The following is a 71,844-nucleotide window of genomic DNA, read 5'->3' on the forward strand; positions in this document are numbered from 1 at the left end:
CACATTCATTGCCGTCTTACATCTTACACCAAGGTTAAAGTAGATACTGTCGCCTTTAATATTTGACTCGATTGAATGAAGTAATTTATTTTATGGTACTAGTGTGACTATTTCTAATTCCTTTCTGCCTTTATGGAAGGATTTTAGATATGTACTCAGTTTCAAAGTCCCTAGCCCACAAGACACATTAGGATCAATTAAATGTTTTTCTGAATGGACCATTAACATTTAATACATTGCAGCATAGAACTCATGTAGCTGATATAACAACGAGAGAATGGGTATGGTGCTCAGAACACTCAAGATGATACAGTATAACTTGCTTGGGAGTGAGTTTGGAAGGCAGCCTGAATAATAATGTCTCCTATAATATTTTGAAAAATAGTGAAAGATGCAGGAAGTATGTGCTGACAGGATTTTGATGTATGACTGAAGGTTGTATTCTTCTGTCCTAAAGTTCATTTCATTCCTTAATTCTAAATGGATATTATGGTGAATGACTTACGCACTGAGGAAGGGATGTGTGGTTCCGAATAGTCTGATCAATTGTTAAGTGTCTTTAGCACCTTGGAATAAAGTTGGGATTGCCCCATTTGCTGCAATAAAACAGGTATTATCTTTATAATTTGTTCTTGGCTTACTCAAGTAGAAAGTTTGCAGGAAAGCATGCATAGATCGATACCAGTCCTTCTGTTATAAGCTGGACAGTCCATCTGATATTCAAGTACCGAAGTATTACATTTGCAGGAAGCGTAAAGGATTATTTTGAGGCAATTCAGTGCTGAAAAGCACCTTCAACAATATAGGTGTTGTGTTTTTTTCTTAAAAAGGATAAAAAAAACTGTCAGGTATTGCTACTCTAGTTTCTATGAGTCATTTAGGATAATGACAGGCTGCCCATTTATGATATAAAGAAGCCCCAAAGAGCAAGCAGGGCAGCTGTGGAGCTGAAGGGGCCATGACAGAATTAGTAATCAGCTACCCCCTTGTGTGGATTTTCCTGGTTTAAATTAACTGGCAGTAAGTTCATGCTACAGTAGTGGTGGGCAAACTGCGGCTCTTTAGCCCCTTGAATGTGGCTCTTCCAGGTGCGGGCTCACACGTACAGTGCAATTGCATTTTCGTTGCCCGTAGCAAAAATCATCAGGAGGGGGTGGCACAGGCGGGGGCCAGATAAGCAGTGCAGGGGAGGCTCGCTCGTTTCATGCAAGAGTGAGCCAGTGACACTCTGCAAAAAATTTGGCTCTCAAAAGAAATTTCAGTCGCTGTTTTGTTGATATTTGGCTCAGTTGACTAATAAGTTTGCCCACCACTGTGCTACAGGAAGGAGGAAAAGCTCCTCCACTCCTTAGGATAAGGGGAATTTACAAGGGTGCAAGTTAAATTGCCAAAGCAGGAAGGGCTAAAAAAGCCTGTATTTGTGAATGCTACAATAAACATATTTTCAGGAATTAAGTTCCCTACTTTCCAAAATAGTTACACCCAAGGCAGGTGCCTCTGCTAGGGTTCTGGGTGGTGTAAGGCTGTGGGACTGTAGGTCTTTGAGTTAGAGGGTGGGGCATGGGTATTATTATATGCTATTTTACTCCTTTTTTAACTTACTTTTTTTTTAACATTCAGACGATATAACGTCCAGCTTGTGGTTATGGTACTCCTGATTTTGTTGATGTAAAATCTGGTCTGTGGGATGTCAAGATGTCACTTTTGGTGTCATTGTGGCCAATGGGTTGGGATTTGGATAAAGCAGCTGTGGGTCAGATCAAGCAGTGGGTCCAAACTTCTAACATCTATACAGACTGGGTGGGGACATAAGGGGCAGATCATCATGAAATGTGGTGGGGTTGTGATGCCACAGGGGCAAAGCCATGACATCAAGTGGTCGAGCCACATCATCAAGTATGGAATCTGAAGAGGATTTGGTGAGTACGAAAGCTAGAGGAAGAAAAGGACAGGCTGGTGATTAATTCATTAGTTCATTAGTTCACTAAATTACCTGCAAGTGCATTGCCAGTATACTTGTAATACCAGCCTTGGTGGCAACCATAGTTGAAGCAGGCAAAAATGCGGTTGATTGTGGGGCTACCTGATTAGACTTGCAAAGGCCTCTACCAAAGTTCCCTCTAATTTCTTTTTGGCTGCGGGTGCGTGAGATATTTTTTATGAGCACTTTTAAAAACTGTATGTGCAGAGAAGTGGTGAGTACACTGGGTTTCACACAGAATTTTTTGTGCTTGCATGCAAAGCATAAGGCTTAGAAAGAGCATTTATCTCTAGCTTCAGGCGCCTACCCTTTATTCCATCCTGAGGGAAATATACCCTTTTTCTTATTTCTGTTGCTGAACTACAGTTAGACAAATTATGTACTGAACTTCTCAACTCGCCTCTTGGCAGCAGCGCCCCCAAAGTTACCAGGGGTAAAAAAAGTTGCTCCTGGTAACTTTAATAGCCGAATTTATGGTTCTTAAATTTTAATAGCCGAATTTCTGGTTCTTTACAGCGCCCTCTGGCGCTCTAAAGGTAAGTGTGGGGGGCCAAGGGGGGGCCAGCATTGGTGGATCTGCCTCTGGCGGCTCAGGGTCCAAAATCATGCCTGCTTGTAAACGCTGAGCTGTTCATGAGCAACAATTCCTTAAAATTTTCATCATCCAAGTCTAATTCCTTACAATTTTCATCATCCAAGTTTAATTCCTTACAATTTTCATCATCCAAGTTTAATTATCTGTAAAGTTAGTGACAATTTACTATTCCAAACCATATAAAAATAAGATTAAGTTGTTAAAATTGTGCTTCTATAATATGTATATTATGGCTAATGTAAAGGGACTTTTTGCTTTGTGGTGCCATCAAGTGGTGAATTAATCTTTCTAGTTACAGTAACCCACACTATGATACTCGCTTTTACTGTGATAGAATACACATATTACCAATAAGTATATGTATACAGGAATGTATTCCAAATTCTGTAAAATTTGAAGAAACAAAATAAATAGGCAAAAAAACCCCAAAAAACATTTGAGTAGCATTAAGCCAGACTCTGATATTTGCCAGTGATACAAATATCAGGAAGCAGTAGAACAGATAAAATTATACCACAACCTTCAATCTACAGGGGAAAACCCCAGCAGAAGGTCTATCCTCTCACAACACTAAAGATTGCCCTTTTATTGTGGGGAATATTTTACATGAAGGAGTTTGCACCTTTTTTATGTGGGGTGGAATGGCAGTAGAAGGAATGCCCCATGACCGAATTTATCCCTTCAAAATGGTTTTTCATTCATAATGGTGTAGACCAGTGCTGTCCAACTTCTGTGGTACCAAGGGCCGGAATTTTTCTGGCCTACGTGGTGGAGGGCCAATAATGGAAGCAGGTTTTGACCACTCCCCTTTTTAAAACCCCACCCACTTTAAACCCCACCCATATTTTCACAAGAGCTTTTAAGACCATACCCAGTATATAATGCACACCTAGGGGACCATATAATGACTATTTCCAAATGCTAACAAACTTCTGAGGTTTGAATAGGTGAACAATGTGGGTGTCACAACAATACATTAGTTCATTAGTTCACTAAATTACCTGAACAGCCTGAATCTGAGGTGTGAACAATGCAGGAGGCCAGTTAATCTCAGTACTGATACCATTTAAATCTTACACAAAGTTAAGCAGTCGCAGCAGCCAGACAGGTGGGGGCCACACAGGTGGGGGGCCAGTTGGACAGCACTGGTGTAGACCATTTAAAATGTATAAGTTTCAAGCAATTTAAATAATGATTGGCCACTATTATATAGTGAAAATGTACCCCCTACTGTACTTTATAAATACATTACAAGGAATGGTGTAACAATAGAGGAAGCAGACCCTGTGGTTGCGTGAGGGACAGGGGGTCCTGGACTGCTCCCTCTATTATTGCATATAAATACCCACCAGAGGTAGGAGAGCAGGTGGGGAGAATGGATTTATATGCAAACATTCAGGGAAAAGGGCTGAGTAGTGTTTGCTACTCTGGTGGAGCTGGTGCAGAGTAGTTGCTACACTGATTACAAGTTGCCAAGGACATCTAGTCATCTAACTATTTTAGTTTTAGTAGAAGGTACTGTAGGGACCCATAGGGTTAATATGCCCCTATGGCTTTAAACCCTACCATTTCCTTCTTTATCCTGTTCAAAGACCCATGTGTCTAGTATATCATTTGCATTCTGTGCCTTATTGGTTCATAGGTAGACCACTCCCTTTGCACTCTAATATAGTGTTTAGCAAAGGGGTGGATCTTCCTCTTTGGCTGCATCTGTTGACTCAGGTAGAGAAACATCTGACTCTAGTAAAAGTCGCAGAACAGGAACCCTGTGAACAAGGAATAGTTAGAATAGCAGAACATCCTAAGAGGAAAGTGAGACAGTAAGGTCAGATAGAAAGAGCAGTTTCTGGCTCCAACCATGAGGGATTAGCTGGAAGTACCTTTTCTTACAGGCACTGTTGCCTTAGCATAGGGCCATGGTTAAGACGCAGGATTCAGGTTAGTTCCTATCCCTGATCCATAGTCAACTGTTTGGGATCCTTAACAGCCAAGATATAGATTTGAGGTATTGAGCTAGCCATACACGCACCGATAATATACCGCGTTTCTTACGATATTCGGTGCATGTATGGCAAGTCGGCGAGTCGACCTATATCGCAGGAGGCTGCGTTTCAGCCCTGAACGGTTAGTGGCTGATTGAAATCGCCACGTGTGTGGCCACCTTTAGTCCAGACTACCCTCCATAGTGGTGCCATGTTGTCAGGTGTCTTTACCCTGCCCAGACTTTCTATCCTTAGAGTGTTAAACTGCTATCTCTTCTGTGTGAGTATCTGCAATAACCCTGTGCACTAATTGTCTTGGACAATAAACAAGTAGGTTTATGTTTTCACCGCAAAGAACCTTCTGTTGTCCATTCTTTTATATTACGTTGAACACAACCTAAGTGAGTTGTAGTTGCATACACCCCAAGGATATTTCCACATAGCAAAAGCCCATCTGGTGTGTAGAGTCCTATGTAGCCCATGCTTTAAAGCCAATCTAGCTTGTGTTACCTATTTTCGCAGCCAAATAGGAGTTACAGTACATTATTAATTTTAATCTGCAGCCATTGCACTTGCAGTGTCTCTTTTCAGGGAACTCACTGCCTTTCTTTAATATTTTGCTGTGAACTCTGAACCCTCCCTCTTCCTTCCTTCCCTAATATTATATAAATAAGCAATGGGAAGGAGAAGTATTAGAGAGCGCTGACAGAGAGGACAAAGTTTGACCTGCTAGAAAATTATTGAGCTGGCATAAAGCCTCTTGACGTTTGGGTTTCAGGCCAACCTGTGCAACACTGGTATCCTTTCTTTGTGTATGTCTATGGGGTCTCCCTGGTGTTCATTCCTCTTTGAGGTATCCTTCCCTGTGTTTTCCTGGTATTCCTCTGCGTAAACCATATCCTTCTAATCTGCTTTATAGCAAAGAAAATTTGTCCACATTAACAGTCACTTAACCTGCATCGCATTGCAATTATCTTATTGTACATAACAAACAGCTGCACCACACACTACTGCTCTACACAGGAAGGAGGATCTTGTGTTAATTTGGCATTGTGCTCCATTTATGGCTTTGCTTCAAATTAATTTATAAATTAGTCATTTCAAAGTTAATATTAATTGTAGTCATTTATTGATTATTGAATTGACATGTTTTGTTCTTAAGTAGAAGACTGGCCAATCACTTTACTGAATGTGTATATAATAATAGACAGACGGTTATTTTGAAAAGTGGTGATAGTTCCCTTTTAAGGCTATTACAATATTTAATCATTAAAAAAAAATATGTACTAGTGAAGTTTACATGATGCATGAGGTACTGCCTTGTGAAATAGCATATTTATTTCGCCTACCTCCCCAGCAGTGTCCCATAAGCTTCTTATGCATGTAGCTATGAGACAGGCAGGGTGCCTTCTCCTTCAATAGCTCCTATGAGCTGTATGCTTATTGGAGAAATTGTCAGAGGGATCCACATGCCCAAGCATAGTACCTAGGAGCACAACGGCCCATTATGTCAGGGCTTAATATTCATACATAAGGAGGACTGGAAGGACAAGACATCGCTGGTGGCTGGCCACATTGCAAAGTGAGATGGAACCTAAGGCTTTATGTGATGGAGGTGTTTAGAGTAATACATTATTTTTCAGTCGCCATAAGACCCTTTCACAGTGCACCAAATTTGAGTCACATTTTCCCTGTAACCTCAGAGGTTTCTCAGGTTTGCCAGACTGCCCTCTGGAAAGTGATATTGATGTGTAAGAAGTATGAATGCATGTGTTGATTGTATCACATGGAACATCACAGGTCCTCATATGATACTATTGCATAAGAGCTTAGATGCCCTTTAAGACCACTTTGTAGGACCACTGTAATGAAATGACCACTTCAAAAATATACGTTTAATTCTTAATAACATACTTTTATGATATAAAAAATAAGAGAATAAAAAATACATTCTCAAGTTACAGTTACATTTCCACGGGAGAAAGTACATGTGTTGGGTAAAAAGCATTCTGACAAAATTGTAACACACACATATGTCCAACCAAAATCTAATAAATACCCAGTAATTTACAAGTTAAATTGATAATTTGTTCTACAGCAAGGATTTTGTCAATATTTTTCATTTTCATTACAAATATATCATAATCATAATCTTGTATTATTTCCATTTAATGGACCACAGAGACCTTATCCGCACACCCTAACACTCCAAAAAATTCGTTTGTCCGGTGCACACTGCTAGAGGGATCGGCACCCTCCAAATACACAGTAGCAACAAAAAAAGCAAATGGCACTCAGGACTACAAACAAGGGTAAAACCCTTTTAAAAGTTTTATTGCGGAGGTGCAACGTTTCGGGGCAATGTGACCCCTTTATCAATGCTTGATAAAGGGGTCACATTGCCCCGAAACGTTGCACCTCCGCAATAAAACTTTTAAAAGGGTTTTACCCTTGTTTGTAGTCCTGAGTGCCATTTGCTTTTTTTGTTATTTCCATTTAATGTTATCTATCCAAAGCCGCAGTCTGTTCAGGCCCATGAAAAGACAATGCGGGGTGGGGGGGGTCACCGATGATGCCTCTGGGCAGAAGTGCAAGAGAACTAAGGGGTGCAGGAGTGTGCCCATGCATGGACACACTGCCACCCCCAAAAAATATGTCTCCCAATAAAAGTCTTGTCTGGACACTGAATCTTGCTTTGTTTTCACTGCATGCTTCTTTGTTACTTATAAACAAGTATACAAAACATAAATTAATCAATTTAAAGAATAAACTTTTGAGAACTATACTCCGCACATAATCAAGGAGACTATTTTCCATAATTACTCTTAATAAATAGCTAAATAAATAACATGTTTGTATAGCTTATACAATTAACTTGATAATTATGGCTTTGTTTTGAAAACCCATAGCAACCAGTTGCCAGGTAGCACTTTTTAAAAAATCTGATTGCTTTGCTATGGGTTACTAGACCTGAACCTGATTATTTACATTTTTTGTTGTGCAGCAAAAAATATTAAAACTGAAGACTCACAGTCAATTTGTTTTAATTGCCTGGGTCAGTTAGTACAACAACATATAGCCTTTTTAGTTGCAATCCAAAAAAAGGCAGGATATAAAATCCATAAATAATAATAAAATCAAAACTCCCCCATTTATAATATGCTAAAAGGGATTTTTTTTTTGTAGCCATACAATTATGTAGAGTACTTGGAAGACCAGGGCATATTTTAAATCCCAATCCATTCCTGGTTGGGGCTCTGTCAAAAGTGTCTAACTGTGAAACGTGACCTATACCTTTATGTACAAGAAGTTTTTGAATGAGGCGTGACATCATATCACAAGGCATAGAGACCAAAATAAGCCTCACCAGGATATAGTGCAAGATGGTTCTGTCCCTGGGTCACAGTATACAGTATATCACCATTCTCAAGGGCAAATGTCCCTCCCAAAAAGATAGATCTACTCCATAACACACTGGTTTCTGTTGCATGGGGCTTTGAAACCAGACTGCCCTTCTCTCGTTGCATGCCTTGTTTGCGCTGCTCACTGCAAGCTGTCTTCTGTGCACTCAGTAGTGAAGTCTTTTCTGCAAATTGCTTGGAGTCAAGCACCACACTATGTGACAGGAAGATAGAGTCACCTTCAAGACAGGTGTTCCCACTGAAAGTGGCCTGAGTGTACACAAAATAAAGGCCATTCTTGGTGATATGCAGGGTGTTGTTGTTAAGTAACAGGCCACAACAAATGAAGGAGTTGTCAAGATCACTCCTCCAGTTTAAAGAGTTTTTGATGAAGGGATTGGCTAAAAAAAACAAGAATAATTAGTTTACATCACCAGGTATTATTTGGGATTAAAAAGGAATATGTCTTAGTCTGATTTACCTTCTAAATGGGCTGCTGGTTTTCTGTTTGTAGTGTCTTTAAATTTTATTTGATTACCTACAAAAGAAATTCAGCATGAAAACTTTTATTTCAAGGAAAAGTAATACATTCTGAGGAGCTGCTGTACACTCTATATTGTACTTTAAGTGATATATTATATTTTTATATATATTTGTCCTAAAACATATAACTGTGTAAGGTATAGAACTGGCTAAATGACAAAGAGCAGAAAAGATCAGGCTTGCCCAGATATTAGCTGGGAAAGTTGGAAAATCCTATGTGACAAGTAGGGCATTAGACAGTGTCTTGTACATCGGGTCTGCATGGACTTTCCATGTGTACATTTAGGGTGGGCTCCCAACCTATTAATTGTCCCCATGGGGGGGTACAAAGCAGTGGAAAGGGGTAGAGGTAGTTGGGGTGGGTGGGTGCTGCAGCCAAAAAGCACACGTTTGGACTAACTTAATTACTGTAATAGTTGTCAATATTCAACCTAAGATATTCATTGAACATATATATTTGTGTTACCTACTTAATTTACTATACATCTACTTATTTTCAATGAGAGATTCAGACATGATTATTCCTGAGTGATCCTTGCCTGACAGCAACAGCATCTACGATAGACCGCATGTGGCTGTACGTTGATTGCCATGATTCAAGGAAAGCGTATGTCCAGTCTTTCCTATACACCATAGATAAACCCAAATTTTGCACAGACCCAGCAATTTAGTCAAAAGATAATTGCATTTGGATCAGATCAAAAATACTTACAATAGTCAGTAATTAATTACTATAAGTGCAAAACCCTGGAGTGACCCAGGGCCCATAGTTCCAAACTTGAGTATGGAAGAGGTGGGGCAGGGTGGGGGAGGCATAGGCGAGGACACAGGGCACCACCTAGGGTCAAAGTCTAAAGTTAATTTGCCCTGACAATGTTAAATCACAGCAAGGGATTGTATAGCGGATGGATGGTCTACCTGTGACTACCAGTTTTCTCTTAATGAACTATATCGCTAAAAACTTACTGGCCCCTGATAAAACTTGCCATAGTTTATGTGTGAATGTGATAAGGACCTTAAATTGTAAGTTCCACTAGGACAGGGACTGATATGAATAATGTACAAATCCTTCTAAGGGCTAATAAAAATAACCAATTGCACATAATTATCTGTACTTTCAGAAACCCTAATGCATGACACAGTATTTCACAATAGTTAGTGATTGTTAAGTTGAAAACCCAAGACTGTACAGCAAATTCCAAAGCAGCAGGCCTAGACTTATTTCTAGTTTACAAACAACCAACAATCAGTTTCGGAAGAAACCAACACTTGGCAGTGTTATTAGCTGCCAAAACCTTTCATTGTCTGCATATACATGTTTGAGGCTTATAAAAAACTTTTATTTAATGCTACAGTGTACGCTGCCAATAACAGGTTTCTGCATTAATTATACTTCCCAGTGTTGGTTTCTTCACAAAGTGATTAATGAGCACCTTTCAGAAACAACACTGTCTCTGTATATAAAGCTTTTCTATTCACTAAATTGTATAAATTTTAGTTTACAACTTGGTTATTACACACCTTTTTGATCATTAGCCTTCGGTGTTTGCTGCACATCTCTCTGTGGGTAAAAATCACATTGACTCTGTTAGATACATACAGTTTTTGATAAAAATCCCCACACCTTTTATCTTCTTAAAAAACATCTATATAGCAGCTTAAATAAAGAGACACACTTTAGCATTTACAGATATAAAGATATATATGATATCCTTGTTTTTGGGGAAAATAATTAACATGGCTATATTTTCTGGCTGTTGCTTCCCCTGCAGTATTCTTTGCTAGCCAGCACTTGCGATTAAGCAATAGATGAAGAACCACAGATTATGCAATTATGTAAAGTTAAGCAGCATCTATTTTTGCCTTTATTTTTTAGTTTAGTTAAATACAGTATCTACAGAAGCCTGTTATCTAATTGCATATCTCCCATTTTGCCGTACTATAAATCTTTATTCTGCATGACTAATATGCAGCTGCCTCCTATTGCAATGCACATAGGGTTTGGGGCTTGCTTTGAGGAGTAGTCTGAATCAAAGCATATTATCTATTAGATCAAAGCCCAGTGCAATGGACAGCTATAGCTGAATGCAATTGCATAAAATGCTGTCGAGCTGCACTAAATCATTTAAGTGCAGTTAGTTTGCAAATAGTACAGTCCTGAGAGTTGAACTGTGTTTCTGATTATATAGATAGACTGTGCCATATAAATGTTTATGGCTATAATTATGTGTGTATATAAATATATATATATATATATATATATATATATATATATATATATATATATATATATATATATATATATATATATATATATATATATATATATATATATAATTTGTTTTAAATTTTGAATTGAGTTCTCTCACCTGAGTTGGTATGCCACTTGCAGGGCAAATGATGCAGAGGAAGGTCAGGAGTGCACCTATTAAGTGTCCTCTCAATAACAGCCTCTTAGGGACACGGATCATTCTGGACAAAAACATGATTGCGGTATCTTTTGGTTCTGGCATATTAGAATAGCTGATAGGTTGTGAGAAACAGATCTGTCAGGAGTGTGAAACCATGGTCTGATTTATAGAGAGCAGAAATGCAAGTGTGGGAGGAAGGGGAAACCCAGACTGAAGAGAGGAAGTAGAAACGCAGAGACAATTCTAAGGACTGATAGCATGAAAATCCCAGAACAAGATGTCATAAACAGAAGAATTGCAAAAATAAATGGAAATGGATGTCATTCAGAAGAGATAAATATAAGGGTAAAGAAATCAGAGAGATAAATTGAAAGGTCAAATTATGGCATAAAAATAAAAAGACAACAATAGAGGCATAATATATATAAGTGGGAGGAGAGATTAGGGGGACCAAGGATGAACTAAAAGACATATAGTAGGTGGGTGGAAAAAGCACTGGTCAAGAAATGACGCACATGAATGGCTTTGTCAAAAAGAGATCTAATGATTAGTATTTGTTGCACTTACCACAGTCTAATCTCTCTGAAGTTGCCCTAGTTTATAATAGAGTAAATGGATGCTTGATGAATGACTGCACCAAATGTGTGAATTGCTTACTATAGGAACTTCCTGGACATAGTGTCATTATGTGGTTTTTATTTAGTACCTTAAGGGCCTGCTGGTCCTCAAAATCAAATCATAGTTAAATGCCACAAATGGCCAAAGTAAGTAATATGGTTGCTGGACGCAAAGCATGGAATATGTGAAAATATAGTTATTGACATAAGAAGCTAGGTAAATATCCCTCTAGCATAGTCTTAAAGTATACTCACTCAAAGTCACACAATTCATTTGGAATTTTGTACCCCTTAAACCTATAAACAAGCAAAATACTTGGGGGCGCACTGAGTCCGCGATTTGGTTCGGTATTCTGCTAGGATTCGGCATTTTTCAGTAAGGTCCGGATTCGGCCGAATCCACGATTGTGGTCGAACTAAATACGAATCCTAATTAGCATATGCTATTATATTATATTAGGATTTGGAAGGGTTAAAGTTGCTGCATAAACACGGAAGTGTAAGATTTTTCACCGTGCACATCGCGCGGCGACATTTATCCCTTCTGAATCCTAATTAGCATATGCTAAATAGGATTTGAATTTGGTTTGGTATTCGGCTGAATCCCTTAACATAGATTCGGGGGTTCGGCTGAACCTGAAAAACTGGGTTCGGTGCATCCCTAAGCCCTTCCAATGAGCATATATGAAGCTATAGTTGCATATAAAGGCATTCACAACAAAAAACATCAAACAATATTGTTCATTGGGGATACACTGACATTCTACACCAGTAACGTCTTGTGGTTGAAGCTAAAAGTCCAAGCCAAAGATTTAATTTGAGTCTTATGCAAGAAAGAAACACACCAACATATACTGGCAAATACCTTTATCTAGAGGAAGGGGTTCTCCCACAAAAGCTTGTGCCACATTTCTGTAATAAAGGAGTTAAAGGAATTTGCTAGTATATGTTGTGCTTCTTCCCTGCATAAGACTCCAATTAAATCTTTGGCTTGGAAGTGGCTTGGGATATGAAAGGCCCTATGTAGTTACTATGTGTTATGCAGTTTGTGACCATTTTAAAGCCATGTATTATAGAATATTTTTTTTTTTTACTATTGTAGGGGCCTAGGAATGAATGGAACCTCTGTATGCAACAAATATAAAGTCCATATTAATCCTACATTTTCAGTTTTTGTCTTTTACCACTAGGAGTTTTGTCTGTCACCATTAGGAGAACGCCCATCTCAGGACAGGGGATGAAGTAGGCCTTTAGTGCTAAAAGCAGACATCTTACGTATGGATGACAAGGCAGACTTTTACTCAGAAGTTTAAACACAAGGGGATGGCTGTACAGTATAGTGAAAACCGCACAACTGATCACAACTCAGTTTACTCTAACAGTGTTCTTGCACTCTCCCAGAAGCCTTCAGTAGCCCTGTCCTGTGGATGAAAAAGAGCAGAATGCCATCAGCTGTTTAAGATCCCCCTTTGTTTTGTTACTGTTCCATTCCCCTACCTCTGTGGTGTCCACATACAATGTACAAGCTTCAACTGGCTGTCTCCCTGCATCCTTAGCTTCTCTCTAACCTACCCCCTGAAGCTTCAGTCTCTAACTGGTGCACAATCGCCTGGAGTCCTAACCCCAAGTCTCTGCCTCCTTATCAGGGCCATAGACTTCCCTTGCTACCTAAACAGCATCTAATCACCCCTGGAGCCCCCTTTTCCTTCGGACTGGCCCAGGTGCCTGTAATGCCCTCAGATGTTCCTAGGCCAAAATAGGAAGTCTCCCCTCAAACACTCCCTTTAGTAAGCTCCTGCAGGGGAAGGTGCCTACAGGCCAACCTTAGGGTATGGTGCCACCTGTTGGCTAAGGCATTCACACATGAAATACAGTAAGTCTTTATTTCACCTCCTTACAAGATGCTACACTGGAGGGTTTTCATAAGAGAGTGATTCTCTTGTCCCCTAATTTTAGGATCCCCAAAATTACTGTTTTGTAACATGTTTTACATGTCAAGGTCAAGTACACTTTAGTACAAAAAGGGCTTAAAGGAGAATGAAAGGCATTTTAATACCAATAGATTAGCCACATCAGTGCCACCTAGAACACTATATTTATCCTGCAGAGAGCTTTACCATACCTGAATAAAGAGCCACAGAAGCTCCATCTGTTTGTTTAAGATAGCAGTTGCCATTTTAGCTTGGTCTCAGTAGCTTTCGTGCTATAGCTCTAGCCTTTGGTAGTTTAGATCACACATTCTGATGGGAGGGGGGGTGAGTTTTATGAATTCTTATGGGAGGAGGGAGCAGGAGAGGGGAGAGAACTGTGCAGACTTCTTGAAGACAAGAAACCCTGTGCTTCTTTTGATAGAGGACTCAGTGAGCTTTTCGGTGAGTGCTTATGGCTGTATTTACATTGACCTTTCTGATAAAGCTTACTTAGTTTTTACCTTTCCTTCTCCATTAAGGATGTGTAGGATAACAATGTAGAATTAGGAAACTGGTTCTAAATATGAATGAAAGGTTTAGGAGCAACAGCTATAGACCTGTCCACAAATGGCCAGATATTTGTTTTACCCACAACTGTCCCAAAATGCATGCATAGGATTTAAAAATCTTCTTAATGAGCCCCAATGGTAAACCCCCTTTACAGGGGAAAAAAAAAAAGAAAAGGGAGATTTGCTCCCATAAATCTTCCCGTATATGACACAAAATATCAGAAAGAGAAAGTGAAGAAAAGAAACTGGTAGAGGGACATTCTGCTAAACCAAACCACATTAGAAGTATCTGAAAGGGAAATGATAAGATCAAAAAAAGTGAGAGGGAGAAACAAATGTGTCTTCTTATAATTTGTCCCATATAAATAACATTTTCTTTCATAGGAAAAAGAAGATAAGATCTGATTAATTCTTAAAGTATATTGTAATAAAGAATGTGGAGAAATGTCTGCCGTGAGGGGGATGAGAGAGGAAATTTTAATATTTAATAGGTAAGATACATTTTTTGACTCTCATATTACTAATGCCAACAATGTTCACAAACCTGAAATTAGTCATCATCGCTTTTATGGGTTAGGTGATTTTTTGCTTTATTAGTGATATTAAAAAATAGGAAGTAGTTGAGATTTGACCATTATATACATTATTAGAGTACTTTTGTGCATTTAGGACAGGGGTGGGCAAACTACGGCCCCGGACCACGTCCAGCCTGTTGGTCTTTTTAATTTAGCCCGCCGACTCCGTCTCATCACGCGAGACTTGGCGTCTGGGGACTGACGAGCGGAAACCGCGTAACGCTGGCCCGGCCGTCTGTCAAATTTTAAAATTCAATGTGGCCCCTGAGCCAAAAGTTTGCCCACCCCTGATTTAGGAAGACATAATGTTAAAGTAAAATGAAGGTATAATGTCACGTTAATACTGTTCAATCTTCTGTTTATTCCACAGAATGGGTTCCTAGCTAGCCTACAGCTTTATGAATTTGCCAGAAAAACCCCTACAGACCCATAGTAAATTAATAAATGAAAGGGCCAAATATTTTGGTATTAAAATGCACAAGTACAGAAGGCTCAAGGAAAAATCTTGTGCTGAAATCAGTTTTTCAAAAGAGCAAATTGATTTTGAACTTTAAAATTGAAGAACTAATGTTTAACAAAGATGTTAGCTAGAAGTGATACACTTTATGTTTTGGGCTTCTTTAGCAGCCCATGGTAAACAAAAAGCCCTTTAGCAATGCAGATCTGTGTCTCTGAGGATACCCCTAGTAGATAACTACGTTCTTTTTTGCTAGTTTACATGCTTTGGGTTGCTTTCATGTGCTTAAGCTTAGCGACAGCATGATGCCGAATTAATTGTATATCTGTAGCTATAAAATAGAAGCCATGATATATGGCTAATTAGTAATGAATTCAGATTCAAATTACATGGCAGCTTAAAAAACTTTCTGCATATGAGGGGCTTGGATGAGTTCTTGAACAAGCATAATACCCAAAGCTATGGATAATAGGTCCCATACCTGTACTAAAATCTACAGTTAGTATTGATGTTGGTATATATGGTTTATGCATGTGAGTGTATAGATAGGTCAGTATAGGTTTGTGTGTGCTGGAGGAGTTAAACTTGATGGACTCTGGTCTTTTTTCAACCCTATGTAACTATGTATGAGAACCATCTCTGTAGTATCAACTTGTATTACAAACAAACCTAATTTTCTGCTTGATGATTTATTAAATTCCCCTAAGCATAACTTCTCAAAAGCTTCCCAGAGCACACTGAGCATGAGTGTGCCACTGACCATTAAAAGGTGGCCCAACAAGATCAAAGATGGGGATGTCCTGTGGAGCGCATCAAAAACAAAGAGATGAAGGGAGGGGGTTGTATAGTGGTCATCTAATCATTCACCTTGCAAGGATCAAACATGAAATAGTTTCAGTCTCCCTGTTTGCCCTGTTTAGCTCAAGAAATAATAAAAAACATATATTTTTTTGTGATTAAAACAATAGGTAAAAAATATGTTCAGCACAAGCCCTATTAATTGCACTCGTGTGGAAAAGGGGGCATAATGCACCTTGAAATGTATAAATGACATTTCTAGGCTTTTAGGTTTTAATTCTCCTTTGAAGCAACAAGTAAGCCATTCCCTTGCCTTACTATGATCCCTTCAGTCTCCAGAATTGTACTTCCAACTTCTTCACAAGTTGATGTTATTACCTTACCTGCAGTGCCACTGATGTGTAAAAGATAAGAAGGCATAAACCAATACACTAAGGGGGCTATTTACTAATAGTCAGTTTTTTGTTTCAGGAATCAGATTTTTTTAGCGCTAAAAGTTGCCAGTTTACGAGATTTACTATGCCACAAAATTGTGACAATTCTGAAAATCTGAAAATACGTCATCTAAAACTTGACAACATAAGGTAGAAGTGAATGGCAGATTTCCCTTTACTTCCCTGAAAGATCTTTCTTTGCTTCAAAGTGTTAGAAGTTTTTGGATTTTTGATGGTGACTTGTCGTGGGTATCATGCAAGAAGTTAAAAAAAAAGTTGCAGTTTTTGTGCTTTTTCCACAACTTTTTCCGCACTTTTTGAGTTCACATTTTTTGATAAATGTGCGACATTCGTGGAAATGAGTTTATTCGAAGTTTAATAGAAAATAAAAATTCGAGTTTTAGTAAATCTGCTGCTAAAAGACAGGTTTTTCAAAGAGTTAAATTAGAGATTCCTAAGGGATTTTTAGAAGTGTATTTATCAATGAGGGAAAGTTAGAGTTCACCATTCGATAATTATGCTTCTAAAAATCCCATAGGAATTAATAGAAAGTGGCTGAGTTTTTCTGTAGTGCTATCTCTAATTTCACACATTACAAAATCTGCCCCTAAGCTCAGTACTAAATATACAGCATTTACAGCCTTATCAATATAAAACAATTTTTAGCCATAATTTATTTTTGGCTTTACTTGTTAAAGTGTAGGTACCATCATTTATTTTATTCCATTGCTTAAAGAAACAGTAACACCAAAAATTTTAAGTGTATAAAAGTAACTAAAATATAATGTGCTGCTGCCCTGCACTGGTAAAAGTTGTGTGTTTACTTCAGAAAGTCTACTATAATTTATTAAATAAGCTGCTATGTAGTCATGGGGGCAGCCATTCAAAAGAAGAAAAGGCACAGGTTATATAGCAGCTAACAGATAAACCCTGTAGAATACAATGGTTTCTTATCTGTTATCTGCTATGTAACCTGTGCCTTTTCTCCCTTTTTACAGCTTGAATGGCTGCCCCTGGGGCTACACAGCAGCTTATTATATAAATTATAGTAGTTTTACTGTAGCAAACACACCAGTTTTACCAGTGCAGGGCAACAGTGCATTATATTTTTATTACTTTAAAGCTCTTTCATTTTTTGGTGTTACTGTTCCTTTAAGAAGTCTGAAATAGAAGAATGCTGTGAATTTATTAGCATATTAGCTAGTCTTGTTAGCTAGTAATTGTACTAACATTGTTACAGGTACCTGGTAGAGTGATCTTCAGAGCTATCACTCAATATAGGGCCAGAATGTTCACCAGATATTCCATATTCCATTTTAGTAGGCCTCAGTCAAGACCAGACCAAGCAATAAATATGTCAGGAATCATACATCATGTTTAATACACTGCATATTCCCACCCCATAACACTAACTTGCAGCAAATGATAAGGGATACAATATAGGCTGGGAGCAGCAGGTATAATAGCAATAATACTATAATGTATTATACCTGAACATATTACAATTCAAGATCCACCATTGATTTTAGGATTGAAGAATATGTTCCTAATTACATAGTTACATAGTTACATAGGGTTGAAAAAAGACCAGTGTCCATCAAGTTCAACCCATCCAAGTAAACCCAGCACACCTAACCCACACCTACCAATCTATACACTCACATACATAAACTATAAATACAACCACTAGTACTAACTGTAGATATTAGTATCACAATAGCCTTGGATATTCTGATTGATCAAGAACTCATCCAGGCCCCTCTTAAAGGCATTAACAGAATCTGCCATTACCACATCACTAGGAAGGGCATTCCCCAACCTCACTGCCCTCACCGTGAAAAACCACCTACGCTGCTTCAAATGGAAGCTCCTTTCCTCTAATCTAAAGGGGTGACCTCTGGTGCGTTGATTGTTTTTATGGGAAAAAAGAACATCCCCCATCTGCCTATAATCCCCTCTAATGTACTTGTACAGAGTAATCATGTCCCCTCGCAAGCGCCTCTTTTCCAGAGGAAATGACTAAGACAAGCAAATGGATCTCTGACTGTCTATCCCTCTCTCTTTTATACTGATCTTGAAAATAGGCTTGGCCCTCATAATGGTAGGTAAAAGCTGTGACATAGAAACAACCAGTGTAGAGATGAGAAATCGGAAAAGAAAGAGTGACTGTGTAATAGTGAAAGTCAATAATCTTCTTAATGTGGTTTGCTTTGCATGTCCCAGGAACTTCCCACAAATAGAGGGTTCTTTATTATTTAATGCCATTGTACTTTTTGGCATTGAACTATTGTACACTGACATTAAACTATCAAGATAAAGGCACTTTTAAAGGGGTAGCTCATTCTTAAATAACCTTTTTGTACAATGTAGACATTGATATTCTGAGACAATTTACAATTGGTCTTCATCTGTTTTTCAGTTATTTAGCTTTTTCAGCACCTCTACATTTAGGCATTTTAGCAGCTATCTGGTTGCTATGGTTTTTATTTACCTTAGCAACCAGGCAGTAGTTTAAACAAGAAACTGAAATATGAATTTGAGTGCCCCTGAAATGATCAGGGGCAGCAAGGAGGAAACTTTTCACCACTTTGGAAAAACAAAGCGATGTGTAGGCCTTTCCACTGGCAATTCCCTTTATTGCTGGTGCAAAGATTTTTGGGGAGATTAGTCGCCCATGATAGCAGAGATTTATTTTGGGTGACTAATCTCCCCGTGGGGCATTAGCCTAAACCCAAAAGGCATTAACATTTAGAAATGGGACTGTAGCTCTAGCTGCTGGTAGCTCAGATTACACATTCTGATTGGCAGTGGGAGTGAATTCTTATGGGAGGGGGTAACAGGAGAAGGGAGAGAGGACAGAGCTGTGCAGACTCGGCCTTGGGAATGAAGGATTTTTTTGAGAGAGGAAGTCTGATACTGAAGTACTGAATACCAAAAACAGGCACAGCTGATAAAGCTTACTTAGCTTTCACCTTTCTTCTCCCTTAATGTTTACATACATTTTTAGCAGACTTAAGGTATGGTGATCCAAATTACAAAAAGATTCCTTATCCCCCAGGTCCAGAGCATTCTGGATAATAGGCCCCATACCTGTATACAAATGAAGTGAATGTATGATTTGTGTATCTATATTCTCACAATGAGCAAGCTGTATTGTATACTCATACTGAACTTATTTGTACCTGTAATTACTGTACTGTTCTGTAAAATGGTTGAGTTATCATCCATGTTAATTATATGTTATATGGGCAGTGGATTGATCCAGAATTTTACTAGCCACAAACAGCAGAGATACAAGTATTCACAAATTAGTATTAATGTCTTTTTGTGAATTTCCACATTATTATCATTACACTAATGCTACTGCTACAAACGGGGAAATACAGACTGAACTACTATTGTGTTCTACCACTTCCTTTGCTATACCTTTTGTACAGTTTCATGACTCAAGAGGGAAAAGCAGACTTACTTTTTTTTTAAAAAAAAAAAACCCTATGTATTAAACAATTTGAAAATGAGAAAAAAACAATTCTCTCTTAATTTGGGAAATAATAGGTGCTAAGGAGGGAGATGGAGAAAGAAATACAGTAGAATGAATTTATTGCATATAAACAGTTGCTTATTTGTCTGTGTGTATATATATATATATATATATATATATATATATATATATACAAGGAAGAGTGGAGCACACCCTATAAAGGCTCAAATGCCTTGGGTGCTGGCAAAATGAGGAAATATAAGGACAGAGAGCTGCACGCACAAGGACTTAGCGATTAGTGAAAACATTTATATATATATACTGTATATACTCATGGACACGCGCACCACAACCTCCCCACATGGCAGTCTGCCATCTGTACCTTCATTTCTACCTTAGCTTTAGCCCAAATTATGTAAATTGCCTAAAAACTGGTACTGGTAGAGGTACTGCCAAAAGGACCATCTTGAGAAAAAAATGTGAGCTCAAAATATAGCGCTTTTTCCAATTTTTGAAAAGCTCAAACAGAAACCCTGAGGTAAAGAAGTCCATAAACCCAAGAAATATAGGTCTGTCTGTTATTAAATTTAACTTCCTCCATTGGTTGGAATTATGTAAGGATTCAATTTAATCATAAAACTGGAAGCACCAAATATATTGACAGCTTTTGCTATCCTAAAAATAATAAAGAATAAATGCATTAAAAAACTCACTTTGTACTCTTGAAATAACTCTATGCACTTTAAAAAAAAAAAAATTGTTTTGCTTTTTAAACCATTTTTTTATTTGCACAACTTTTTAAGGTTTCCCTCACACTCTTTAACAAAGTTTCCATAAAGTAAACTGTTTTTATTTTAACTACAACCACCCCTTTTGTGTCTGAGGAATATTGCATGGCACTGGGCTTAAGAAAAATGGTTCTTCAAGATAATGGATCTTAAGCCTGATACAGTGCTAACATAAAAGGGGTTAATTATAAACACAACCCAACCGCAATTGTGTTTGCTCTAAACTGGATCTAATGGAAAAGCACTAATTGAATCATTGTGTCTAAACACTCTCCTGCATTTCCAAATGGACTGGGTCGGACTGGGCCGCCGGGGCACCGGGAAAATATCCGGTGAGCCCTGGCCCTGGTGGGCCCCAGCGGCCCAGACCCAACACCCCTGGCCACCAATGTCCTCCCCTGACGCGTTTGACATACGTGCGTTGAGGGGAGGATGTCAGGCAGCGGCCCCTGTGGGGGGTTAGGGGTCCGCGGCAGGGGCCCCTGCGGGGGATGCAGCTGGAGGAGGCACCTTGGGGGGCATGGGGCCCCTGGGGCGGAAGCCACGGTGGGCCCTGCACCCCACGGTCTGACCCTGGTGGTAGCAGCAGGGTCCACACAGTGGGTTCTGTCAACAGGCACATCAGACTTGCATCCCATGAATTAGATACAAACACAATTATGAACTTGCACTCTTGATTTGTTGCAGCCCTAACTCTAAAACTTGCAACAAGGGCTATTGAATCTGTTTTTAAGCATTATTACCCAATTATGGTGGAATTATGGGTAAAACCACACATTTGTTAATAATTCCTGACATGCACTTCCTGAAACAGCATCCCTCTGAAAAGCATAGAGCAGGTATCAATATAATGGCTTGACTTGTATCTGGTCAGGCTTTTTTAAAAATATGGGGCAAAGAGCAAGGTACAATAAAATAGACTCAAACTTTGCTTCTTGCCCCCATGGAATTTGCACTCTAAGGCACAACTATTTACTCTCTCAGGATAGAATGCACTAGAGACTAGGGCCTCCTCACTCTGTATTCTGCACATTGTTGCAGTACTGAATACACCAGGGCTGGGAGGTTGCTGGGAGGTTGCTGGCATATTCAATCAAGGAGCTAGGAACCCCTGTATTTCCCACTAGCTTGTGGCAGGCATTAATTATAAGGTGCCCTTGCAATTGTCAGCTCTGCATAGCTCTGAGCACAGTAGCATGTTCCTCCTAGCACTGTACCCCTGCACATCAGAAATAATCCCAGGTATCTTTAATAAAATGAAGGGGATTTTGATGACCTAGAAATCAAACCCACAATTAGTTCATAGCAAATTTACTTAATATGTAACACCCTTCCCTAAAGGTTGAAACCCCTCCCCCTGCTTTAAAGGGCAAATGAGGAGAGAAAAGACTTAAAAGAACACACAGTTTAATTACATTACTTTATACTAACATATTTCTATTTGCTAAATTATTGCTGTATGTATTTGTTTTGTTTAGCCTGAAACCAAACACAGAGAGAACCAGAAAGATTATTTGTGTGCGATTCTTTCATCTGCTGTAAGCATATATTTGGGGTCAAAAATCCATTGGTCTGATCACTGAGATGATGAAAGGGTAACCTGTAATGCTGGTACTTTCATTGCTACACATATGGGCGGCTCTTTGGTAACCTTGCCAAATGAGATAAAAAGGCATCAGCAGAAAGAACAGTCATGGTCAAGAGGACACTCAAACATACAGATGAACTTCATCACCACACTCTGTTTTTAAGGTTTCTTGAGAACATGTGCCTATAAGTTATAACATTAATATAGCTAAAAGAAAATATATTACAGAACAGCAGAAAAATAATTAGTATACTAATATTTATGTCATTTTACACAAAGGCATCAATTCTTATGTCACAAAGGTTGATGTATTGTCAATTATTTATAATGTATAAAAGCTTTATGAAATCTTTGTTGTCACCTCCATATTGAAGGAGATGTACAATCGTTCAACAAGGTTTCCATAAGTATATTTATCTATAGGGTGCTCTCCAGTTTACTTTATAACTTGCCATCTGAAGGCAATTTTATTTATAGCTCAGTGTATCATTGCTGTTTATGACCTTTATATAGATGGATAGATTTTATTTCTATTTACAGTATATGAAGGAAATTAATGAGACAACTGAGAATACACATGATATGCTACTGCCACCCTGTGGTAAACAGCAAAATAACAATTTATGGAAATGATTCCTCTTCATATAATCCCAATGTGAATAAAAGCACATTGTGCACTGCACTTGCAAGTTACATTTTATGCATTTCTGAAAAATTAAAAATGGGTAATGTCTTTCCTAAAATTGAACCAAAAGTTAATTTTTCAGCATCGTATCACCTACTAGCTCTTGGGTGCACAGACACAAGTGGTCATTTACTATTCCTCCAAATTAGAAATGGACATATATCACATTATAGACAAAACAATTTATTATTGCTAAATGGTTTTTTTTTGTAACATTTACAGAAATTGACTATTGCATATTAATAGCGCTTCACGTCACTATAATGAAGCGATACAAAGGGTGTGGGAGTTGGGTGGCACCCTAGCTTGCATTCAGAACATGCCAGCTAGGGGGTGATGGAAGATGCAAAGTGTTAAGGAACCCTGTACATACTGCCAACTTATCCAACAGTAATGCACTATGCACCTTGCACAAGATTTTTAATACGGACCCAAGTGCAGATTGTAGCTTGTACCTCCAACTTCTACTGGTTCAAGTGGTTTATGGAAGACCAACCAACAGTTTGCTTTAAATTCTTTTCTCTAAGACAATGAAAGATGATCACTTTATAGAACAATTAATTGCAATTAATCCTTGTTTAATGAGAAAGCTTTACACTTATGCTTTACACATATGATGTTGCCAATACAGTTTGGAAAACTCTTTAGCTGGGGACTTTAGCTGGGATTATAGTAATTCATCATGTAGTGAAATGTAAAACTTACAATGGGTCATTCTTGAACAAAATTGTGCACCTTAGTGCTCATTCTTAGAGCATTTGTGCCCTACTTTAAACTGCACCCTGTACAGAGTGTTGTATGAAAAATCCAGTGCTCAGCGACGAGCACAGTGCCAGGACATGCAGCTAAACCCTGTACTTACTGCCTGCCTTATAACATCTTGCTGCTTCCTACGCCTCTGAATGACACTCAAGTTAGGGGTGGGTAGGGGGTTTCAGTTTGTCCTTTCATTTCACTTTACGCTTACAATGCCTGTTAAGGTGCCCAAACACAGGGTGAAGTTGCTGACAGTCTGGGTTGGCATGCCATGTATGGGGCCTTTAGAGGGGCCTGCCCCTCTGATATCTGGCCAAAAAGTGACCTGATGTTGATTGGGCAGGTTTAAAAATCCCATTGAGGCAAAGTGTGCATTGTTTGTTGATGCGGTTTTGCCCCATGAGCCTGCATTCTCTTCGGGACCTAAGGGTCAAACAATCAGATCAATCCATTATTGTCCATCTCAAGCTGGGAATATTGGGGAAAGATCCGCTCATTTGACAAACTCGCCAAATGCATGGGTCTTTTATTGTATGGCCAGCTTTATTCTCCAGCACCAAAGGATGGCTATGGAACTGAATATTAGTTTAACATTGAGACAATATAACTAATTCCTGTGTTCAGTTTTTGCCGTTTTTTCTGACCAAAATGTTAAAACTTCCAGAAAGCTTATTGGTGGGTGGCAAACAGCAAAACTCTGTATAATTCTGAAACTGTTTTAGCAGTTCCCTCACCTCTATGCTAGAAATATCCAGAAAAGACACAAGAAGATTGGTATAGTAATGATATCCTTTATTCAGGTCTTTCACAGGTCTGTCAGAATGTTACTGGTGTTTTCAGTCTGTGGCTAAAAAAGGGAAAATAGAATATGATCCAAGACATTTGCTATATGTGCTGCAGTTCCTACATGTAGTGGCAGTGATACCCCATTAATGAAATAATACAGAGATTACTGTGATGTTGGCAAAAAGAATTTGTTTTGCCTATTCTAAGACACAATGTTTTTCAAAGGAAGTAAGAGAAATGTGTTTAAACGGAAATGTGTGCAAATAAATTTATTTGGCTAAACTGGACTGGCCATTGCAGTGCAGTAACATATGAATGTATTGCCCCTATTGTCACAGTGGTTTGCTGACCACAATCTACGTATTACCTCACACAGAGCTCCTGTTATGTTACTTTTATTTACACTTTACCCCAATTATTAGGACATTTGCACAAAGCTACTTAATCTTCTACAAACACAGGTGCTAAATTGCCCAAGTGTAGTAATCTGTAGCAACCAACCAGCAATTAGTTTTGAATAGTATACTACAACTTTACGTCTGTAAATCAGCCTCTAGATGTGCCCTTCTGCATATTAAACTCCTCTTTATTATATGCCAAAGACAAAAAAGTGATCAACGTAACTGAGGGACTCAATATAAAGTGTTATCTCTCTTTAAACTAAAGCTGGCCATAATTAGTTTAGCCTAATTGAAACTTGGCTAATTGTTTGGACCCTAGGACCGAAATCACTTGTACCACAGTACATAGGGAACTGTATCCACAGCTAAATGAGGATGTCACCCAACATAATTTTCCAGCCACTCTAATTGATATCTGAAGGAATTCTAATAAGATACAGTTTGGAAGGCTAAATTGTTGGCTGTATACATGACCCCGTAAAATGCTGTGTTGATGCACACAAGAGTTCAAAGAACCCCACCAAAAGAAAATATTTACCTACATATTACATATGTGATTAGAACTTGTTAAATGTCCTTATACAAATATAGCTTTGTGTTGCTACTTGGCTCATACAGAGACATCTCCTGTGATGTAAAATCTAATTGTATGGACATAATGCCCTGGTCAGAAGACATGATTGTCTTGCACTTCTTGCTACCTGTATTGCTCCTTATGCTACGTTATTGTTTCATCAGTGTTCTACATCTTCTTCTGAATTCAGAAACCATCTTTGGTTCTTCGTGTGCATGGAATTGTAATAAATAACATTTTTTTCATTATCTCATTGTTTCTTTATTCTATTTCACTTATACCCTGGACTCAGTGTTTGTTATGTTGTCTGTGCTTGACAATTTTTCCAACCAGCCTGACTGGGAATTAATATTGCAAAATGCCAGAGTGCACACCTTGTCATAAATAATAGAGGTTTATATATTTATTGGGTTGAAACGCGTTGGGCTTTGTTTCTTATGATATGATTTTGTAATTAATAAGTTTTCTTTTTGTATTTACTTTTTCTGAGTGTGCAGATACCTTTTGCTCTTGTGACTAGGAATAATCACTGAAATTTATGTTTATCAACATGATGTACAATAGATCAGCTTGTGTAGTGGAAATAAAGTGCCTTGTTTTTTTGCTTAAGTTAGAATGATTGTATTCAACATAAGTACCTTCCTTTTTACTCCCAGGAACAAAGTAAGTATAGTTTCCTTGAAAACACTTAGCATGCACATCAAATTCTTCAAGAAGAGATTGTTTTGCTTTAGATGTTTTAGCTTGAAAAACAAAGATAAGACATAACATAAGAATGCTGTTTAATTAATACAATGGATATATAAACAAATGTATAAAAGAACATGAGGTTATTTTTTCAGTTACATGAGTTTCCTGTGCCCTTTCTAATGTGTTTAGATTGCCAAGGGCTTTGGGTATATGCCTAATATCGTTGGCCTGATATAAAGATGACAGAATCTTTGATTCTGAGGATAATTTACTAACTCGGGTGCTAAACTGCACCAGGGCAGTTGCTCCTAGAAACCGACCAAAGGTTTCCTTTCATTTTGTAACAGGCAGTAGACTGATTCAAATTAATTGGTTATTCTAGGCAACTGGTGTTCAATTTAACACCTATTAGAAAATGAGCCCCATATTGTCTTGTTAGGTCCATTTAAATGCCATAACTTCCTGCTATGTTTTGTCATTGTCTTGCTGGGTTTACTAGCAATAAAATAAAGATGGTTATCGGGGATTTAAATTCTCCAGCTTTATCTTGATAAATGGAAGCTACTAATTATACTTCTATAAATATGTTAATTATTAGGCAAATCAGTATACTTTGTGTTTGAAGCACACACACTATATTATTATATTATATAGTTTATACTCACAAGCTAGGTATAAAGTTCTTCCTGCCTCATTTTCAATTCCCAGGAGTAGCACATTTTCCTCAGTTTTAAACTCACGCAGATTTATCTTACCTAGAAAAAGGGAAAACCAATGCTATCATTTGATACAAATGTTTTGTAGAGCAAGGTCAGTCTATCTTGCTGCAAAAAGCCATGTATTATTGGTCATCTTGATATAGAGTATAGTTTGGAAGTATCATTTTTTTGTAATTTCTAAGCACTCAGTGTTGGTTGGTTTGATATTATTAAATATCATGCATATGCTCACTCAGGATACTTAGGGGCAGATTTATCAAAATGTGAGTTTAGAACTTAATACATGAAAACTTGCCCATGTTCTATTTATTCCTATGGGATTTTTAGAAGCGTATTTATCAAATAGTGACTTCTAACTTTTACCCATTCATAAATACACTTCTAAAAATCCCATAGGAATGAATAGAATGTGGGTAAGTTTTCATGTATTAAGCTGTAACCTCACATTTTGATAAATCTGCCCCTTAGTCTTGAGCATCTCTACATCCATAATAGATTTACAAGCAACAATGTGTATAGTAGTTATCCATGTTGAAACCTGGAACATGTTATATACGATTTACAGAAATGGTGTGGAAAACTATCCTTTGATATGTTTTCATCAACTTTCAAATAACAGGGAAAGTATAAAGCTTATAATGATGATATTTCTCTCTCAGAATACCCCTCTATTGACAGTTATAATTTTAGGGAATTGCTTATAAGGAGTGCTTACTTCCTGTCACTCCTTGTTCATATTTCAACTCCATCAAGGTCTTCTCCATCACCCTAAAATAAAAGAGGGTTGTGTAAATAAATAAACTGTCTAAATAATGTAAGTGCAAGAAAAGTGGCATTGAATCTGGCAGGGAAATGACAACATAACTCAAACTTAGGGACAGATTTGTCAAAATGGGACATTAGAGCTGACCACAGAAACACTCTCCCACTTTCCATTCATTCCTATGACATTTTAAGAAGCGTATTTATCAATGGGTAAAAGTTAGAGTTCACCATTTGATAAATTTGCTTTTTAAAAATCCCATGGCAATGAATAGAAAATGGGTGATTTTTTTATTTGGAGAGCTCTAATATAGTATATGAAAATCCAGCTGGTGACTACATATATTTATATGGCATTTAGGGCAACACATAGATACAGGTATGAGATCTATTATCCAGAATACTTGGGACCTGGGATTTTTCCAGATAAGAGATCTTTCCATAATTTGAATCTCCATACTTTAAGTTTGCTAAAAATCATTGTTTTGCATTAAATAAGGATTAATTATACCGTAGTTGGGATCAAGTACAAGTTACTGTTTTATTATTACAGAGAAAGGACATCATTTTTAAAAATATAGTTATTTGCTTAAAATGGAGCCTATGGAAGATGGCCATCTCATAATTTGGAGCTTTCTGGATAACGGGTTTCCAGATAACGAATCCTATACCTGTATATGCATATCTCGTTAACTGAAATCCATTTTTATGCACTGTAAGGTGGCCCATATTTAGTGGAATGCTGAGAACCCGATATGGTGCGTTTAGTCACGAACATCAATATTAATAAAAACATCACAAGCCCCATTTATAATGATATTCTTTACAGGTTATTCATGGCTTTGTGTATTATAACAATATTAAATATAGCACAACTTACGACACAGTCTGGATCTCTCTTACTGTATACTCATTTCCCTTTTTGCTGATCTCCAGTTTTGCTGAGTACAGAAGCCTGATATCATAATGTGGATCAGGGTAGGTAGAAGCCTTGGCAATGAGACCCCAGGTTTCTGTATCCTATAGTAAATCAAAAGGTTTAGGCAACAAGTGCTTCTTGGATTACTACAAGAAACAAAGTTCATATTTCTTTTGTTGCATTAGTCTACAAAAATAAAGGCTATTTGAAATATAATATACACAGAAGACATAAAATTATCAGTCACACCATAAAATGAAAATATACATTTTTTACATTTAAAGTTGGTATCTGTAAGTACTCAAACCATTGTATAGTACACTTGGTTTTCTGCTATACAATTGTACTTAAACCAATATGTGCTACTTGTGGTGAGCACTACTTCAACCTATTCTGATGAATTGCACACAGCTGCACACATGGTTTCTAGGGCCTGGTGAACCTGGAGGCAATTCCAAAACTGTGGATACAAACCACTTGTGAACTGGCTGCTTATATGTTTATTGGCATGCCAGAAGTGACATCATCTTGACAATGAAAACATGCACCACAACTTGCATGTCATTAACCAAAAGCAGGCACTAATTGGCAAGACTTCAGCAAACAGTGTCAACAGCAAGGGAATTATTCTTAAAATGAACACACCTTAAGTTCCTTTAGGTTTTCTGAAATTTCAAAATGGCCGTGACATACTTGGGCTAAAGGAGAAAAACATAATCATATAGTTAGTCAGTTTACAGCTTAGAGCTCTTTTGAAAAGCATAAAAAGGGCATAGAAAATGGTTGTTGCCCATTGTTTGCACCTTTCCCATGCCCAGCACTTTGTAAATATTAAATATTTTAGGTTTATTGGTCTTACTATGAATTACATACAGCCTATATACAGTACCATAACTGATGTGAGGCTTTAAAACTTTGACTTGATCTAAACCATTGCATTTGCTCCACTCTTTAAAGTTCTCTAATTCATCTTCTGAAAGGGATACTCCTTTACCTATAATGAGAAAATTTCTGAGAGTTATTGAAATATTTATAAAGGAAAATTGTTACCCTCTGTCCACCATGTTTTTATGTTTTGGTAAAAAAGATATGAAAATATGATATAAAAACTATATACCTGTGTCCAAACTAGCACAATAACAGTTTGCAGTGAAATAGGGGGTGTCTTTACATACTTGTCTATGAATATTTTCATTCATCCAGGTCATGGTATATCTAGTATAAATAAATCTAAAGCAACTGGACTTGTTAGGTAATCATTGAAGACGTTTCACTACTCATCCGAGCAGCTTCTTCAATGATTACCTACCAAGTCCAGTTGCTTTAGATTTATTTATACTAGATTTACATACTTATAGGGGCACATTTACTAATCCACAAATCACGAATGGGAAAAAATCGTATTGAAAAGAAAAATTTCGTAAGATCGCAAATATCACGAAAATGCTTACGAAAAAATCATATTAGTCACGATAATATCGTATTGGCGATCCGAAAGTCACAAAATTTTTGTACCGAAGAATTGTAAACAGCGGTAAAACCTTTTCGATTTTTCCGTGCAAACGTCCGAAAAAGTCGTGCACCGTACGAAAAAGTTGTGCGGACCCCCGAAAAAAATCGGCGAAAATACGCTCGGAGCGTTCGCATGAACGCTCGGGCTTTTGTAAATGTGCCCCATAGTGTTTTTGGTAGCTGTTAGTGATGGGCGAAATGTTTTGCCAGGCATGGATTTGTAGCGAATTTCTGCCTTTCGCCATTGGCGGATTGTTTCGTGAAACGGATGAGAAAATAAGCCGCAGAAAAATTTGCCGTGCATCCAAACATTTTCGCCCGCGTCAAAAGAATTATCACCCGTGGCAAAAAACAGTCGCCCGTCAAAAGAATAGTCGCACGTCAAAAGAATAGTCGCGGGCGTCAAAAGAATAGTTGCATGTCAAAAGTATTGTCACGGGCGACAATTTTTTTTTGATGCACAACATTTTCACGTTTCGCCGTTTCGCGAATCTTTCGAAAGATTCGTGAATTTTTCAGTGAAGTGAAATGGGATAGATCCACTCATCATTACTAGCTGTTCCAATGCAGTAAGAAATGGTTTTATATGCCACTTACTCCAGCATTGTCAACATATAACCAACTAACATAAAGAAAAGGTAATAATAACGCTACTAACAGACGTTTACTACAGTGGTCTGTAGGGACTTATAGTGTTAACTTCCACTATGGTTGGGAAATTCCCTACTAGTTTGGGTATCCCCTGGCTTTGGCCCATTCCTGGACAGGGAGTAGGGCCCCATAAGCAGGGAACAGGGCCCCGTGAATGAGATATATAGACAGTAGGTAAGCTCCCTAGGAGTATAAGATAGACAGGCCAGCTACAAAGAGCAATTCTGAGCTTCAACATAGGAGGATAGATTGGAGGTCTCTCTGTCAAGTGATACTGCCTGTTAGTGTAGTGATCACATTGGATAGGGAATCAGGTTAGAGGATTTCTCTGGAGATTCCACTAGAGGTGATCCAAGTCCACTAAAGGGAAAGTGGGATTCCTGCCAAGTCAATTCAAGTAGTGTCAGTGTGTGATACACTCAGAGGCAGAGTTATTATGCAGTGTAACAAATGGCAACAAAATTCGCCCAGGCTTCAACCGGTAAAAACTGTGTCATTTTCATAGAGTGACTTCTGCCAGAAAAAATAAAATAAAATCTGTCATTCGGACAGTGTAGAATAAAACACAACTTGATAAATTCTACATTCATTTTACACAGCTTTTTACACTGTTTTTGTTTCGGCACATTTTGTTTTGCACAGCATAATATATAGGCCCCTCAGTGTGTAATTAAATGTGTCTTGACCACTTTACCTCAAAGAAACTGTGCACTGTGAGTACCTTGTGACTGTTAATAATTTGTTATTTTAATTAAGAACTCCTGGCATCCAGAAATCCTGTTTGAGCATCTGAGAGGTATAGTTCTGTGACTTTATCTGACATTTATATTGTCTTAAGTAAAATGTACAGTAGAATTGCACAGCTTTTTTGTATGCACAGAACATTGTTGCTGTATTTTTCCCATATTTAATTATATAACTAAGCTCTATAACATTTTAAGTGATCCAGATTGTACTTACTGTGCAAAAATGCCCCACACAATGAACCATTGATTCTTTCATAGCAAAGCATACTGTCTGGCTGGGTTCGGACAAACTTGCCAGTGTAATTAGCTAGAGCAGCTAGAAACAGAATATTTGGTTATAACAAAGCATACATTATGCATTTTATTCTTTTACTGCCAACTACACCTGTTAGTGGGATCACAATAAGTTATAGCATTGCACCCTGTATTACGCCCTGTGTCCCCATTTGTCATGCAATATTCAGTGCTGGCATTACCCTCGGCTCTGCCACTGCAGGTGGTGGGCTTAGGGGCTAAAAGAAAGTAATAATTTTTTTTCTATATAAGCACCCAAAGCCTGCTCTCCTGAGGCTGCCTTGGCCAGGGATCTATGGAGAAATAGCCAGGGAGAAATACAAATATCTAATAATAATATCTAATAAAAATAAAAGATCTCCAATATTACATACCATCTGTTGTTACATATTTATAAGCCGTTGATCCAGGTATTCTCTCATAGTAATAGTCATATCCATCAAGTTTTGCCATTCTGCAGTGGGAAAAACACAGAATAAAGATCAGTGTAGGCTCTTACTGCAAAATGGCACACAAAAGGAAAAATTGGGGCACAAATGGAAGATTCTGGAATCTTCTAACCAGTATACCATAAATTTAAAAAATGTGTAACCCCACTTGCAATGTACATCTACAAGTACAGAAAAGTGAAAAAAGAATTGCAGGAAAAAAGCATATATATGCAAAATGATTTGTGTCTGGAGAACTCTGAGTCATTTTATGCACACCTTTTCTTGCTTTTCCTCTTTCCTACCCTTTTCTTTTTACTGTTTTTTACTGCTGAATCTGCTTACTGTATGTGGTGCTACTCATTTTACCATAGTATAGACAAAAATTGCTTGTGACAAATACTATAATGCCTTTTCAATTTGACTCTTTTGATAAGGTATAAGACCTTGACCTTGATTTGGCATAAGACTCAAGCATATGCAAAGACAAGTCACACTGCATACACATCAATATCAGATGACCTTTCTTTAGCTAAAAACATTTCATGGAGCTTTCCCGGAGTTTGTAGTTGCCAAATCTTATATGACAGCCCCTGGAAACCTATATTTTCTAATTACATCCTTGGATAACTTGCATAATGTTAATGTTTGTGTATTCCTTAAACTATCAATATAAGTTGTGCACCTCCTCATGAGATGGTGATACATGCTTGTCTTATCTTACATAATATATTATAAATGAACAGTAGTAATGAGGATTTTGCTTAACATATAGTTGCTAGAAAGTGGATACTTACGGATTATAAAAAATGGTAAAATTCACACCTGTTTCAGTGACTGATAAGTTTGTGTATGCATAGGTTGCAATATCAAAACCATATGGAGCAGATGGACACAGCGATAAAGCAATCAAGTTCCATAATCCAGATACCTGTCAATCACAATTAGAACTAAGTAGTACTCCTCAGTAGACCAGTTTATATATATATATATATATATATATATATATATATATATAGGGTATATTACCCTACCTATAGGGTATATTCAATATTGAAATAATTTTTAGCAGACTTAAGTTATGGAGATCCAAATTACGGAAAGGTCCCTTATCCAGGTCCCGAGAATTCTGTATATATACTGTATATATATATATATATATATATATATATATATATATATATAAAACTTCTTTTTACTTGTGCTTAAAGTTTTTTGTGGTACTTATTTTGTCCCCATGCATAATGAAAGACAATGTAATTGTAATAGTTCACAAATATGCCAAGAAAATAGCCAATTGCTGTCAATACTAATGCACACAAATAGGGTATTTGAAGAAAACTATGACATCCTTTCTGTATACCAGGGACCAAAATATGTCAAAGGAATGTTAAAATGCTTTCAGTGAACCTGACTACAAAAATATTGTATTAAACACAATACTGCAAAAATATTCCTTACACTATAGACATGTTTAATAATAGCCTTGTACCATCATCTCTACACACTGACAGCTTGGGTTCCATTTATTGTAACACAAAAGACAAAACACAAAGCTAAGCTTTGCATGAAACAGAGGCATTTGTTGAATTTAAATTGCTGTTGACTGATTTCAGCCTCGCACTATTCGTTAGTCTCATTAATCATGCGCAAATAACAGCACCCTCAGTGTACTAAATAAAGGCACCCTCCCCCATCTGTGTCCTATGTATTTGTCTTATCAGAACCAGCTTTAGAGTAAATAGTGCAGTAGCCATCCAATTGACAATTTGAAAAGCAATGTGCAAAGTTCAGTTGTCTCTTTATCTACCACCTACTTGAAAACTGGCTATGTTTTTCAGTTCATAGTAAATTTTTAGATTTTTAGTAGATTATAATAGTTTCTTTTAAAAATATGATGTCATGCAAAGAAGTCTATAGAGCCCTTAAAGGACATGTAAAGCCTACATTTGCCTACAATGTATATCAGGTGGGCATGTCTCCCCCACCCAAATAGCATCATTGCCAGCACCATCACATTTTCCTAAAGCAAATAGCAGCTTTCACCCCGTGGCCATTTTTCCTCTGATACATAATCAGTTACATTTAAATCTGCAAACAGCATACACACACACAGACCCTTATGCAGCATACATTTCATCAAGAATACAGCCTCACACAGGCAGAACTGTCTCTGATAAAAGTTCTACTTTGTTTGAGCTGAGCTCAGGAGAGTTGGTTGGGAGAAAAAAATTGAAGCAGACAGCTAGAGCTTAGTTTCTATGGGAACCAGCAATGCCATCTCTCCACTGGCTGCTAGACTGGGGGGGTGTTTAGTAATCTGAGTTTAGAACAACTGAGCATGCCCACAAGCCAACAGCCAAAGCAAATTTCTGAGGGAGGGGTCGAGTGGGTTACAGGAGGAGAAGGAAATCTAAGTGATTAAAGAGATGTTGCAGCCTTACTATTAACCTCTGGACAACCAGAGTGGCAGGTATTGAAAGATTTCAAAGAGGCTGTTCACTGATTAAATTTTTGTGTGTGGGGTTTACATGTCCTTTAAGTAGACTGGGGCTATGAAAAAATTCTTTGGAAGGCCACAACTGGCCCATGGACCTCCAATTGCATGGTCCTGATATATAAGGAGAGTAGCTAGTCAGCTGTTTTTTGCTTATGGCGCAATGGTACAGGTTAAACACCCCCAGAAGCTGGCTTTGTTTCTTATTCCCACCATACACCTCTTCATGTATCACCTTCAGTACTCATTGCACTCAATCTCAGAAGGCATTTGGAAAGTCATGTTGTATTAGGTGTCCAAATTGACTGATTTCAGTGGCCCTCTAATTTGAGAAATGAATACTCCCTCATTTACATATTGCTATTCACTAAAATATAAGCTGTTTCTGGTATGAAATGAACTGAAATGAATAGACTTTGTATACTACCTGGTCAATAACATGCCTTAAGTATTGCTGTGTCTTTCCTCTAAAACACATATACCCCATTCCTTTCCATTTATCTCTTATAATTCCTTTCTTATAATACCCTCTTCCTAATTTCATAGGCTTTAAACCCTGCTCTTTTGTTTTTTTAACACAACATATTCTCTATACCCACCTGTGCATGGTCACTTGGTATCCCTTGTTGCTCTCCAACACAATCTGGGGTGCTGCTGTTGGCAAAAGCAAGAATACAAAACAGCAACAGGCAAAAACCGAAGGTCCCCATGTTCTAATTTGACAGAAGAAATCTGGCCCTTAGGACTGCCAGTTATATAAGCCCCAGAAGAGGATGCATTATGCATAAAGATACTGCCAGAGGGTTCAGATAAGGGACTCGGTGACCCTGTAATAAAATTCTTGATCAATATTGAACCAGGTCATTAACTCAAATAGGCACACATCCCTGTGAACAGCAAACACCACAAAATAAATGAATAGCTCTGTGGCAAAAGCGATTTTCCCATTTTTAAAGTCACCAATCATTATTCTAGATCACGAAATTAAAGAATAAAATGATTTATTCATTTGACAAATGTACATTAGTCTATGTCTATAGCTTTAAAAATTTGTATACATTTGTGCTTTAGAATTACCCCATAATTTGTGTTTTCTAGCAAAACTAATCATCTTTAAGTGCAGAGTCTATTGGAGGCCTTTGGCTCAAACTATTAAATATGATGTCCTGAAATTTTTTTTCCCTGAGATATACAGTGTTTTAATTTTCTTTAACAACGTTTTTTTCTCTTACTCCAATTTGTATGGGAAAGGTTAAAACAGAAGCTTTAACATCAGGTGACTTGACCGATAAAACAGTACCCTTGCAAAGTAGCCAATAATTCTAGCCAGAACATTCTCTCTGTACTGTGCTGGATATGGAAGTCAGGTTAATCAATTGTTCTGGACTGCAGCACTGTTATCAATTGATACAGTTCCAAGACAAGTTTGTGAGGGGAACAACCTCAGTGCCCTTTTATTAAATGAGATCAATATGCTTTAGTCGTACCAGGATATATGAGATAACCTAATTGTATGTTTAAAGGATGAATATAGTAAATGATATGCAAAACTATAAGTTCCATGCAGGATGTTGCCACTTTGCAGAGCGATTTGACAAAATTGGAAAACTGGGCAGCAAACTGGAAAATGAGGTTCAATGTTGATAAGTGCAAAGTTATGCACTTTGGTAGAAATAATATAAACGCAAACTATCTACTGAATGGGAGTGTGTTGGGGGTATCCTTAATGGAGAAGGATCTAGGGGTTTTTGTTGAAAACAAGTTGTCTAATTCCAGGCAGTGTCATTCTGTGGCTACTAAAGCAAATAAAGTGCTGTCTTGTATAAAAAAGGGCATTGACTCAAGGGATGAGAACATAATTTTGCCCCTTTATAGGTCCCTGGTAAGGCCTCACCTTGAGTATGCAGTGCAGTTTTGGGCTCCAGTCCTTAAGAAGGATATTAATGAGCTGGAGAGAGTGCAGAGACGTGCAACTAAACTGGTAAAGGGGATGGAAGATTTAAGCTATGAGGTTAGACTGTCGAGGTTGAGGTTGTTTTCTCTGGAAAAGAGGCGCTTGCGAGGGGACATGATTACTCTGTACAAGTACATTAGAGGGGATTATAGGCAGATGGGGGGTGTTCTTTTTCCCCATAAAAACAATCAACGCACCAGAGGTCACCCCTTTAGATTAGAGGAACGGAGCTTCCATTTGAAGCAGCGTAGGAGGTTTTTCACAGTGAGGGCAGTGAGGTTGTGGAATGCCCTTCCTAGTGATGTGGTAATGGCAGATTCTGTTAATGCCTTTAAGAGGGGCCTAGATGAGTTCTTGAACAATCAGAATATCCAAGGCTATTGTGATACTAATATCTACAGTTAGTACTAGTGGTTGTATTTATAGTTTATGTATGTGAGTGTATAGATTGGTAGGTGGGGGTTAGGTGTGCTGGGTTTACTTGGATGGGTTGAACTTGATGGACACTGGTCTTTTTTCAACCCTATGTAACTATGTAACTATGTAATTATATGTTTTAGTTCAGATCTAGGTACTTATTGAGTAGTTATCATTTATTTGCCTATTTCAGTCTGAATAATGTAAGTAAACGTTTTATTGTTTCCATTGTTTAATGAACTATCAGAGAGATAGATAGATAGATAGATAGATAGATAATTATCACTGCCATAAAAGATAAACTATACCCCTGAACAATGTAGGTCTCTATAAAAATATATTACATAACACAGCTCATATGTAAAAATATACTTTTTAGTAGCATGTGCCATTGGGTACTCCTAAATAGAAAATTGCCATTTTCGCCCCCTGAGATCATACAATTCACAGTGCACACAAACAAGCCAAGGCACACATACATGCTAGGCCACATCAGCCAATGGACACAGTTCTTCCTTTTGCTCCCACACTTCTTCCTGTTACAGTTAGAGCTGCATTATTTCTGGTCATGAGATTTCTGAGGGAGCACACAGCCCATTACTAATTGGGGGCTCAAGGGATAAGATGTAAAAGGGCAATATTTTCTGATATATACCTGTATATTCCAATTTGATAAGATTCTTTCATAGCTCACTTAATTTGACTATCTGTCGGTTATGAATTAATGCTGGGGCTATAGTACTAATAATCAAAATTCTATTTATTCCTGTCAATCAGTACTTTCCCATTAATCAAAGCTCTTTTTTAACTATTAAGTATTCAGGCAGTAGATCCATGGAATATCTTATCTCTAAACTAAAATATCTGCTATCTCAGGACACCTATAACAAGATTCTATCTACCCAATCATTTAAACCTTCTGCCATTCTCATGTAAACACATTAATAAACAACACCAATATAAGCAGAACTTGACTAAAAATCACACTTAGGACCTGATTTATGATTGCCTTAAGTAATTATAAAGGAAACCCCTTGTGAGTTTACTAATGCTGAGTTTTGTGCTGAAAAATTTTGGCAATTTCCATAATTTTAGCCAAACAGTTTTTTTTAGGTGTCAAAGTTTTTCTTTTTAGTATCTATTCCCTGGAATTGAGTAAGCCACCTAGACTGCTCCTGATAAGTGGGGAGTAGTTTCTCTTTTGACAAGGGTGTCAGGTTTTCCAAGGTAATAAAAAGGGAAGCCTGTGTATGTTCTTTCTCTTTTGGATTCTCCCATTCGCAGGAGGAATTAAGGTGTGCTCCAGAGGGCCTGGGTGGAGGTAGACTCAGTATAGGAGAAGCAAGTGTCAGGTTAGATTTTGTCATAGTTTACTGTGGGGAAGAAAGATAGGTTCAGGAAAAGCTAGTGAGCAGTCTAGTGCTCCAATGAGAAGATTTATTTGGGTTAGTTCCCTGCAGTACCTCTGCTGCCATTATAGGGACCCAAGCAGTTAGGCTCAGGACTAGTAAGATTCTGTAGTAATTCACTTCTGTGGGCTTCATCCAGTAATGGAGATTTGTCACCAGGAGGCAGGCAATATTAAAGAAAAACTTTCTTGGGAAAACATGTTTTTTTTTCAAAACGCATCAGTTAATAGAGCTTCTCCAGCAGAATCCTACACTGAAATCCATTTTTTTAAAAACGCAAACAGATTTTTTTATATTTAATTTTGAAATTTCACATGGAGCTATCCATAGTCTTCATTTCCCAGGGTGCTACAGCCATGTGACCTGCGCTCTGATAAACTTCAGTCACACTTTACTGCTGAGCTGCAAGTTGGAGTGATATCACCCACCTCCCAGCAGCCGATCAGCAGAACAATGGGAAGGTAGCAAGATAGCAGCTCCCAGTAGATATCAGAATAGCACTCAATAGTAAGAAATCCAAGTCCGGCTTGGGACTCCTCCAGTTACATGGAAGTAGGGGAAACAATAGGTTACCTGAAAGCAGTTCTAATGTGTAAAGCTGGCTCCTTCTGAAAGCTCAGACTCAGGCACAATGCACTGGTATGGCTGCCTACACACCTATATTACAACTAAAAAAAATACATTTGTGATGACAGTATCCCTTTAACCCAGGGATCCCCAACCTTTTATATCCATGAGCCACATTCAAATGGGAAAAGTGTTGGGGAGCAACACAAGCATGGAAAAATTCCTGGGGGTGCAAATAAGAGCTATATTTGGCTATTTAGTAGCCCCTATGTGGACTGTCAGTCTATAGAAGGCTCTGTTTGGCTTTACACTTGGTTTATGCAATCAACACTTGCTTCCAAGCCAGGAATTTAAAAAATAAGCACCTACTTTGAGGCCACTGGGAGCAACATCCAAGGGGTTGGGAGCAACATGTTGCTCTCGAACCACTGGTTGGGGATCACTGCTTTAACCCATGATTTGAGACATAGATATAAAGGATATTTGTATTACTTGTGCACTGACCAGCTGCCACTTGTGGTATACTTTTAACATCCACTCCCGCGCTGTAGAGAAATTGGCTGTCGAGATTGTATGGAATTGTTGAACAAACCATTGCACTGTTTTTAAGAACCACTGGTGCCCAAAGTTATTGAAAGAGTGAATGCTGTGTGCACACAATGGTATGGTGAACCTTCCTCCATATTCAGTGAGGGCCCACCTGATTATTCCAAATCTAATACCATAAGTGCCTCTTGGGAGTTAGGCCCTTGCCTGGGTTTATAGCAAAATAATTGTAGCAGAGCATTTTGTGGTATCCCCCTCCATACACCTGTTACATTCATAATTAAAAACCCATAAGGTAAAAAATTATGGAAATTGCTGAGCATTTTCAGCACAAAACCCAGAGAGAGTTAGTAGACTCAGGCTGGGTTTCCTTTATGATTGCCTGAGCCTGAAAGCTTGGGCAATCATAAATGTGCCCTAAAAGAACCCATATGATTAAATACTAAATTGAGGGTTCAAAGTAAATGTATTCAATGAAACCAATATATCACCCAAAAAAACTCTCAAGATTACGACTTTGGAGTTAGTGTTCTTTTCTAAAATAGGCATTTACTTTCTCTTGCCTAAGTTTTTCTCACTATATCTTCCCCTCTCCAGTCATGTTACCATATCAATGTATCTACAGGTATATCCATAATAAGTCAGTTCCCTAGGATTTTGTTAGTGGACATCTTTATTAATTTTGATACGTTAGGTTGGCAGTAAGTTTTGCTTCTGTATTGGGGCGCCCAGGGGCACTTGAAACACATATTAGATTTTGCAGAGTTTTTTAGTCACTCCACTGACTCTTTATCTAAAACGTTTTCTGGCTGCCACATATTTGCACACTTTATATGTACTTCATCCAAAATACCAGTTAAGAGAAGGATCATTAAATTTACTTTAATGTAGCTTGGTTACTTTTTAGTCTTTATTAAGTTTTAAACTTAACTTTAAATTACCAGATTCTTATCAGATTTTTTCCATATTATATTTAGTTTTTATAGTAAAATGTCTCTGAGATATTCATTTCCCAATAATGCTCCACAGTGCTTCCTCACAACCTTACTGATTTCATTAGAATAAAGGTTATATTATGAAACAAAAGCTACCTTAATTTCTTTCTTTCTATATCTAATCAACCATTTCTATCCTCTCTCCTAACTATTTATAAGGTTGTTTCCACCATAGGGCTGATTCACTAAAGTGCGTTAAAACGTGCGCTATTTATAGCATGCGTTAAAATTTTTATTGCGTCTTAACGCACGATTCACTAAAAGTATATTTGCGTTTAGACGCGATGCTGTGTGCGTTATTTAAGTCGCGAAGACTATTTTCGTGCGGTATTAGATGCAACGTGCGGTAACTAACGTGCGCACGCTACTTTTCGCATGCATGCTAATTAACACACGTGCGGTACTTGTTGCGTGTGCACAGATTTATGCACGCACGCTAATTGACGCACGCGGTAGCACATAACTAGCGCCATTTTGCGCATTTGTGCTGAGAGAGCACAGAAGGTGGTAGTGCTAAATTATAAGAGAGAAAGAAAAAGCGATGGAGAGCAGTGTGGGAGGGAAAAAGGTGGCAAAAAAGAGGGAACACCTTCCAAATGTTCCAGCTGCCTTATCACCCAGCTCCGACAGTGACAGAGAGAGGCCTGGCTTCCTTGGTACCCCTGATGTGTCTGATGTGGAGGGCACTGACAGGGATTATCGCCCAGGGGAAGCCAGTGGAGAGGAGAGTGAGGAGCGTCCACACCCCTCATCTGCAAAAAGGAAGAGACAGCATGAGAGCAGGCTCCGTAATTTAAAATTCTCAGAGTTTGAGGCGTTGGTGGAGAGGCCCGTGCCAGTCTTCCATAAGATCATCGGCAGATATGCTGGGAAGACACCGACGGCTGTCAAAACCAAGGCCTGGACGGACATCGCAGACCATGTTAACAGCATTGGAGTTTGTCTGCGCAGTGTCCAACACTGCAAGAAGCACTACCAGGACATTAAGAGGGTCCTGAAGAAAAAGCTGGCAGAGGACTCCAGATACAGGTAAATATATTACATTCATCTTTCTATTTAACACTTGCTCATCTGCTTTTCTACTCAGTCGGCTTTTCCTTTTGGCTTACTGTCTTTCCATCCTTTTTGGATTCTTTCCTACTTTACTTGTATGTAATGTATGTATGGCACGCCACAAATTAGGGCAGTAAATAGGGGGGGTCATTTAAGAACTATTTCCCAAAATACTTAATGCCCTGTACTCTCCTTTATCAAGGAGGATTATTGTTTAAGCATTGTTTAATACAGAGTATAAGGGAGAGCCCTGGGAGTTAGCGAGGCCACTTAGCAGCAACTTGCAGCATTTTAGTAGGGTTAGTGTCAGAGCTGCCTTAGTATTGTTACACTTGAAAGTAAAGGGAATTGATTGGGGCAACAATGAGTAACAAAAAGTGACTAGCGTTGTTATTGCTTGCTTATTGGTGACAACACAATAAAACCATTCCTATATTTTATTTAGATCTGGAACTGGAGGTGGGCCTGCTAAAAAAGTGTATTTTACAAAATATGAGGAGCTGCTGCTGCCTTTTCTACACACAGTGTGAGCGGTGTGTCCGGCACCTTCGGTTCGGACAGGAATGTTGGCCAAGGTAGGTGTAATGACAGTAATACAAGTGTATTTACTCTTGAAGAGAAGCTTAATATTAATGTAAAACAATGTTTTCTCCAACAGATTCATCCTTACCACCACATGGCACAAGCAGATGCAGACAATCATCATCTGCTCCCATTCCAGGTATTTTTGTTACCAAATTTGGTTGGACCTGTGTTTTGTGTTAGGCTTGTGCAGTGGCATAATAATGAATAGTGTCTGTGTATATTGCAGCTGTTTCAATTACAGAAGTGCAGTGTATTGCTAATAAGATAGGTGTGTTATTGGACAAGTGTGTCTTGCTGGGTTAGGTACAGTCAGTTCATCTTGTACTTTTGGACAGTCAATCTTTTCAACTTGATTTTACTTTTTTGGCTCATTTAGAATGAATCAATGTCCACAAATAGTTTTTGCTAAATAAACTTGGTCATGTTTTCCAAAAAATGACAATCATTATTGTCCATGAAGTTTGTCTGGCATCATGAACATAATAAAAAAAAATTAAATTAAGTCTTTTTCTTTTTCTAAAAGGTGGACACTCCTTATCTGTGGGCCACTCCCCATGGTGCGATCCTGAAATTGAAGGGGATACGTTTAGTGGGGAGGCAAGTGAGAGAGGGTCACACGTATGTGGCAGCGATGTGGCCTTGTTCTCAGATGAGGAGCCGCCCAACATTCCCCAGCTGCAGCAGCAGGTCCCAACCCAGGCCAGAAGAGCTAATGTGGCCCCCCAGGAACCTGAGAAAGATAGGTTCCACAAATCCCTAATAAGGCATCATAAAGCCTTGATGAAAAAATTGGACACCATGCATGTCAACTTGTGTGTGGCCACTAACGCCTACAATGCCAGTCAGGCACGGCAAGCTGCATGAGTTGGCCATGTTAAGCCTCCAACAGGCGAGTGAGGCACGGAAAGCACAACACGAGGCTGCCATGTTAAGCCTGCAAGAGGAGCTTGCTTCTACTAGGCAGCTTTGGAAAAGGAAATAAATCTGCCACATTAGGGATCTGTGGAACCTATCTTTTCTTAGGCCTATGTTTTTTGTAAATCTTTCTGTTTTTTCTATTTGTGTTGTGGGTGGGGGAATCACCTGCTCAAACCATTTCTTTTGGAAGTGGGTTCCCTGTAAATAAACCTTTTTTTTTGGATAAGTTGTTTGGTATTTCTTGTGTATGGGATTAAAGATTGTAGGTACTTACAGGAAAAGTAATTGTTAATGATTTGTCCCCGGACTTCATTCCCTCTGGCATCCGCACCTCGGACAGGATCTTGTGGATGTATGGGGTCATCCAGGTCCTCAGCCACATTACCTGGTAAGCCATGCCGGTTCGCAAGATTGTGCAGTACAGCACACGCAGCCACAATGTTGGAAACTTTAGTGGGGCTGTACATAAGGCTGTCTCCTGATTTATCCAGGCAGCGGAACCGGGTTTTAAGGACCCCAAACGTTAAGGGAGTGGTAACCCTTCCTGTTGCGGAAAATGTGCTCCCTGTCTTGGGGGGGTTTAACGCCACATGGGTGCAATCAATTGCACCCAACACATTGGGGGTGCCACTTACCCCATAAAAATGCCTTTTCACGGTGTTCCACTCGTTCCGATGTTGGGGGAACAAGATGAAATTCCCGGACACCAAGCGTATGGCATCCAGGACCTGGCCAAGGCACCGTGAAAAGGTAGGCTGTGACACCCCCCCATCCCTCTGGAAACTTCCAGTGACCAAAAAATGCAGGGAGCACAGCAGTTTTACCATTCCAGGGACGGCACGGCTTCTGCGAGTCAGTGGCTGCAGGGAAGGCTCAAGCAGCTCATACAGGCTGGATATTGCCGTCCTATTGGGCCTGTATCGCCTGACCACTTCATCCTCGCTTAAGCCCTCTAAAGTCGCCCTTTCGTGAAAAAAGCGAGGCTGCATCACTCTGGAAGGCTGGGGGACTTGCTGTTCCTCCTCCATATGGAGCAAAAACCCCATTGAAAAATCCATTTTTGTTTTTAACACTCAAAAGTGAAAAATGTGCTCTGCCCAACACCTCCCCCAATTAGGCGCTAAAGTACGCACACATTTGCGCGATAACTAACGCATTTAACACTTTAGGTGCTTTTGTGAATCATGCATTATTATTCTTTTCATTCGCTAATTACCGCGTTGCGTTAAAATTAACGCACGCGATATGTGACTTAGCACATGCGGTAATACTTTAGTGAATCGTGCGGTTTTTTTTGCGTCAATTTTAACGCAAAAAAGTGTGCGATAAAAATGAACGCGCTTTAGTGAATCAGCCCTCATTTCTCTAATATAACCATTCTCAAAAATATCTCTTTATGAGGATTAATGCCTGACCTTCTAATTTGCCCAGATTAGTACAATTTTGCATCACACTTTTAAATTGTCCATAAGGAAAACCTTTAATCCAGACCTGCTTATGGTTGCTCTTCATCAAAACAGCAGATCAGATATATTTATTATTGATCAACCTCTTTAGAAAATTTTAATCTGAACCTTGTCACCCATTATACACTTCCAGATCTCAAAATACATATAGCAATCTGACTTACAGTATATTTGCTATGAATGGTAGATTCCTATCAGCAGTATTCATTTCTCTGATAAAAGTGTCCAAGCTTGTTTTTCTTCCCATATCATAAAATCATAATTGATGTAGCACTGCCAAAGGGCAAGGCCCAAGCCCTGTTTAATGTTCCTGATTTCCCAACACACCATAAACAAGCACTGGGAGGTGACCCTAGCCCCATGGTGGTGTCAAACACTTGGGGGTAGATTTATCAAAATGTGAGATTGGAGCTCACCACAGAAAAATGCACCTACTTTTTATTTATTCCTATGGGGTTTTTAGAAGCTTATTTATCAAATGGTGAGTTCTAACTTTCACTAAATGATAAATCCGCTTCTAAAAATCCCATAGGAATAAATAGAAAGTGGGTGAATTTTTCTGTGGTGAGCTCCCATCTCACATATTGATAAATCTGCCCCTTGGTGTGAGAACTGATCTTTATTCCAAAAGAAAGTATGGCCAAAGATAAAATTGATGGAGTCCAATATAAATGCTATGGAAATATTTTCATCCCGTTCTAAATAAAATTTGACTAGCGTTAGCTCTTGTTTATGTCTAATAGAAGTATAAAGGGCGTTAACATCTAAAGTCAGGTTGCCATAGCAAGTCTTGAACAACTTGGAAAGTCTGCATAGTATTTCTCAGATATGATAAAATGGTTACATATTTCTGCAATTGTTGAAACTATATAATAAGATGTGTTTGAAGTCAATGTTTTTATACCAGACACAACCCAATGCAAATTGTATGTAGGCAGAATTCATTGCAAAGAATTGTAGAATAAATAATGTATGCAGAAAACCAGAACCCTTTATTAACATCTAGAACAAGTACAACTTTTAAAAATGAGCTGGGATGGCTTAATAAATTGCTGTCTCCCTTTGTTTACAAACAACAAATGCACTAAATTCTTCTTGTGTTTCAGATGGATCTTAGAGTATTACTGGTTTTCAGCGTGACTCTCCTCCTCTTTGCTCCCAGGGACTAGATAGGTAAAGGTTGCTTCAAAACAGTGAGCTTTTATCTCAAAGTCATCCAAAACAGCCTGCTTTGCTTTGGATGTTTTAGCTGCAACAAAAAAAAAATTAGATTTCTGATATTTTAAATGAAATAGTTTATAATCCCATCCGGGCAATAATTAATAATTACTAATAAATTAATAATTACATTTCACCTGACTTGCAGATTAATGATTTAGAAGGGCATTAAAGCCCAGGACTGCTGCCAGACGCTAACACCCATAGAGCAGAATGACGTTTGGTTTATGAAAGCTGAACACATTCTAACAAACTGATTCCACTATTCGATATTTGATAAATCTGCACCTTAGTGACCCATAAAAAAGAAATTCCCTCATTCTACTGGAAGGTAAGAAACTTGGATAAATGTGCGATTAGCCTATAACTATTTTTATATGTGCTTGCTGAAACTTTTTTTCTTTCTCTTATTCCATTTACCTACCTTCAAATTTCTCATAAAATAACAGCAGGGTGGGCACATAGTAAAGTTCAACCCCCCCCCCACTGCCCATGAAAGTTGCGTAGATGCTGACCTGAACCCACACCCGACCCGTGGGCTAACCTGTGGGTTTCAGCTTGTTAATATAAGGCATATCATCTGTTTTTAAACAAATTCTGTGGTTTAGAAGGGGAGTTAATGATCAGTGCTTTGTATTAAAAATATAATAATTAACATGTATTCTTTCAGAAAAGATATGTAAGGAGCCCTTGGGTTAGGTGACAGATTATATCACTGTCCTAAACCATTAACACAGAAAATGTATGTAAAGTGCTCATATTATGTAAGTTTAATCAATTTTATATTTTGGTTTAGATTCCCTTTAACAAAATCTGTCAGGCTGCAAGTTGGACACACTCTATTATAAGGCTGATACTCACAAGCAAGAAATAAAGTCCTCTGGTTGTCCTTTTGAACTCCCAGAAGCAGCAAATTTGTTCCTGTCTTAAATGATTCCAATTTTACTTTATCTAGAAAATAAGCAGGGCATGATATGTTAGAAACAGACTGAATTCATGGAAACTTTAGTTTTTGGTAGTTGTAATATGTAATAATACATTATTCTGACCTTCTTTCGCTCCTTTCTTATATTTCAGCTCCATCAAGGTCTTCTCTTCCCCTCTACAATAAAAAAGGTAATTGGGTTTGAAAATAAATAGATATGAAAAAAGGGAATCAGTTGCTAAGAAGTAAGGGAAGGAAGAAGTAGTGAAATGTGACACAGACTGATTAAATTATTTTGGACTACGTGTCACATTAAAAATGATTGCACATGATTATTTGTATCATGCTACAATTGGCCAAAGGGTAAATTTCCTGTGATATGTAGGTTCAGAAACTGTTGTTGTGGCTACATCATAGGTATAGGTATATATATATATATATATATATATATATATATATATATATATATATATATATATATAAATGGAGAGACCACCGGCACTCACGAGAAAAGTGTTGAAATTGCCTGGGTGCATATTTACGTGTATATAAGATTTCCCCTCTATTTTGTAATAGGCTTTATCTTTTGTACTTATTCATTTTTGCAGTTTGCCACTGGAACACATGCAATAGAAAAGATAGTATACTTCATTATTGTCCATATCAGCCAAATCAAGAGGTACCCTAAGTAACATCAACTTCAAGTAATATTAAATGTTGTCTTTTTTAAACGCCTGTCTTTGCACATTAATACTCATAATGAGGGCTGATTATTTATGATTTAAGATCATCTAAACATCTGGGTATAAAGATATAACCAATTAAAATATCTATAAATATAACTCACGCAATCTGGATCTCTTTGACTGTATACGCTTCTTCTTCTTTACAGAGCTCCAGTTTAGCTGAGTACAGCAGTCGGATATGGTAATTTTTATCAGCATAGTTTGAAGCTTTGGCAACGAGCCCCCATGTTTCACACCCCTGTTATGATGAAAGAAAAACAAAGAGCAAAAGGTAAAGGATGTTATAATAAAAGGTAGAGAGCAGTGATGAGCGAATCTGTCATGTTTCAATGAAAATTTCACAAAACGTGGCTACCGCATGGTTTTTTTGACGTGACTGCAACATATTTGACATGGCCACGGCTTTTTTGACACAACTTTTTTTTCACTCTGCAAATTTTTTGTTCCTGAAACTTTTTTTGACTTGTTTACAGGAGTTCATCATTATTTTGTTAGACTATATTTTAAGTTTCAGTGACATTACATGATCAGTGTGATCTGGGCAGCTGTTGGAAAACTAAGTCATCAGAAATCATCAAGCATAAAATGAGGTTTGTCTATTATAGAAGCTGTTGCTACAGGGATAATTATTAAATTGATGATGTGGAACCCACTGGTTGTGAGCTGCCATGTAGCTATATATATAGTATTGTGAGTTGGTATCTAGACAGCAGCCCATAGCCAGTGATGTGATGTGAATCAGCATTTCTAGCCTACCTCTTTGTTAAACTTTAGTTTCTTCTTTCAAGAACATTTTTACCAGAGAAAGAAAAAAAAGTACAAACCTCTATGCCTTTTAAATCTTCTGAGCGTTCAAAAAGGCCATAACATTCTTGGGCTAAAAAAGAGAGAAATGTAGTCACATTGGAGTGCTAGTAAATATTTTATGAGTAATTATGAGATTTTGATATCTTTGCAACAAATGCAGATCCTGCACATACCATCATTGAGAGTGTGATTATAGACTGTAATATTACTCAGATTGTTGCATTTGCTCCACTCTAAAAAATTATCCATCTCTTCTTTTGGGAGTGATGCTCCTCTACCTAGAAAGAGAACATTTTATAAAGTTAATGAAACGTATTTCTATGTAGAAGGTCTGTTCTGAGATACAAAAGTAGACACCTGATTTATCAACATTCTAATTTTCATGGTTTTAGAGGTTTTTAACACAAATAAACTCATTTACTCTAAAACCACAAATGTCTAGTCATTTATTGGAAGATCCGAATTGAAAAATTACCAATGAATTAAAATGTGGCAGGAAAACAAAAGAACACATAAACCACATTTTTTTGTGGTTTTTACATTTTCCTACAAATCTTTGTGGACTTACTAATGTTTGTACTTCTATTTTACAATTCTATTAAGAAGTACATAATTGTGCTATTATATTGGGTGTCTACCATAATTTCTCAGTTAATTTAAACATTACATCTGTTAGCTTTCTACTCTAATCCTTCTTTAGCATTACTTTTAGTTGGCCTTTAGGAATGTTGATATTGGCATAACCTAAGATTTAGTATAGGTTTATTTCCTTTTAATCTGATAATGTCTGAGAGGGGCAACTCATCTGTAGTGTTATTAAAGCTGGCATAACAGTCAATTGAATTAGCATAGGTCCTTATTTAAACCCACATACAAAGTAGATTCCACCTCTGATTTTGGACTTTGCATCTTATTCACTGTTAGTACAGTCCCACAAACTTGATTTGGGAACCATATTGCTGTTTTGGTTTTTGAGTTTTTGTTGTCTTCCATATACCATCTAATAGTATTGCAATGACTTTACTTTTTCGGGTATAACAGCTTGAGCATGGTCAGAAGCTGCCAGGTAAAAAAAACAAATGCAGTCAACAGCTTGCAGTCCAGGGGCAATGTCAGTCTATGCAGGGAATGCCAGTTCAAGATCACAGGTTTTTTTTTACTTTAACCTGAAGCAAATGAACAGCAAATCGCCCCCTTTACCAGTTGATATGATGATTGGAGGACATCAACTGCAATTGATTGTAAATGGTTTATAATTAGCCCTTTGTGTGCCAGCTGTTACTAGGCAACACTTTTTCCATAGGGTTACCTGTAACTTGGAAATGTAGAACTGAAGAAACTAACATGTTGGTGCTTCTGTGTGGCAGCCCTACATTTTACAATCTATGGCATGCAAATGGTAAAACTGGACTAATCCTCAGCATTATGGTGTTAGTTTTTAATATGTTTTCTTGTGATGTAATTTTAGCAGTTCGGTGACACTACATTTAACTAATTAACAATGTAAGTCTAAGGGGCTGATTTACTAATCCACGAATCCGAATGGGAAAAAAATCGGATTGGAAACAAACATTTTGCGACTTTTTCGTATTTTTCACTACTTTTTCGTGAATTGTTGCAACTTTTTCTTAGCCATTACGATATGTGCGAATTGTTGTGACTTTTTCGTAGCCATTACGATTTGCGCGAATTGTCGCGACTTTTTCGTAGCCGGTACGACTTGCGCAAATTGTCATGACTTTTTCGTATTGAGCGCTAGTAAACGGCAGGCAAACCTTTCCGATTTTTTCACGACAGCTACGAAAAAGCCGCGACAATTCGTGCAAGTCGTAATGGCTACGAAAAAGACGCGACGGCGACGGAAAAATCGCAAAATACCGATCATTACGAAAAAAACGCTTTTGGACGCTTTCGATCCGTTCGTGGATTAGTAAATCGGCCCCTAAGTGTATAAAGGTCCCTTTTGGCAAACAGTGCATTTACCCTCTGCATAGGTGTGATTACTTACTGTGTATATATGCTCCGTTTAATACATTATCTTCTCGATCATAGCATATCAGAATGTCTGGATGTGGCAGGAATAATGTGGTGGTATAGTTCTCTGCAAGTTCTAGAAAAGGACATAATTTAGCTAAATCAGCATCCTGTGTGCACATTTAAATTAAAAATTTTCGCAGGCTTTGCTAGTGGTGCCAGTGAAAAAGAAGGATGAGTTTCCCCACTATTAATACAAAAAGATTATTATTCTGTAAATTAATCCTGAAAATTGAAACTGTTTAGAGTTATTGTTAATATTCGTCAGATCTAGAGGAGGCTTGCAGCACAGGCACTGGCCTACATTATAGCAAACAAAAAAAGAATCCCCTCATCATCCTGACCTGCTTGTTCAAGGGCGCTCTGTGCATGGCTAGCAGGCTTATCCTGTGCCTGTCAAAGCACACACATTCAGTAAACTGAGGCAGCAGATCAGCTTTTCTGATTTTTTTAACACAAAAAACATTTATTTTACACTTCTGAAAATGTATACAATAGGCAAAGGGAAAATCATGGTTCACCTAGTTTAAATTGCTCTTTAATGAGATGGGACACTAAGACATGATTTTCTGTTTTAAAAGAGGTAGGCTTTATTGTATCACACGTACCAAGCAACATGGCTGCATCAGTAAGTGGGTGTGTGTATGAACTACAGATGGCTACAATGTGATTTGATATCAGAGTTGAACACAATATTAAACATCTCAAGATCAATGCAATAACAAAAATGACACCAGGCCTGAAGCCTCTGCAAGGGCAGTAAACGCTCTGGGTTGTAGTAATGAGAGGTGCAAACAACTGGTGTACCAACCATGCTGGAAATGCCTTGGGGAATGGTGAATATTGCATGGTCACTCTGGAATATTGCCAGGAACATTTTAAACTAAACAAGTTTAATTATTTGGAATGTACACTCTACTATCTTTCAATATATGTTATTTTATGGGTAAATGATGTGGGTACTCTAGATATGGCATAACCCTAACTCTCAATGTTCCAGCAAGACAACCTGCAAAGATGTTAACTCACCATCATTTTTCAGGAGTCACCCTGACTTGCTCCCTTTCACCCGGTCAACTAAATTAGCATCTGAATTTTACTTACCACCACAGAAAACAGGTGAAATACACTTAAAATGCTATAGAAACAGGCAGAGTAGGGTTTGTGTGCTCTGAACAGGATAGGGGTGTATTTTTGCGTTAAATGGGATTTGGCTTTAGGCAAAACAGGGCTGTGGCTAAGACACACCTTGTTTATTATACAAATGGTGTGGCATTTCTGAACCAGTACAGCAAGAGTATCATTATATACATGATTATAATAATATCATTTAATAAGGAAAATTTTGATCTTACCCTCTGTGGATTTGAATTTATAGGCCTGAGTACCTGGTATTCTTTCATGTTCATAGAGTTGTCCATTAGTGTCTGCCATTCTGTAATTTTTAATGAATAGAGAAGAAATAATTGTGGTAACTGTGCAACATAAAATATTGGCAGTTATTTAAGGGAACTATGCTGAGATGCACAGAACCAGATGTTTAGAAAGAAAAAAATGCTTTTATATTGGGCACAGGTAACTCACTCACTACTGCATGGGGCCTGGCAGAACAGGTGACCTAAAAGATCCACGTCATTTATCATTTTGTACGGTAGGGGCCAGAAAACATTTTTTTTGTTCTCTACACACACACATATATATATATATGTTTTATATTTATGGCTACATCCATTTTCCTTGCGCTACAATGAAACATACGTTTAAAGGAGAAGGAAAGGTCTATGTAAATACAGCCATAAGCACTCACAGAAAAGCTGCACTGAGTCCTCTATCAAATGAAACACAGGATTTCTTGTCTCCTTTTTGTAAACATGTTCTTCAGTATCAGACTTCCTCTCTCAGAAAATTCCTTCATTCCCAGGGCCAGAATCTTCGCAGCTCTCTCCTTTCTCCCTTCTCCTGCTTCCCCTCCCATAAGAATGCATAAGAATTCACTTCCCCTCCCATCAGAATGTGTGATCTATGCTACCAACCGCTAGAGCTATACAGCAGGAAGCTAGCAAGACCAAGTTAAAATGGCAGCTGCTATCTTAAGCAAACAGAGAAAGCTTCTAGGGCTCTTTACTAGGTATGGTATGCTATGCAATTTGTTCTCACTGTTAATAAATCCAACTATATGTAGTACATCTAGAGGTTATAGTTAATATGATATGAATACTTACGGATTAGAAAAGACAGTACAATTCAATTCACTTTCACTAAATGACACCTTTGAGTAGACATAGGCTATGTCATCACTTTGATACTTAGAATTTGGACTAAGAGAAACTGCTATTAAGTTCCACAGTCCAGATACCTGTAAATGAAAATGACACCATTAAACATACTTATATCACATTCTGGTTTTTTTAAAGTGGATAGTATGGTGAGAGTAAATCAAAATGTCAAAGAGCAAGAAGGCATGGCAAAATACTTCTGTGTAAAGTGTCCTGTAATAAGCATCCAAGGTAGTGGTAGTAGTAGCACTGGGTGGGAAAGGGGAGGGAAGCAGAATAAAGGCACTCAGGAAGAGTAGAAATGTGACTTAGAAAAGACAAGAGAGAATGTCATTAAAAGAAAGGGAAAAAACTGTATCAGGAAAAGGGCAGAAGGGCACCCTAGAGCCTAGGAAAAGATATGGCTAAACTACAAGCACATATGAGAGTGATGTGGGGTTCCTATCATTTTAGAACTGGAAAGGGTATATCAGTGGGACTGTTATGGTGTGTGATAAGTGAGTCTGAAATTTTTCCACTCTAACCCACAACTAGGTCTTCTTCTACTTTTTGACCTGACTCCTTTCGGGTGACTCATATATGGGAGGGATCAGTCACTATGGGGGAAGGGTACCTTGCTTAAAGTTTATCCCATTACCCACCTGCACACTGGTTACTCTCCTCCTTGGCCTGAATACGCCCAACTTAATTATTGCTAGATGACTTATGACTAGATGACTAGATTACTAGTGCTATACCAAAGGGATGCACTAAGAAATAGATAGAAGTTTCACACCCAGAGAATTAAGGAGAGGGGAGAAATGCAAGCATTTAATAGAGAGTTAAAGCAAGAAAAAAAATGACTAAGAATGAGTTAAAATATATGGTTATGCACATTTTGGGGAGAATTAACAGAGAAGAGAGAAGAAAAGTGAGGATATATTTAAAAAAGACCACCCTGGATGCATCTAAGGAAAAGTGGCAACATAATGAAGAATGGAAAAGGTTTCTGCAGGCTGCTAATTATTTATGAGACAGCTGCAAGGGTACTGATCTACTTCTCAGACACAAATAGCCCTAAATCAGACAACTAGAGAGTGGGCTACACCTGCTTGCTTAATGAGAGAGACCTGTGCAAATTCTCTCTATTTTACCTTTTGCTAACTATATTCTTCTCTAAGGGTATTCCCTTTCCGCTCTGTCTGTATAAATATATGCAATAAACAGACAACTTTGGATTTTAATAGGAAAAAATATATTTTTTTGTTTGAAATGTTCTAATGTGATCTCCTTTTTCTCCCCCAAATTTGGTATGCCAGCCATAACCTATTGTTTGCATTTGATACACAGTATATTCTGCATTCTTACCGTTGCAGGGTCTGGTAGGATCCCTTTGCGTTCTCCAACACAATCAGAGGGGCTGCCATGGGTGACTACTAGGAAACATGACAAAAACAGATAAAAACTGAGGACACCCATCTTCAAACACGATAGTGACAGAAGTAACAGGTCCATTAAATTTCCACATATATAAGTCCCGAGGCTTAAAAAAGTACAAGGTAATTATGAGAAAACATTTGCAGACCAAATATTGATCAAGACTATACAAACAGAACTGCACTTTGATTTCCTAATACAGGTTTAACCCACCTCCAAAGCATCACATTCTGTTGCAATTCAACCACTAAATGACACTGCCAAAATATGTTCTGGCATTTAAAGTACACTAAGAGCCAAATACAAAGTCTATGCTCATGTACAATACCCTATGTAACATTTGCCATAATTTCCAGATTGCCAGTATAGGCCTAGGCATCGGTGTAATGTCAACCTCACCATAAATTGTACTTCAACATGCAATATATACATAACATAATATTGGGAAATTTGTAGTGCTACCCCCATATTACACAGCAAGTGGGCATGGCAGCTCCCCCCTCAAACACATACATGCTCTGCACAATACGTTATGTGACTATATGTCAGCAGTAGTAGCTCAGGCAAAGAGCCTGCAAATCAAATTACAGAATGTAATAGTGCATGCATCAGCAATATCAGTTCTCCCTCTGGCCACCCCCCCCCCCCCCCCCAACACACACATCTTGCACACCATAATACAGTATATAACAGTGCCAGTATCAACAGTGCCTACCCCCAGCCCACCCTGCACTCCATCATACAGTATGTAACAATGCAAGCATAGGGAATGCCAGCTCACCACACCCTGAAGACCAAGATACAGTATATATTAGTGCAAGGGCCTGCAAAGCAATCCCCTAACACACACTGTACTTTATGATATAGTATATAATAGTGAAATGAACTGCAATGCCAGTGCCCAACACTCCATTATACAGTATTTAACAACTGCAAGCATTAATAATGCCAGTCCAAAAGCATAAAACACACATGCAGCTCTATATCATTTCACATATATGAGAAACAGCACAGATTCCATCACCCACTCCCACACACAGTGTTACACAATAAAAAGTAAATACAGAACTCATACATGGCAAATATTAATGGGACTATTCCCCCCTTCACCCACAACACATGACTGCTGAACTAAACTGCAAAATGATACCCATGCCTGTACCTTAGGCTACAGAGCAAGCATTTCAAACTGGGGTTTTGGGGCCACTTTTGGAAGGACATCCTACTCTTTATTTGGGGGCCCAAGATACTTATCATGCCTTTATTTAGAAACAGCCCCCAACCTATTATCCAGAAACTCATGATCCAGAAAGCTCTAAATTTCAGAAAGGCCATCTCCCAATGAGTCAATTTTTAGTAAATGATTCTACTTTTTTAAAAATGTGTACAGTGAATCTTATACAAGGTTTCCCAGACTGCTTGGGCCCACCTTACTGCCTGTCTTCCTTATTTTCATTCTTCATATCAGGTGGCTCTACAGCTTCCAGGTTTCTGGCACAGTAGACAGCTTGCATTAAAAGGTGCCCAATATGGGAAAATAGATCCTACCTAGCTCCTTAATTACTGGGTACCTGACTGGCGTGGTACTGCCCGGCATGCTGACCTCCAAATCCCTTGTTGGAGCCTGTGCTGCTTATTCCCATCTCTCACCAGCGATTGTGCTCTACAAAGCTGGCCTACCACTAGCTAACCTTACTACTTGCCTTGGTACCCCTCTGAGGTGACGGACATCAGGCTCCCTCGTTATTCACGCTTATCTTCTTTACATCAGCCAGTGAGGAAGGGGCACACTGCTCTCCCCTCACGGAATAACTACTAATTAAAAATATACAGATTAAATTATTTATCGGTAGGTAGATCAGCTGTTTCAAGGTCTTGGGATCAAGGAAAACTACAAAAAAAAAATTCTGCTGGGTAGGATGTCAGGGTTGTAGTCCCAGTTTTTGTGTTTAATGTGTAGAGTATTTAATTTGTCATCTACTACACATGCATTATGTATGTAAGTTTGTTCTACTTTGCTACTCTTAGGCTGATGCCACACGTGGCGTTTTTCCACTGCGTATTTTCTAATTCTCTCAGTGGCTGAAAAACGCCTGATATCATCATCCATAGAAATAGCTTGAAAAGATTTGAAGCAAACCACACAATGCAGAAATACGCTAGAAAACGCCTTAGCACAGATTTTTCAAGCGTAGGCCGAAAAACGCCACGTGTGGCATCAGCCTTAGCCATGACATCAGTAATTTTCAAATACACAAATATGGATGTTTGGTGCATTAACTTCACATTGGTAAAAAGGTGCACCAGGTAAATATGCGTGTAGCAGGGAGATTTGTTAGAGGTGAAGCAAGTGAGATGTCTTAGAAATGTAAAGCAGAGTGTGTTGTGAGCCTAGAACCAATTTTTATTATTTTTTTTGAACACTATATCCTAAAGGACATCTAAAAAATTCATATCTGTATTTTCAGAAAAAAATATCCTAATGTGAAAGTAGCTAAATAAAAACATAATATACAATGTATATTCCTACCAAAAGATTTAACATAGAACAACGTAAAAAGAAAGTCAGTTCCCACTTTGTATAATAAGATAAAGTTCCATGGATGTTAGGCTAAATATCGCTATTTAGTAGGAAACACATACAAGCAGAAGGCACACACACAAAAATTCAATAGATTCCTGACCAATTTATTAACAGCCTCTATTTAATAGACCACTTGTGTGTTTCATTGCAACACACATATCTAACAACATGATAACCATCTGAAATAGCTTACAAAGTCCATTATATGTGGGACAAACAACTCTACAATTCATAATATGCCTAAATGAGCATATACATGCAAATATGACCCAGAAAAAGAGGAAGAAAACAATGCCAGACAAAATATGGCCATACTTGGAAAAACATTTCTTTTGTGATAATGTGTCTCATATAAGACAGCAGGTATTGGATATGTGACTTCTGAATGAATTGATGTAGCTTATTGGATTTGAGCACTGGATACTTTACATTCAGACAGTTGGGAGATATTATGTAACGGCGTCTAATTATAGGGATTAAATCTCGATTATAATGTATTTATTAATACTATATTACGCTGTGAATTGTAATAATGGTGTGTAGGCAGGGTTGGACTGGAGTGTGCGGAGCCCAACAGCCCCCTGCTTGAGCACACATACCTCCTTCTTACCTATGGGGGAGGGATGTCAGCAGGAGGATCGTCAATGCTTTCTGGGGGGGATTGGGTCTGGGTCGGTGGCTGCCAACACATAGTAGGTTTTTTCCAGGTATCCGGCCAGCCCAGCTGACCCTGTGTGTAGGCAGCCATCTCACTTCAGTCTCTGCTTTCAGAAACAGCCAAGACAGCACAATGCAACTGCTTTCAGGTATATGTTTCCTAACTAATTCAATTCCAGTCCTTTAAGACTCTGCTTTTGCTTCTTCTCCCCTGCTTAAGTGCTATTCTCATATTTACCACTAGGTGAAGCAAGGAAGCACATACAGTGAGGAACATAAGTATTTGAACACCCTGTGATTTTGCAAGTACATAGAAATCATGGAGGCGTCTGCCCACTGTGAGAGACAGCAATTAAAAAAAAAATTCAGGAAATCACTTTGTATGATTTTTAAAGAATGTATTTTTATTGCACTGCTGCACATAAGTATTTGAACACCTGGCAATCAGCAAGAATTCTGGCTCTCAAAGACCTGTTACTCTTTAAATAGTCCACCTCTGCTCCACTCATTAATATAAATTAGTAGCACCTGTCCACCCCAGTCAGTCAGACTCTAACTACTACCATGGGCAAGACCAAAGAGCTGTCAAAAGACACCAGAGACAAAATTGTGGGCCTCCACAAGGCTGGAAAGGGCTACAGGGCTTCCAAGCAGCTTGGTGAAAATAGATCAACTGTTGGAGCCGTTACGACTTTTCGTAAATTGTCGCGACTTTTTCGTAGCCGTTACGATTTGCTCGTATCTTGTCGCAACTTTTTCGTATTGAGCGATCGTAAACTGCGGGCAAAACTTTCAGACTTAGCATGATTTTGAAAGCCTCCCATAGGACTCAATGGCACTCTGCAGCTCCAACCTGGCCCAAGGAAAGTCATGATACTGAAGCTTGAATGAATCCGAAACTTTCGTACTCGGCGCGATGGCTATGAAAAAGTCGTAACACTACGAAAAAGTTGCGACAATTTGCGAAAAAGTCGTAACGGCTACGAAAAAGTTGCAACAATTTCTGAAAAAAACGCAAACTTCGGATCATTACGAAAAAAACGCATTTGCACGCTTTTCAGAAGTTCGTGGATTAGTAAATGTGCCCCTATGTGTAAAACCCATTCTTAAAAAGGCTACACTGGACCTATCATGCCTATCTAACTATCGTCCGGTCTCTTTCCTGCCCCTAGCCTCTAAACTCCTGGAACATCTTGTCTTTTCTCGTGTCACTAACTTCCTCTGCACCCATAATCTGCTGGACCCTATGCAGTCTGGTTTTCGGCCTGTACACTCCACTGAGACGGCCTTATGTAGAGTGGCAAATGATCTCCAGACTGCCAAGGCCAAAGGACACTACCTCATTCTCCTTGACCTTTCCTCTGCTTTTGATACTTGCGACCATTCTATCCTTATGCAAATTCTCTATTCTCTGAGTATCTGGGATCAAGCTGCATCCTGGTTCTCTTCTTACTTTTCTAACCGCTCCTTCTCTGTTGCTCTCGCTAACAAATCCTCTACCCCAGTTCATCTTAGTGTGGGAGTGCCACAGGGCTCTGTGCTTGGTCCTTTGCTGTTCTCCCTGTACACTCTCTCTCTAGGAGACCTTATTTCTTCTTTTGGTCTTAAATATCACTTATATGCAAATGACATCCACGTGGGTTTCTACTACTGCTGAGGTGTGAAGAGGTGTACAATGTGGGTGATTACAGTCTGAGCCTGTGTGTACAGCAGAGGGTGAACAATGCAGGGATTAAAAGGTGTGAACAACACAGGGGATTACATTTTTAAACAATACAGGGGGGATTACAGCCTGAATCTGAGGTGAGAACCATGCAGGAGGCCAGTACTGATACCATTTAAAGCTTACACAAAGGTATGCTATCAAAGCAGCCAAACAGGTGGGGGGCCACACAGAGGGGGGTCGGGGGCCGGGCTGCCAGTTGGACAGCACTGTCCTATAAATATTGATAATGGGTGAGTGCAGAGGATCTCTTGTTGTTGTCTATATGTATTTTGTGGTCACAACCTCATTGCACCCCCGCCTAAAGGTTTAAAATGTAGTGGTTGAGCACAACTTTCCCTTTTTTGCTATAGTTTATACAGGAGCAGTGGCCAGCTCCATGTTGTAGCTCCCACCCTTCCCAGCTACAGTCAGGTGATCCCAGTGGAGCCAATAAAAGGGCAACCATATGGGGGTTTTAACCTTGAAAGAAAGTAAGTTGCAATTAAAACTTAGTGCCTTTGCTAAACGTATATAGAAGCAGTATAATTCTTAATGAATTGCATAAGTCAGTGTAAGACTGGCCAGAAAAGATGACTTTGACGTAGTTGGCCAGCTTGAAGTATATTGCAATGTATGGACAAACAATCCCTGTTTTGTTTAAAGGGGAGGGCATTTCTTAGTAGCTTAATGCACAGAATGTCTTAATGTCCTATATATATATTGATAATGGGTGAGTTGTTGTTGTCTATAGCAATAAAGAATATATTTTTTTAATGCATTTAAACATTTGTTAAGTTATACATCTGTGTATAAAATTCACAGAAGTTAAACAGTGGCACTCAACAGTGGGCAAATTTGCACATGGGCTGTAACAAATGGCATACAATCACATTTTTGCTTTTATTTTTCTACCAGTGGCTGGCTGAAGAAAGCTAATTAATGACTGGTTGCTACTGGTTAGGGCTCTGGCACTATGGGAGATTAGTTGCCCGCGACAAATCTCCCCGAAATGTAAATCTCCAGTGGGATAGCATACGCGGCGCCTTGAGAGGAAACTTCCACGTTTTCAGGCAAATTGCGGCACCGCGTATGCCATTCCATCGCTGGTGGGATGGCATTTCGGGGAGATTAGCCGCCTGCGACAAGGGAGATTTGTCGTGGGCGACTACTCCCTATGTGTGCCACAGCCCTTACTGTCCAGTGTTATTAAATAACCCCCGGTGAGATAGATAAAGAAATAGGAAGGATGCAGAAAAAAAATAAATAAATACTGGAGAAGAGACGGATCATTTTTGTTCAGAATGTGAATGCAGATAAAAAGTCCCAAAAAATCACATTATGTGAAAAAGTATGTGTCATTTTACTTGTTCTGCCAGCCTATTAAGTTCTTGTGACAAAGCTGTAACAGTCCCAAGCACTCGTTCTCTATCTCTTGCTCGAAGACGACTTCCACATCGCTGAAGAAAGCGATCAGGATGCCATGTTACCTGTTGTGTCCGAAGGTAACGTCTATATGTAGTAGGGGTTGAAGGGTTTGCACCTGCTGCTATATACTGTGCCATCTCCTCAGCAGTGCCTCCTCGCACAGGCCAAGGTATGTCATTGAACCCAAGCAGATTGGTACCTGGCCCATTATCTTTATTGTCTTCTCCCCTTCCTGTATCTGTTTCTATGAATGTTTCTCTGTGTTTTTCAGTGTCCCATCCTTCCACATCTGCCAGTTTCATGTCACCGTCTCTGTCTGAGCCCACTCTTCCAAAGACTTCCTCACACTGTTTTTGATACCGCTGCCTTTGGGCATTGCGAAGTTCATTTGCCATTTGTTTTTGTCTGTCTAGATATTTTTGCTCCTCCAAAATATTTACTGTATTTCCAACAGGACCCTTGTGTGCTTTGGTTCCATAGTGCCGTGACTGACAATGCCTAGACTGGTACTCCCTGTAAATTCGATCAGCCCAGTCCTCAAAAGTTTCAGGTTCAGGTAGGGTTTCCAAACAGTCATCTGCAGAGTGAGAAATATATTAAAAAGAGACCTGTGAATGTTTGTGCTACACCAACCATGCTGATAATTATATAAATCTGGGCATACACGAAAATCAGGCCAATGACAGGATCATCTAGATCTAACTCTGTGTGTGTGTGGGTGGCCAAATAAGGCCCAGATTTAAGATTTAAAATCTTTAATTATTGAAGACATGTTAAATCAACAGCTCTAAATCTCTTAAAGGAACAGTAACACCAAAAAATGAAAGAGCTTTAAAGTAATAAAAATATAATGCACTGTTGCCCTGCACTGGTAAAACTGGTGTGTTTGCTACAGTAACACTACTATAACTTATATAATAAGCTGCTGTGTAGCCACGGGGGCAGCCATTCAAGCTGGAAAAAAGGAGAAAAGGCACAGGTTACATAGCAGATAACAGATAAGTTCTGTAGAATACAATAGTGTTTTATCTGTTATCTGCTATGTGCCTGTGCCTTTTCCCCCTTTGAATGGCTGCCTCCATGGCTACATAGCAGCTTATTTATATAAATTATAGTAGACTTTCTGAAGTAAACACACAACTTTTACCAGTGCAGGGCAGCAGCACATTATATTTTAGTTACTTTTATACACTTTAACTTTTTGGTGTTACTGTTCCTTTAAGTTTTAACCTCCTGTTGAATTGTCACCCCCTCAAATCAGCTGTAATTTTAATTACAATGAAAGAGATTGATAACCTGCCAAAATATTAGGCACCCCCAAGTGCCTTAAATCTCCTACCTTGTACCCCGGGCTGGTGCCCCTGTTAGGAGAAAACAGCACCAGCCTGGGGTACCTGTAGCGAGCGCTTCCTCCTTCCTGCTTCATTCTGCCGGCAAATTCCCGGCACCAGCGCAGGTGCAGTAGAGTGAAAAGCCGACTTTATAGTTTTTCACTCTACTGCGCATGTGCGTGCACGCGAAGCAGGAAGGAGGAAGCAATTGCAGCTACCCCGGGCTGGTGCTGCTCTCTCCGAACAGGGGCACCAGCCTAGGGTAAAAGGTAGGCGATTTAAGTCACTTGGGGGTGCCTAACATTTTGGCACCCCCAAGTGACTTAGCCTTTCCTTGTCCTTTAAAACACTCCACTCCAGTGCATACATTTCTTACACTGTTCTCCCTTTTTCTAATGGAAATAAAATGTCAATTTATGTCTATCTCACCCTCATAAAGTCCATACATCTCCTGATACTCATCCATGCTCTCTGCCATTATCTTCATGTTCCAGTCTGCCATATCTGGAGATGAGGGGTCTCTTTGTGTCCACATGGAACATGCTTGCTGGGGTTGGTCAAACTGCATGGTAAGATACAAATACAGTCACCTTCCTTTCAAAACCCAGAATATAAAGAAATAATATTTTATTTCTCATGTGAGTATTAAATTACCTAATTGCCCATTTCATTTTCAGCCAGGAAACTTATTCAGATAGACTTTGCATTAATATCACAACGTTTGCATATACAGAGGAAGGACATGCCATTCAGAGGAAGCACAGTGCTGGACTGGGTTGCTATTTTTTCCACTTGTTGCTGCTAAAAGCAGCATACAACTACACAACTATGTCTGCAGTTTTTTTTCTACAAAAATTAACCACTCTACCACTTTTTTATTTTAGACCCCAAGCTATATTCATTAGTAAAAGACATAGATCAGCTTACAATTAGATGTTCTACTTGTCTCAGGATGTCTCTTGGGGTGGTACCCTGAAAATTTGGGGCATCCAGGGTTCTCGGGCATCTCTTGAGTATTGGGACAACAAGGTCTTTGTATGCTACAGAGAAAAGAGAGTGAAATTCATTTGTGAGGTTGGTGCTATATTATGACTAACCAGTTTTAAGGTAAAATAGCTCTTCGAACTAAAGCAAAATTAAATAGTATAGCATTCAGTAGCCAGACAGATGATACATTCTCTGACAAAATGAATGCTGCATTGTGATTTGTCATAACTAGAAGAACTGGGAAGGATATCATTTCAAGCTAGTTTACATTTCTGAAAAAAGTACTCACCTGGAGTACTGATTTCTTTCAGTCTAAAGAAAAGATTTACCTTCCAGCAAAATTTATGAGGACTGGTAAAGCTAGGGGTCAAAACTACCAATAGCATATTTATACTACAGTACCACCTACAGTAAGTGCCAGGCCAAGTAATAAGGCTGGCTAAAAGCAATACTAATTAGCGTGCCCCCCACTAGCTGTCACTTCGTTATTTTTCCCTTCTCACCAGTCTGGTCTGCAGACCAGAACTGTGCCCCCGCCCAACAGTGCCCTAGGCACATGCCCATTCCTAGTTCTGGCCCTGTCAGTAGTAAAGAGAATATCTGTGAATATCTCAGAGTAATCATTTCCTCTAAGAGTCATTTCCTACTGACAGGAACAGGTTACACATAAGCAAGACTGGGGTCACCTATAACAAAACCTGTACATGTAAAAATGAAGCAACACTTGCATGTAAAATTTGCTTTCACTGGCAAAAACTACCACAAGTCACTGGGCTAAAAATATATCTGTAGTACTACTTTCGATGTCTGGATAACCATCAGTAGGAGGGTGGAAGGGGACAATGGTAGGGATAAATCAATAAAAACAAAATCTGAATGGTACATAACTATATACAACTAAGGCACTTGAATATTAAAAATAATTCTAAATAATAACAGCTCCTCACCCTCCTTCCAACCACTCTTTGCCTCCTTAGCTACCACATGCAGAGCATTGTTTCCTGCAGAGTCGCTATTTAAAGGGTTTGCTCCTTTGCGCAATAGAAGCAGGGCACATGCATCCTCATGAAACGCACAGGCAGCATGTAGAAGACTCAAGCCATCAGGCAGAGGCTGGTCAAGGATCAAGTGCCTGTGCCGGCGGAGATAAGACTTCAGTTTGAGCACATCACCTCTCTGAATATAGCGCAGAGCACGAAGTTCCCGGCGGAAAGACATAGAAGCTAGGAGACAACCTGAAAAAAAATAAAAAGATAAATAGCATGATAATTCACTAGCACTGCATGCTAGTTTTTCATTTATCTCATTTAGACTCTCATAAATAGGGTATTTCTATCTTTACCAGATTAGTTGTCATATATAAACTATGCAAATTCAATTTAAGAATTCAGAGGACCAGAGAAGGTTGCACTTTATCTCCGGGGTGGATCAATGCCTAGGAGCCCGATATATGCTCTCCAAATTTTTATGTACACTTAATAATGCACCTGCATGGGAGAAGGAAAGCCAGAAGACAGGCAATATAATTAGGCAAGGAAGTACAGATCATCCAAGTGACGCACCTGAAACTCTCTATGCCGGTTGTGCTGAACCTGAGACAGGATAGAATGCTCACACATCGCATGCATGGATTATTTGTACTTCTAGGTGCAGTGGCACACACAATCCTTAAAGGAGAATGCAAGTCAAAATTTAAAAAGCATACTGCCCAATAGTCCTCCTATTGTTTAGTAAAAACGCCACACTTTTGGCTCACCTAATCAAATATTTACTCAGTCACACTTACTTCACATTTTCTAGAACAGGCAGCCATCTCTAAAAAGGTATTCTCCCTTCCTTTCCCTCCTTGCTTCATACTGCACATGTGTTTCATTCCCTCCCCCTCCCCTCTGCCAGATCCGCTTCTGATTGGCTGGTGGGCATGTGTAGCTCAGAACAGGAGACAGGATCAAGTTACACTCATGCTCAGAGAGTAGGAAGGCTGCCGCTGGCAGCCTACAGGAAGGGGAGAGATATTTCAGTGATGTCACTGTAGTCTTCACACTGCTGTAGCCTGCCAGCACCATATCTCAGAGAAGCAAGCAGGGATCTGGGAATTTAGATATGCAGTAAGTACTTAATAAGAATGCCTTTAGACTTACTTTTAATTTATATTAACCTTTCATTGTCCTTTAAGCAAGTTGCCTTGATACCTCCTTCTGTTCTCCCTGGCCAGGTTCATTTATAAGTGTACATAACAATTTGGAAAGAGTATAAGGGGCCCCTGATCACACACTTTCCTTGCCTGCCTACTGCCTTCTCCTCCCCATCCAGGTGCATTATTTTACTAATAATTACTAATAGTTAACATTTTGAAAGTTAATTGTTGTATATTTGTACAATTGTAGGGAGTGAGAGTAGCCTAGAAGGGGGGCCTGTGGAAAGTGTAGCCTAGGGGCCACTGCTTATATCTTATTTCATATTTTGGGCTCTCCAAAGAGATGACATGCTTGCCCCAGGAAGAAGCCCTGTGACATAGTGGGAAATACAGGTGGGTGTATGGGTGTGCTATGTAAAATCAATAAGAGGGTTCGCACTGGACAGCTAGAAACATCGCTTCTACTATATATGGGTCTTTTTTTTATTTGCTCAGACTTTATTACGCAAATTAGGGCTCAAAATCGGTTTGCTAGAGTGAAATGTTGAACACTTGTGAAATGTTTGATATAAAATCACTGTAAATGACACTAATTAACTATTTCTGTCTCTTCTTATCTGCCAACCCTTCCTTTCCCCCCTCTCGCCTCTCCCTACCTCAGATATTGCTTGTCCTCGCCAACAGTGGAGTGACAGAGCAGGCAGATATTGTTCTTTTTTTAATCTAAAACATTTATTTCCGCGTTCTAATGCGCAGTAACATGCGTTCCAAATGCTACAGGCAAGTACACAGCGGAAGCAGTTCTTTCTACTTCCCTACAGATCAAATGGCTTTGCAGTGACGTAGTTATCATGTGACCGTTGGTTGTTTGGCTGGGGCTGTTGAGTGAAATGGCGATGCAGTTGTTGTAACATGTCCAGATGCAACATGGTACAGATTAAATAAGTAATGGAGGCTAATAGATTACTAAAAAGAGGGCTGAGTGAGGTGAAGGAATCAAGAGACGGGGATGTGCTGGTGTTGAGAGCTGTGCATTATTATTATTATGCATGAATAGAATACATATGAACAGGGCTGACACTGGGGACGTGCTGGGACAAGACCCTGGGGCCTGCGGCTGACATGGGGCAGGATGTCATGCTAAAGTCGTCATATCAAATTTATTCTTTTTTGTTTTTTTCTTATACTGTGAGGCATGGTGCTATTTTGGGAAGCTTACAGTCAGGTGTATTTATATTCGTTGCATCACATAGGAACACAATCACGCAGAATCTTACCTGTGTTCGGTGCTTCAGTTACTACAGGCCCCATATTAATTAAAGAATGATCTCTGTTAACTCATGCGTTCCTGTATGATGGAATGTATTAATAAGCCGCTATACAGGCATGCAAGTAAAATCTCCCTTATGTTAAATAAGTTCCTGGGGGTTACATGTTTGAAATCCTTGCACTGTCCTGTGCTGGGAAGATTTGTTGGTATCATACAGGGGGACAAAAAAAATCTGTCCTTTGCTGAGGTGACATGCTGTCCAGTGGTGGGGAGGTCTCTGGGTTCACAGTGTAATTTTAAAGGAGCAGCAATGCCAAAAGATGAAAGTGTATAAAAGTAATCACAATATAATGTACTGTTGCTCTGCACTGGTGCAACTGGTACAACCCTACTATTGTCTATATAAACAAAGCTGCTGTGTGGCCAGGGGGGCAGCCATTTAAAGGAGAAAAGGCAGAGGCACATAGCAGATAAGTTCTGCAGATCACAAGTAACTTATCTGCTATGTAACCTGTACCTTTTTTCCAGCCTAAATGGCTGCCTCCATGGCTACCCAGCAGGTTATTTATACAAACTATAGTGGTCTTTCTAAAGCAAAAACACAACTTTTACCAGAACAGGGCAACAGTACGGTGATGCTGTTCCTTTAAGAAGGAAGTTACACTGCTATCCTGAACTGGAAGTTTCTGAGATTACACAGTTCCATTGATATAGGCTAGGATTGCAGCATTTCCTATTTGTGGGGTTGCTGGTGCTCAATTCCATTTTATTCTGACTGGGATTTACAGTGCTGTCAGTTCCATAAAAAGTGTGTTATTGCCGCCGCACTGTACATTTCATCCCACAAGCAGTATGCTACAGTCTTTAGCAGTATGTAGGTCTGGCTACTCCGCTAGCCCTTTTGTATTTGCCCCACACAAACAATATGCCTCAAGCAAATATACTGTATGTATGCAATAAATAAATCACACTTTCTAGCTAATGGGTGGGAAGTCATAAAACTGAAAACATAATTTCTCAAAATTGTGTGCTCTAAATGCATGATGCTAATTCTACTTGCCACCTTGCTGCACAAAATGCTACTCTTGAATTTAGAGTCACTAGTGATCTATCCTACACAGAGGGAAACAATATTGTATGCCTGCCTATATGCTCATTGTCCATATATTGCACATAGGCTAGCTTCATATTAATGCTGTGCTCATACTACCCGCACCCCCATTCTTATTTGCAGGTAGATTGGCATATGGTGCTGGAAAGCGCTTGACCGCTTACCCAGAAACCCATATCAGGGCCAGAGCTCAACTTAACAATTTATGTTCCTAAAGGATATATATTTAATAAAAGGCTGGTATTTGTGATTCCAGTTTACTATTCCAGAAACTTTTTTCTGTATTCCCTACCTTGCTGTACTCAAGTTCCCCTGCTTGAAGGCAGTCCTGTAAGAAATTTATTGGAGCAATTTTGGGGCCTACCAACATCAATCCTGGAGTACAACTTTGATTTTCACCACAGTTCACTAACTGTAAAGGAGAAACATTTATAGAAACAGGACATCCTTACATGTAAACCCCACACACAAAAATGTAATCAGTTAACGGCCTCTTTCAATACCTGCCACACCGGCTGTTCAGAGGTTAAAAGTATGGCTGCAGCATCCCCATAATCACTTAGATTTCCTTCTGCTCCTGTAACCCACTCGGCCCCCCCCCCCTTGGGAATTTGCTTTGATTTTTGGCTTGCCAGACATGCTTAGTTGTTCTAAGCTCAGATTACTAAACATGCCCTCCAGTCCAGCAGCCAGTGAATAGATGGTATTGTTGGTTCCCATAGAAACTCAGCTCTCCTATTTTTTTCTCCTAACCTCCTTTCCTGAGCTTAGCTCAAACAAAGTAGAACTTTTATCAGATAGTTCTGCCTGTGTGAGCCTGTATTCTTTGCAGATTTAAATGTATCTGATTATATCAGAGGAAAAATGGCCACTGGCTTAAAGCTGCTATTTGCTTTAGGAAAATGTGATGGTGCTAGGAAACTAGGGGATATATGCAGTACAAATGATGCCATTTGGGTGGGGGAGATGTGCCCAACTGATATACATTGTAGGCAAATGTAGGCTTTACATGTCCTTTAAGGGCAGTGACACACGGGGAGATTAGTCGCCGCGCAACAAATCTTTGTGGTAGCTGGCAAGTAATCTCCCCGCAATGCCATCCCACCAGCTAGAATGTAAATCGCCAGTGGGATGGCATACGTGGCGCCGAGATTTGCTGAAGATGTCCGAAGTTTCCTCTCAAGGCGACTTCGGCAAATTGCCACGCCGCGTATACCATCCCACTGGCGTTTTACATTGTGTCACTGCCCTAAGGGTGAAGACACATAGAATTACTAGTAGCAGCTACTAAAAAAGACAATGCTGATCATTTACTGATAATTGTCTCTACGTGTGTTTTAGCAGAGGCAATTCTTAGTATTGTCCATGTCAGGGTATTTACTGAAGTTTAGTAGCTGTGACAAGTAGCTGCTACTAAGTAGCTCCATGTGTCTTTGCCCTAAAAAATTGGCCAACTTTAGATTATCTTGGAAGCACCATAATAACAGAGACTGCAGAGCTTGGAATTTGCTGCCAGGGCCACATAAGAACCAGAGCAGCACAAATGAAACCACAAAGAGAAAAAAGAAACTGCACTGTGAACAGGCCTGTTTATAACCCCACAAGGAAGGGTAGAGTAACATGTAAGTGTAATATGGTTTGGTAAATGGGTTTTGAGTTTTTTGGGTGGCAGTGAGGCCCAGGTTCTGTGATTGTCTAAAGACATTTAGCTGCAGTACCTAGAAAAGTGTTACTACCCACCTTCATTAGTGGAGTTTTGTGTTTTCAGTGCTCATGAAGTAGCATCATGTTTCACTGTTTAAACCGAGTATTGTGACTTCTGCACATAGAAATTATGGAATGCGCTGCAAAGGGCTTGGGTTAAAGAATTACCATAAACTATTCAAATAACATCTGTATATGAAAATATGAGCGTCATGTTATTATAGGGTATCTCATGGAATATCAAGATTTATTTGATTTGAAATTGTGCAAAAATATTTCTACAAAAGGTAAGAGTCAGTAATTTATTTGGCAGAAAAATACAGTTGCTGAGAGCAATGACCCGCCTTTTAACCGCCGGCCTCTTTGCAAAAGGAAAGTGTGGTCACTAACCTCTCGCTCAGCACTGAGATTGAGAGTGCAACATCTGAGCTCATTTCTGCAGGTTAACTTTACTGTGGGTGCCATTTTTTTTTGTTTAACCAACTGTTTATTCCATTTAGCAAGTTAACCCTTAAAAAAATAATTTTTCCATTTGCTTTTAAAACAAATTCAATTGTATCTGGTTTTGTGATTGATGTATTTCCCTTTATGGGTTTCTGTACCTTTTAATTTTCTTTTTTTTGTCTAGTGGAAATATTAGATGTGAATTATTAAATATTTAATTTTGTCAAGGTAGTGACCACTAATTTTTAATAGACTTTCCTCGTTTATTTGTTACAGATGCCATCCTGCAGAGGATTACATTCAAATTAAAAGAATGCAAATGAATGGGGGGATCCTACATTACTATAACGTGTTACTAATGTGGAATGTAGTTAGTAAATGATAGCTGCTTATAATAGAATGTGATTAGTAAATTAGAGCTTCTTAAAAAATAACAGCAGATAATAAATCTTTTTTCTCTACAATTGCCTGAAAATTCCGGAGTGCCTGCCTGCTTCTTTTTTTGATTTTCCCATAATAAATCTGCCCCTTAATCTTGGCTATAGCTGTCACAGGAACATAAACAAAGAGCTTTCAGAGAAACAAAGTGTTTAATTGCTTGTGCAATGCATAAATTATAGTGTACCAATTTTTTGTTTTTGTCATTTATTTATATTTCAACATCTTATTAATATAGTATTTTCATCTACTTAAGTTTTGGTAAAATTTGCACATGAGAAAATGTAGCAACAAGCATTTTATTATCAATATTGCATTTTAACTGGTGCATACGTTGTCTTGCACTCGCTATGTCTGTTTCTAGGACGGGATGAGAGTCTTTCCTTAGTGATCTCAGCATAATAAATACCCATCTCTTCTGTGCCCTGTAATGGCAGAAAAGGAATCAGAGATGGGGCACACCATTGTGTCTCATACATTTGCACCTTTGCAGTATAGCAGTACCATTCTTTTGCCAGCACACAAAAGAAAACTGACATTCAAGAGAGCAATCCATCACACACCAGTGCAGTCTAATGTGTAAAAGCTTATAGTGTTTTTCACTTTATGCAAATTGAACCAGAATATTAAATGCATGTTGCAGGGAGCTGGAAGTTTACTGAATTTTCATAGCATGCCAACACCCATTAGTTGTAGGTTAACGTACAGACTTGTAAGTATTAGTGCATAGTCTACTATCTGCATTTCGAATGTTACTGTTTATTCTTGTTTACTTTATTTTTATAACGTGGGCTTTGCAAATGCTTGCAAGTTGCTGTCCTTTCTACAAGAGAGACAGTTATATGAAGGTATTAAGTGGACATTGTCTACATTTCTCTGTCTACTCCTATTTTGAGTTAATGTAGCTTGTTTTTATTAATAAGTGTTGTTACTCCTGCATTTGCCACCTGGGAAATGCTAAACAAATATGTGTCCTACCATATTATGGTGAAAAAAGTAAGCAAAAGAGAAAATAATTTAACCAAAAGCAAGTATGTACCACACAGCAACTTTATACCATGGCCGAAGAGGCTCCACAGTAGCAATAAAATACCTATCACTAACATAAATACACCACCCAAGGGAAGTGGTAAGTGATTTAGTCCCTAAAAATAGCAGAAGAGTTTTTTTGTACACTTCTAGTTTACGTGTGTGGGCATATATACATAGAAATAATTTATTTATGCATATTATTTATTGCATATTTTAAACAATTGTGACAAATGTACAGTATACATATTCCAAATCATTTAGGCATTGCGACTTCTAAGAATAACATGTCAAGTGTGGTTTAGGCACAGCAAGCTAAGCTTGATGGAAATAATGGTAAGTGTATATTGAACCATGGGGAAAATACCCTCTTGTGTAATTATGTTCATTGCTGATATTATAAATGACCCACCTTTTATGGCACCTAGGGAACACCAAAGGGAAGTCAAGTGGCTTGTCCATTGAATGTTACATATATGCCATGTATACACTGGTGCAGATGCCTTATACTTTATAAATTATTCTGAACGTATGACAGACTTTGTTAGATATTTCACTCACCCATTCACTCACTCACATTTTAGATGGCAGTTGTCATTGAATAAAATGTTATCATCCCATATAAAGTAATCTCACCCTGTTTGGCTGGCACGTATAGGAAGCAAGAACTTCACTTGTCTTTTTATATGCAGATATCCCTGAAACAAAAATGTATTTATGGTTTTTTAGGTTAAAGTCACCTGACAAGAAAGAAGTAATTCCATCACTCTAAAGGTTTATTAAGAAAATGATGGCACCCTTTGCAAAAGAGTAGGAAATATGTGAGTATATGGGTGCCTTGGATAATTTCTCCCAAAACATCTTCAATTCATTTTAAGACTTACCGTAATGTAATTTAATTACCAGGACTATAAGAAGGATAAAAAGACAAGCTTCAAACCCTTCAACACAATATTGGATGGCACACGGACTTGTTTCTTGGATTCTGCCATCTGAAAAGAAAATGCCTGCAAATGTAATTTATACATATATAGATATATTTAAAATATTGTTTGCATGGGACCTTATTTGGATAATGTGCCTCCATCTGGACTGCTGAATAAGAAGTGCGTGCATTAGAGTATTTGTTTTCCAACCCCT

The 71,844-nt window shown here is 38.6% G+C and overlaps 4 protein-coding genes across 10 annotated transcripts; all 4 read right to left on the minus strand.

Annotated features, from left to right (window-relative positions):
• Positions 1-7,026: 7,026 nt before the first annotated feature.
• On the minus strand, positions 7,027-11,880 carry lta (lymphotoxin alpha). Of its 2 annotated transcripts, NM_001113678.1 has the most exons (5): positions 10,872-11,061; positions 10,024-10,063; positions 8,441-8,497; positions 8,106-8,360; positions 7,710-8,039 (listed from the first exon to the last, which is right to left on the minus strand). In NM_001113678.1, the coding sequence occupies exons 1-5, from the start codon at positions 10,986-10,988 to the stop codon at positions 7,894-7,896; spliced, it is 615 nt and encodes a 204-aa protein (NP_001107150.1). In that variant the 5' UTR covers positions 10,989-11,061; the 3' UTR covers positions 7,710-7,893. The 2 variants fall into 2 exon arrangements, with proteins under 2 accessions (XP_031762739.1, NP_001107150.1); XM_031906879.1 differs by having other exon boundaries at positions 7,027-8,360; positions 10,872-11,880.
• A 12,462-nt stretch (positions 11,881-24,342) lies between these two features.
• LOC101731692 lies at positions 24,343-35,312 on the minus strand. Of its 3 annotated transcripts, none has more exons than XM_031892067.1 (11): positions 35,150-35,312; positions 32,851-32,984; positions 32,000-32,079; positions 31,546-31,647; positions 29,312-29,416; positions 29,068-29,120; positions 28,384-28,523; positions 27,457-27,509; positions 26,688-26,777; positions 25,971-26,075; positions 24,343-24,418 (listed from the first exon to the last, which is right to left on the minus strand). In XM_031892067.1, exons 1-11 carry the CDS (start codon positions 35,258-35,260, stop codon positions 24,408-24,410), a joined length of 984 nt encoding a protein of 327 aa, XP_031747927.1. In that variant the 5' UTR covers positions 35,261-35,312; the 3' UTR covers positions 24,343-24,407. The 3 variants fall into 3 exon arrangements, with proteins under 3 accessions (XP_031747927.1, XP_031747928.1, XP_031747929.1); XM_031892068.1 differs by lacking the exon at positions 25,971-26,075 and adding an exon at positions 25,834-25,861 and having other exon boundaries at positions 26,746-26,777; positions 35,150-35,309; XM_031892069.1 differs by lacking the exons at positions 25,971-26,075; positions 26,688-26,777 and having other exon boundaries at positions 35,150-35,309.
• Positions 35,313-45,426: 10,114 nt separating this feature from the next.
• LOC100486352 lies at positions 45,427-54,013 on the minus strand. Its single transcript, XM_002941301.4, has 10 exons — positions 53,814-54,013; positions 52,413-52,546; positions 51,546-51,625; positions 50,165-50,266; positions 48,330-48,434; positions 48,174-48,226; positions 47,451-47,587; positions 46,728-46,780; positions 46,540-46,629; positions 45,427-45,709 (listed from the first exon to the last, which is right to left on the minus strand). Exons 1-10 carry the CDS (start codon positions 53,958-53,960, stop codon positions 45,582-45,584), a joined length of 1,029 nt encoding a protein of 342 aa, XP_002941347.3. The 5' UTR covers positions 53,961-54,013; the 3' UTR covers positions 45,427-45,581.
• A 5,553-nt stretch (positions 54,014-59,566) lies between these two features.
• nfkbil1 (NFKB inhibitor like 1) lies at positions 59,567-65,522 on the minus strand. 4 transcript variants are annotated; one of them, XM_004916917.4, is made up of 6 exons: positions 65,365-65,522; positions 64,134-64,238; positions 63,519-63,806; positions 62,512-62,624; positions 62,014-62,146; positions 59,567-60,830 (listed from the first exon to the last, which is right to left on the minus strand). In XM_004916917.4, the coding sequence occupies exons 3-6, from the start codon at positions 63,787-63,789 to the stop codon at positions 60,184-60,186; spliced, it is 1,164 nt and encodes a 387-aa protein (XP_004916974.2). In that variant the 5' UTR covers positions 63,790-63,806; positions 64,134-64,238; positions 65,365-65,522; the 3' UTR covers positions 59,567-60,183. The 4 variants fall into 4 exon arrangements, with proteins under 4 accessions (XP_004916974.2, XP_012825006.2, XP_002941348.2 ...); XM_012969552.3 differs by lacking the exon at positions 65,365-65,522 and adding an exon at positions 64,358-64,374; XM_002941302.5 differs by lacking the exon at positions 64,134-64,238.
• Between the last annotated feature and the right edge of the window lie 6,322 nt (positions 65,523-71,844).

This window comes from Xenopus tropicalis, chromosome 8 (genome assembly GCF_000004195.4).
Source record: "Xenopus tropicalis strain Nigerian chromosome 8, UCB_Xtro_10.0, whole genome shotgun sequence".
Lineage (NCBI taxonomy): Eukaryota > Metazoa > Chordata > Amphibia > Anura > Pipidae > Xenopus > Xenopus tropicalis.

Bases quoted from the DNA above. Each gene is read 5' to 3' on its own strand.
- lta (XM_031906879.1), bottom strand. From the start codon at position 11,015: ATGCCAGAACCAAAAGATACCGCAATCATGTTTTTGTCCAGAATGATC. The intron at 10,064-10,871 runs GTGAGAGAACTC...TTTTACCCACAG, and splicing joins CAAGTGGCATACCAACTCAG to AGAGATGTGCAGCAAACACC. The intron at 8,498-10,023 runs GTGTGTAATAAC...TTTCTTTTGTAG, and splicing joins GAAGGCTAATGATCAAAAAG to GTAATCAAATAAAATTTAAA.
- LOC101731692 (XM_031892067.1), bottom strand. From the start codon at position 35,260: ATGGGGACCTTCGGTTTTTGCCTGTTGCTGTTTTGTATTCTTGCTTTT. The intron at 32,080-32,850 runs GTAAGTATCCAC...TTCCCACTGCAG, and splicing joins TTTACCATTTTTTATAATCC to AATGGCAAAACTTGATGGAT. The intron at 29,121-29,311 runs GTACTGTATATA...TTTCTCCTTTAG, and splicing joins AAAGCCTCACATCAGTTATG to CCCAAGTATGTCACGGCCAT.
- LOC100486352 (XM_002941301.4), bottom strand. From the start codon at position 53,960: ATGGACCTGTTACTTCTGTCACTATCGTGTTTGAAGATGGGTGTCCTC. The intron at 47,588-48,173 runs GTTTGTACTTTT...TCATCATAACAG, and splicing joins AAGATTTAAAAGGCATAGAG to GGGTGTGAAACATGGGGGCT. The intron at 45,710-46,539 runs GTGAGTATCAGC...TTTTTGTTGCAG, and splicing joins GAGGACTTTATTTCTTGCTT to CTAAAACATCCAAAGCAAAG.
- nfkbil1 (XM_002941302.5), bottom strand. From the start codon at position 63,789: ATGTCTTTCCGCCGGGAACTTCGTGCTCTGCGCTATATTCAGAGAGGT. The intron at 62,625-63,518 runs GTGAGGAGCTGT...TTTTCTCTGTAG, and splicing joins AAAGAGTGGTTGGAAGGAGG to CATACAAAGACCTTGTTGTC. The intron at 60,831-62,013 runs GTGAGATAGACA...CTCACTCTGCAG, and splicing joins GATGTATGGACTTTATGAGG to ATGACTGTTTGGAAACCCTA.